Here is a 72,089-nt window from a genome sequence, read left to right as displayed (position 1 = left end):
TACATCACAGCCAAGCTTCCGCCATCCGTTACTGCGGCAAGTCAGAGAAGGCCCTAAAAATTGTCAAAGACTTCAGTCACCCGTCATGTTATCACAGCAGCGTACGACGCCAGTTCAGGTTCAAGAGGCTTCTAAACAGCTTATCAGTTACAAGACTTCTCTGAAGACTAACAAATGGCTACTTCCAGATACTTATTGTTACGCCAAGCTGTTATTTCGTTATTATCTATGCATGTCACTTTTGACACCTTGCCTACATGTACATATTACTTACTGTCGTAGCCACATTGCACGCACTCCCCATATCTTCAAGAATGTTGTTTACGTTGCCTTTACTTTCTTTATCTCTTATTCTTATTCACATTTTTAACCGTATTAAAATATTAGGCCATAGGAAATATCGGGCGTCTGGCTTCGGCGATGTGACCGATGTTCTGATTTGACTCACTCAGTCAATTATCGCTGGAAAAGCAGGTACCATACGTTTGCGACACTCAGTGTCTTAATATATGACAAAAACAATGATAAGCAGATGCTTACAGCAGCGATACCAGGCCGACCGACATCGAATGGCCACACCAGTCATTTTCATAATGAAACGGCTTGGACACGACAGGCCGCATTTCCTTTACACTTAACTAGGTGTCAGTTAAGAATTATCTTATTTCCACGATCTGCCTAGCAACAAAGTGGGTTAACTGCCCATTCAGGGCAGACGACTACCAAATACCGACATTTAGTACCTTCACATATTCAACGCTTTCATCATCGCTTCATTGCATTCTCATCTAGAGTTTTCCGTGGCAGGTTGATAAGAGCTGTTGCAGTTGCTGAAGAAGACAACTTATCTTATAAAACAATCACCTTAACATAATCACACACCACACGGCCGATGATATTACTAGTTTATCTAAAGCTTGTCCCGCTTTCATCATATCGATGCGGCGCTCGCTAACCTGCCGGGGCTAAAGACATCGCCGATAAAACATGCCTCGATTTACCCGGTTGTTACCCTGGCCTGTGCACCAGAATATGCATACGTTTCACATATATGATAGAAAATACCTTATAAAGCTTAAAATCAGTTTGAATGGCTCTGTGAGTAGCAACAGAATCTCAAATGGCAGGTCAAAATTCCGAGCCTTTTGTTGAAGTGGCTCAACTTGAATCTCGTTGACCCTGTCTTTTTTACAAAGATCTTCGTTTAACGCGACACTTTCTTCTCACGCCACTCACGCTGTTGTTCGAAAACAATGCGTCCAGCCCGCCGAAGCATTGATCGCTTTCATGACCATCGTTGCATTTCCGCTTAGGATGCTGATTACGTTTCTCTCTTTTGTGATTTTTCCTTCTGTTTGTTTAAAAGAGATTTTATCGAATATTATCGCTTCACGAGAAATGGCATGTACCGATTTTAAATAGCGGTTGACATGCCGGCACGGCAGCGAATATTTAGAAATTTTTTGCTCGAATGCGCCATGCGCATCGCTATTTACCATTTCTCGATAGTTTCGAACGCACGTGATAACGACGTTATCTTCAACGATGGGACATTTGGATCAAACCAACATTTCCGTTATTGAAGCAGCAGTCCCGGAGCGCATTCCCGATCTAAGACAACAAAGGTAATCAAACTTTTATAATAGTACCCGATATTGCGAGCGTTAACTCGCGTCGTGGCAGTTCAAATAGTAGCCCTTGCGACGCCGGCCATGAACAATGCAATGCAGCCATCTAAAAAGTTGCTTTAACGAATGAGTGCATAGAGAGTTCTGCATACCTAAAATACTGTTGCAGCAGAACATTTATCGCGAGAACAAAATTGTTATAATTTATGTTAGGGGGTGGCGTTACTTAACGTCGCGATGTTAATGTAAAGCCTTTTTAGCAATATGCATCCTTGATTGAACGAGAATACGCATGCATTGTGAACATAATGTTCGGTTGTTATTCGATGAAGATCATCAGCAGTTTATGCTGCATTGCCGTCTTCTGTTTTTTTGCATTATGCCAGCTTGAAAAATGTGCGTTCGACATTTCGCCGGGTAGTTCGTTGATTATACCTGGTCGTTTGCTTCTTTCTTGAAATGACAGCGTGGTTAACGAGAGTCTTATCTAAATGGTTGCAAATAAGTCATATGCTTGAGAAATTGAAGTACAAGAGCTTCAACGCTGTAACGCACATTTGACGATTGTTATTGCGTAGGATTTAATTGCCCTCAATGTTGGATTATCGGTCACAGCTTCATTTTTGCCAACGTGGGTGATGATTTGTTATCAGCCATTGCAAACAATGTGTAATAATCATGTCGACAATGCCTTCAAATTATACATGTGCTGTTGTTATTTTCTTACAGCATATTTGTTAATATTAATACAACATGAATTTCTTATAACTAGAATTGTGTCATTTCTTCTCATGCCCGCGCAGTCAGGGCATATGCAGCAGTTTAGTCAGTTTACTGCTGTTAAACTGCGTAAAGTCCATTTATTCCTTAACAGCTAATCGCATTGCTGAATTGCACATAATTATGACATATAGCTGCCGCGCACGTAACAGCACATTTGCCCAATACTCGCCAGATAAACACGACCGTTCCGCATCTCATCAAACGCTTGTTTTCGAATGACATAGTTTCCTCGATCTACCATATTAATGATCAGTGTTAATATGTCATAATAAGTTCGCGACGGATATTCGATATAGAAGTTCGACTGAGTCGGTAGGGAGCAGCACTACTTCATTCAAACAGCACTTTCAGGCGCTTGCCGTTAGTTTCACTTCAAGCCATTGATTCGTTAACTCACGAGATTAGCTGGCGGCTAGCTGTTACCGGCAAGACGCTATCAGCGTTAACGGTGATAAACACGCTTCGAGACTGAAGTATTGTTCGCCTGCAGGCTGCTTTCAGGAGCGAGGTAACGATGCCGGTGGTGGCTGTTGCTGATGTGTTCTGGTTTGAGCCTGTAGGTGAGGAGAGTGACGTAGTTATACTGTTACACTCAGCTCAGTGCCTATAAGAACTAATAGTCAAAGGTATATAAATACAAATGGCAGAGAAATAGTCTCATAATTCCTACACACCACACCTAAAATCCTCTACCTCAAATATTGAAGACTCATGAATCACCAGCCTCATGAGCCTCTGAGCAAGAACTTAACGCTAGCTTTTACATGGCAATATCATCTCTTATTTTCTTCTCCAACACTTTAGCCAGATATTTACCCAAATTGAACATGTTTCATTATTATTTGAGGCCAAATTGCCTTGCTGATGTATTATATCGTTGTACAGCGTTCCTTCAGTACGTTGTACTGTCATTAGTACAAATAAAATCCTCCGACATCGGTATCGCTGCCTCTTCAGTCAGCGCTCCAAACATCGTCGACTTAGTATAACAGATTGTTGGCTCAAATATCAAACCAGGCCCAAGCGTTTCCTCTTCGTCAGAAATATCATCATTTCCGACCAGTGGTCTACCCGTCATGATCCATCACTGTGTCGGTTGACGTCCATAGAGAAGTCGCTTCTTCATGGACAGATACGATGTTTCTGAGATCGATTTTCTGCGGTACGCAAAAATTATAACACCATGAAACCACATTTTAAAATATATCAAAATCCAGCTTCACAGATAAAATACATTGAAGATGTTATTCAAATTAAAAGTTACGCCATTAGAACACCCTCCCCAACATTATGTCTCATCTTTTTGCCCTGAACAGCCTCAACTCTCATTATCGACACTACAAGGTGTGGAAAAGCTAAACCCACAGGATATCAGTGCACTTAATTAAAACATGAACACATAGGTCATATCATTTCTCTATTCAGTTCCACTTGAATTTCAAGAGTCTGCTGATGCACATACTTTATAGTATGTCCATATGCAGGCATTAGACAAAGTTTGTGACACACTCCACATCGATTTTCTATTTCTTTACTATTTTCTACATTGTAGAATAAAGAAGACATCAAAACTATGAAATAACACATGCGGAATCATGTAGTACTCAAAAGGTTAAACAAACAAAATATATTTTATTTGAGTTTCTTCGCAGTCATCTGATGACAGCTTGCACACTTCCGGGCATTTTCAAATAGCTTTGAGTAAATAGGTGCAGAATGACAGATTTGTACTATCACCAGGATTTAACTCAGAATCTAGTTACAACGCCTGGCTCAGGGTTACCTGGTTATCAGTGCTCTTATAATACACAGTAACAAACATGATCATTCAGTCTCCTATTTAATAATGAGTTTTAGCTGTTTTTCATTGTAGACTATTCATTCCAGGTGAGTTGACAAAGCATTGTAAAGCAGCATAGCAGCCTGTGATTCAGAAAGGGTGGGGGTACTATAAATTTTGTCATTTTAATGGTAATCTCTTTACAATACTCAGATTGCGTGTGGATTCTATGAGTTCAAAATAGTGATTTCTGGAGCATCTCTCTGACTACCTCTGCTGAACAAGTAGAACAAAACATTCTGCCATTTCCTTGCTTTCAAAAATATTTGAATAGCCTGCCCACCAGTTTATGTGACAAAACAAGAACATTGCGCTCATTTAAATCACGTTAACTAGCAGCACAGTGTTTAATCATTGTAACGTACGATCTGGTGGCCAGACACTTCGTCAGCCAATAAGAATCGATAGCTTTCGACAGAAAAAGACACATGGTAGAATGACTCAAAGCACTCCAAACACTCAGTTTCAGGCGGATTCCAAATGCCCCCTCTACTTTATTCTGGCACACTGAAATACTTCTTTATTGGAAATTGCCGTTTAGAGATGAAACTATGAGCTGCTCTGTCATTCAAAATGGTTTCAGGTTGAGATCATTTTTTATTTTCAGTTTCAATAGCTGTGACGTTACTGTTTATATAACAACAGTAAGCAGCGGCGGCGCTAACAGTCAGATGATTCAATATTAAACATGTTGCTCGTTTATAACAACAGTAAATCAGATAATGTTAGTCAGATGCATTCAACAGCTGTCGCTGCCGGCCTGCTTCTATCAACAGTACCAGAGCTATTAACAGTCAGATTTAATTAATAGTTGCCGTTACTCGTTTAGAGTAGCAACGTCAGCAATTCAGAGCTACTAACAGTCAGATGCATTCAATACGCGTTACCTGTTTATATAACAACAGTAAACGCAGCTTACTTTTTCAACAGTCAGATGGCTCAACAAGGTGACCATGACGTTGTACCGAATTCCGCTTCGCCGCTCCTTCACCGAGGAAACAGAATCATTACGACGTCAAACAAGTCCTCTTCATTGTTCGCTTCGACGATATTTTAGATAAACATATATTTCATTGAAACTCAAGTAGTTGTGCTTGTCAACCGTGACCAGGCTCATAATCATTTTAAACAGGCCTACAAATCCCAAGCACTTGAGAATTATTTAAAGTTGGTCTTCAACAGTTAAATCATCTTTAAAATATTTGATGATTAGCTGAATCAGGTGTGTGTTGCTGTCGTAGAGAGAAACCTCGAGATAAACATTAAACCATATATCGTGTATCTTACCAGACGTTTTACTGATAATACGTAGACTACCGATTAGTTTCACTTTGAAACGTTGTTCGTCAGCAACTCAGCTCGCAGCAGTTCTACACCAGTAACACCATTACAGATATTCACATATCTTACTCGTTCTTGTGAATGAATATTGTTCAGAAATATTTCATTATTTGTCAGCAATCTCCAGCAGCAACCATCGGATCCTGAACAAAGAACAACTTTTTACTTTCAGCCATTTCAGCTGCTTCACCCCGAAAATAAAGTGTTTTATTGGCACTCACTCAGACGGCAGTAAACACCTGCTGTAACTACACTTACAACAGCACTCCTTAAAGGCGGCGTTCGAGAGTGCTGAATCAGATCAGTCCTCTTCCTCCATGTAATCTGATTCATTATGATCTAGACGTCCTCTCTCCATGCAATTCGATCATTATGATCTAGATCAGGTCTCTCTCCATGGGCTCGATTCAATATGACCCAGATCAGGTCCTCCTCTCCATGTACCCGACTACATGCATCTAGGATCAGGTCCTCCTCCATGTAATCTGATCACATGATCTAGGATCAGGTCCTCTTCATGCACCCGATTCATTATATCTAGATCAACTTCCTGCAATTCGGATTCACAGACTAGACGTCCTCCGCGGGCCCACCACTGTCACGCCTCGCGTATAGCGGTGGCACGCGGGAGCAGCGACCACCAGTCTCAGCAGACCTCGTTAGCATAGTGGTAACACACTCCTCCACGCGGGAGCAGTATCCACTGAGTTCAGCAGATCTTTCGCAGATAGTGGTGGATTGCTATCTCCACACGCGGATGCATCCACTCTCAGTCCAGTAGAGCCTAGTTAGTGATAGTGGTGGAGGATGACCACCAGTTCAGCAGTGTCTGCCGCGCTGGGTGATGCATCCACTCACAGCAGATCTGCCGCATAAGTGGTGAGACATCCATCAGTTCAGTAGGCCTCGGTTAGCGCAGTGAGACACTCAACCAGCAGACACCTGCCAGTGATAGTGGTGGAGATTCATCAGTCCAGTATCTGCGATATGGAGCCAGCATCCATTAGAGACAAACATCAGTTCAGTAGAGCCTGCTAGTAGACAGGTGGCATGCATTCACCAGTTCAGCAGACCAAGCAAGTATATGGTGGAGCTACTCACTGTTCAGCAGGCCCGCCAGCATATGGTGAGCCAGCACCTCACACGCGGAGCATCCACCAGCCGCATATGCTGGCGAGCAAGGGTGGGAGCCGTTCCTCCACACGCGGGAGATGTATTCACCAGTCCAGCAGGCCTGGCCGCGACAGTGGTGAGTCAGCACTTCAACACGTGAGAGGCGTATCCACCAGTTCAGTAGATCGTTAGTGATATGGTGGAGTCGCTACCCACACGCGGGATGGTCCACCGAAGTTCAGCAGACCAGCGAGCCAGGTGGAGCCAGCACCACGCGGAGAGCCATCAGTCCAGCAGACTGCCATGACAAGTGGTGACACAGATCCACTGTCCGTGCAGGCCCAAGATAGCGGTGAGATGCATCTCACTGTGTCCAGCAGATCTGCCAGCGATAGCGGTGGAGATGCATTCATCAGTTCAGTAGACTAGTTAGTGATATGGTGAGATGGTTCATTCTCAGTTCAAAGAGAGCCTGCTAGTGATAGCGGTGATATGTATCCACTCAGTCCAGTAGACATGCTATGATATGGTGGAGCAGCCTTCCACACGCGGAGATGCACACTCCTAGTTCAGTAGACTGCGTGATAGGCGGGAGATGCATTCATCAGTTCAGTAGACCTGCTATGATAAGGGTGGACAGCACTCCAATACTTTGAGATGTATTCATCAGTTCAGTAGACTCAAGTTAGTGATAGTGGTAAGATGCATTCACCAGTCCAGCAGACTACAAGATAGTGCAGTGAGCCAGCAGCTCACTGTTCAGCAGTCTGCCAGCATGGCGGTGAGCCAGCACTTCCGCCTCTGAGATGCAGTCCACCAGTCAAGCAGACACGCATAGCGGTGCTTCTCAGCACCTCCAACAGCATGCATTCACTGTCCAGTAGGCCTCAGCGATAGTGGCGGGAGATGTATTCACGTTCACATGCATTTGCACAGTGGTGGAAAGACTGTTGTTTGATAGCAGTATTCGCTAGTGACAGTGGTGAGATGGTTCACTCTCAGTTCAGTAGACTGCAGATAGTGGTGATGTAACCACTGTCTGCAGATTCTAGATATGGGGACAGATTCACTGTAACCAGTGCACTCGCCAGATAGTATGAGCCAGCACTCCTCCAATACGGGATGCATTCACTGTGTCCAGCAGACCTGTTAATGATAGTGGTGGAGATGTGTTCAGTCAGTCCAGCAGACCCTAGTGACAAGGGTGGAGCCAGCATCTCCACACACAGTAGACTGCCAGTGACAGTATTGCACCCGCCAGGCGCACAGTGGCGGAGCCAAGCACCTCCGTCATTTCATGCATTCACCAGCCCAGCAGCCCTGCCGCATGGGCAGGAGATGCACCACCTCAGTCCGCAGATTCGGTTATGACAGGCGTGAGCCAGCCTTCCACACGCGGAGATGTATCCACCAGTCCAGGCCCAAGTTAGTGATATGGTGGAGATGTATTCATCAGTTCACCTGCTAGCAGGGTGGAGCAAAGTTCCTCCACACACGTGACGTATCTCCACTGTTCAGCAGGCTCGCTAGCGATAACCACCAGTCCAGCAGACTCACAGATAGCGGCGCTCAGTCTGTAGACTCAGATAGCAGGAGATGCAGCCCACGCAGTATGTTAGTGATAGCAGTGGAGATGTATCCATCAGCAGAAGTGACAAGGGTGATACACCACCAGGACTGGTTAGTGATAGCAGGATGACCACCAGTGTTCAGTAGATCTCAAGATAGTGGTGAGCCAGTCAGTCCAGCAGACTGGCTCATGATAAGTGGTGAGATGTGCCAGCCTCCAGTTCAGTAGATTTTGAGCCGCACAGTGGAGATGTGTCTGAAGTCACCTGTTAGTGATATGGTGGAGATGTATCCACTCAGTTCAGCTGGCTCACATAGCAGGAGATGCATTCACCTTGTAGCAGGCCTGCCATGATATGGTGAGGATGCATTCACCTCAGTCTGTAGGCCCGTAGGAGATGATCCACCTCAGTCTGCAGACTCAAGTTATGATATGGTGGAGATGATCCACTGCTATGGTGAGATGTATCTCATTTCAGTTCAGTAGATTCAAGTTAGTGATAGTGGTGCAAGAGCATGCATTCACTCAGTCTGTAGAGACTCAAGTGACAGTGGTGGAGATGTATCACCTCAGTTCAGTAGACCTGAGCAGATAGCAGGAGATCCATCGAACGTGATCTATGATGCGGTGGAGATGGGTCCATCAGTTCAGTAGACGCATTCACAGCAACGCAGTCTTCTATGACCAGTTGCCCTGTGTCATAGTCTTTAGCAAACAAGCGTTACATTGAGACATTGCTTAACGATATTACCGATCGTTACTTTAGACGGTGGAGGCTTTGAATTATAGCAATAATGTAACTAATGCGTTGGTTTCAAGCAGAAAACTCCTTCAAAATCACTTTCCACAAATGGTTTGTTGTCATTGGTACCAGTGTGAAAGAGTTCGTGCAAGTTACTGCAGCCTGCTCACACGATCGCCGGACATCATATAACCACTTTGTTACTGCACGGTGCCATGTCACCACTGAAGATTTTTCACGTTCAGTTGTTCGACTGCTTTGAGTTCAGCTTATCAGAGACATCTAGGCAGAGGAATTTTTGAGAGCGGCCAGCATACCAGCAGATGGAAAGCGGTCTGCCGTGTTACGATAATGCAGCTAACATACCAAAGCCATGAAAATGTTTACAGCTGACTATCATCCACACCACACACCGTCCCGATTGTAGCATTTTCGTGACAAAGTGGCAGCTGTGAATGCCCACAGAGCACAGCAGGTGCCAAAAACTAAAGTTCACAACGCCAGATGGGATGATGAGCGAGGCTCAAACAGCCACCGCACTACTGCTGCACCAACACTTTATGCCGAGCGGTTTCGAGCAGCACGTTTTCAACATCTCACCTCAAGCACGTCACGCACTCAAATGATGCCTGACTCGCAGTGAATGGGGAGGTGGTGGAGAGGTGCAGTCTCTGAGCAGTCACGTGGAGATCAGTGGGAGTGAGGAAGCAGCAAGCAAAGAGCACGCATCACATTTAATCCAGTATATATGCATATATGCAGATGACAATGCATCAGCAGACTAAACATTGTTTGAACCACAAGTTACGTTCTCTTCAGCTGGCGTGATCACCAACAACATACTCTGCAGGGGGTCTGGCGTATTCGCCAGACGCCATAGCTAATTTACGTGATCAAAGTTGATGGATATCTTCTACACATCGACAGAGTTCCACAGAATGGAATATAATCACGCGCTATCAGAAATCGCCAGATGGACGAAAGCCTGTTAAAGGCTCGCGATGCCAGAGTAGCTGATAACAAATTATTGCCAGGAGGACACCGGGCAACAGAAGAAAGAGGAGTGGAGGACAGCTCGTCGTTACTGGGGGCATCGTATTGTTATGACGATGACAGGCTACCGCTATAAACACAACGTCTGCTGACGTTGCCTGACTATGAGCAACTGGGATTTGTTGACTACGATCCGAATAAGATGCTTCGATATCGATAAGGTCCCATCCTTACTGGAGAGCCCTCTTCCAAAGATTCGCATCTCTCTGAGCGGTGGAAGAACAGGCTGCCTGACGCTTACAAACACAGGGAGACTACATAGTGGTACCTCATCCGCTTCCCGGAGAGGTCTTCAAAACAGACAAATAAAGAAATCGCATCAGCCCTCTGGCGAGTAAAGGGCTTGCATTTCTGAATGCAAAATCATCTGGTTTCAAAGAGCCAGCTGCAAGGCTGCCGGTTATAACATGGCAATAAAGAAGAGAGTTTAATGTTTTGGGGATGCTGTCGCTTCATTTTTCTTTATTTATTTTTCTTGATATGGTTAAATATTCACAGTTACTGTTGCAGTTTGCTTGAATGGTTAGATATATGCACTTTGCTTATACATTAAAGTTATACTTAAATGCAATGTTATTAATTTTTCATAACAAACAAAATGCATTTTTTTAACAGCATTGTGTTATGTAGAGATACTTCATTTAATACTTAATTAGAATTATTTAACATCAATCATAGTCAAGATGAGTCACTACCATTTATATAACAATAGCTATATAACAACAGTATCCAGCGGGTGGGGCTGAACAGTTGCATGCACGTCATTGCATTGAATCGCTGCTCGCTCTTTGTATTATGTCCTTCTTCACACATCTTCTTACATTATTTTAGATAAACATATAATTTCATTAGAAACTGTGTTATTGCAGTTTTTCGACAAATATGAATTTAGCAGGCCTTTACTGTAAAATGTGCCTGATAAACTCAAAGGTTTTTCATTTGAGAATGTTCATTTGTATGCTCCTCAAATATTAAACTGTTTTAAAATATTTAATGATTAGTTGAATCAGGTCGGGTGCTGGTCAGAACAAAGTGACATTGGAGAAACCCCGAGATAAACACAAACCATTAGCTAATGCAAAGTTCTCCACCATCTTTACCAGACGTGCTTACTGATAACATGTAGACTCATTTCACTTGAAAACTGCCACCGCAGCAGTTCCCAATTGCAATATCTTCAATTCTCAGTAATTATTCTTCTTACTTCCGTCGATTGTGAATATTATTGTTCAGAAATACTACTTTATTTTCAATAACTTCCATGGCATGCACTGTCGTCTTCAACAAAGAACACTTTGCTTGCTTCAATCAGGCGAATTTCACCCCTGAAAATAAAGTGTTTTATTGGTATTCTTCAGATGGCAGTGAACACTGCTGTAAATTCACACTTGGCTAACAGCATCTCCTTAAGGCAGTGTTCAAGGAGGAGTGCTGAACAGATTGTAGTCCCCTCCATGTAATTCGATTCATTACATCTAGATCAGGTCTCCCTCATGCACTCCTCCATCCGCCAGATCGCATCAGTCCTCCTCTCCATGTACTCCGATTCAATATGATCTAGATCACCTCTCTCCACATGTACCCGATCACATGCATCTAGATAAGGTCCTCCTTCCCCATGTACTATTCATTATTTATCCAGATCAGGTTCCTCTTCCGGCCCGATTCATTACATCTAAACAGGTCTCTCACTCATACCACATTATGATCTAAAATATTAACCGATCCCAGATCAGCTGTCTCACTTCTTTATGAACACTGTCACAGAATCACCAAACATTCATTTGAATTGCCATTACGAACAGATATTCGTGAGTGTCTTAATCTCAAAGGATCTGCTATCAGTTTAATGGGTTGATCATTCATCCCATCAGATTGTGCAAGATTTTATGATTGCGAAAATAACGCGACTTGAAGCATCTTCTTCGACTAACAAACACACTGTTAAAGACCATTATACAAAGTTATAGCGCTTCTGCTTTCATACACTTTACAGCCGGCTGACAGGTATCCACATGAATCAAGAAGAATATACAAATTAAAGTAAGCCACCTCTCAATAAGGTCAGCAATAGTCAGCATGCAAAGCATTAAACAGCATTGCACATTCAGCGTCAATCTCACACTGCCTGCAACATTTTACAAAGTATTGCAGCAGATTTTGGCTTGACTTCATGAGAAGACCATAGCTGGGTGAATACGTAGTTTCCAACAACAATCTAAAATAGTTTACAATGCTATCATATACAGTGTCTTTATTAATACATATGCTTAATTAAAGTTGCATGCCTATATGTACAGTTTTTTAACACTTGTTGTCACCGTCATCTTTTAATGGGGGGTGGCAGGTGTCTGTTGTTAGAAAGAGCTGGGCTGGCACGAATAAATATTGCATCGGTCTCCGTTTATCGTTGTGTATTCGGTTGTGCCTTCTGCCCCCGAACAAAGGCAGGTTAATTATCGTTCTCGGCAGGCCATAGCGAAATAGGGGACGGGGACATACCATCCTGAAAAAGATGATTCGTCCCTCCACATCATCGAAACATAACCATGTACCCAAATAACACACATTTCAGCAACAGTAATTGCGCCGATTACATTTAACAGCTTGTCTAAGTTCTCAAAAGATTGCTATCTTCCTTCCCGTCTTCTCGATCCACCGCCAGTTCTCAGTTCGCTATGCAACTGAGAGTACCGCAGTTCACGTTCGAGCAAGCATCAACACACGCATCCTCATCGCGAGGTTAACCAGTCAATCGCCGCGACATCAGCGCAGCCAAGAAATATTTAACTATTGTTAGCTAGTAATTTGATTCATATCGTCGTTACGGGAATTAATATCGTTTGGTTTATTCACATTATAGTTGTTTAAATCTGCTGATAGCTATTATAACTGAACAGAACTTCACCTTCTTTCTCTAACATTGCTTAAATATCTCGTTGTAAAGTTACCGTCTAAAGGGAACTTTATTAATATATTTGATTTCACCTTTATTAATCGCAGCAAGTTTAGCAAATACCACGAATGGTGTCGCTGCTTCGTAAACAGCCACAAAGCCAGCCAATATGAAACAACCATTAAACATAAAGGTTGCGATATGCCGTGTCGGTGAACTTCATACAGCTGTCAACTTCTGTTTCGCTTTCATTACTTGCTAAAGGCCTTTAGATCGAAGCTCATATAGAAGATAAGATGACAGAAGTCTATCTTCTCATTGTAACAATCTCCATAGCCGTGTGTGTAGTTATCTCAGGCAGAAATGAAAAATGGCAGAAAGACGACACGCATATGCCAGCACACCGGCTAGTAAGACCTCGCAGCTCAATATCTCAAAGATCAGCCGAGCAAAATGTTCACAAGAAAGCCGCTCTCACGGAAATGCTCACAATGATGTCATTAAGCAGAGCAGGCACACAGGAGCTCAGCAGAGCCAGAGCCAGACAGACTGGCAGAGCACAGAGTCTCAGGTAGCTTGCTGAGTCTGTCACAACATTAACAGTGTTCTCACTTTTTGCCTCTGTACAGAACATGGATCCACTCGTCCTAAATCGCGACTGAATTCAAGATGTTGTGGTTAGCACAGTTGGTTGGGTGATTAGCCGTAAGTATCAGCAGGCAAACACTATTTCGTTCTCAGCATTTCCACATATTGGAACGTAGGCTATGTGTTATGTTACTGCTTGCGGCCCATCCCCTCAGGAATTGCCTGAGAAAATGTACGTAATTGTGTCCTCCAAAGTGATATCGATTTTCGCTTCTCGTACCAAATAAGAATTTTGTTCTTAATCGACCTGCCCAGTTGTGCCAAATAAAATAAAATAAAATGCATTTCTCATACAGTTCTGCTCAATATCTAGCTGCGTGCTAATGTTATAACGTCTATCAAATATATTCACATTTTATTTATTCACATTTTATTTCAGTTATTACGCACTAAATAATACAGTTGTATCTACAGTGAAATGCTTACTATTAAGTTTCAATCAACAAGTTTGAATAGGTGTTAAATAAAACATACAAGAAAAAATAGCACATAAAGTAACAAAATTAAACAGCAGCAGTAAAACAACAAGCCGAGGTTACATACATTATTGCCACACAAATATATATTAAACGCCATTCTCAGTCTACCAGGACGTACTACCAAAAGTTTGAATTTTGCCAGCTGTATAAAGGCTCACTACGTAAATTATGTGTACAGATGCAGATCTATCTTTGATCACTTCACCGCAGAAGAACGTTTCTGCAATGGTATAGAAACAAATATGTGCATTTGCTTCGAGTTTTGTACTTCCACTTCAGAGATATCAGACTTATCAACCTCTACAAAATGTCCATCCTCATGATAATCATTTTCTGCCGTCGCAGGAATATAGCTTCCTACCGGTAGTAAATCGCTTCCGAAATGAAGATCCCACGCAATGCAATTTGGTGAATAAAGATTGTGATTCTGTTGTTGCCAGAGTCTCAGATTCCTTGCTTCCGACGAACAAGCGTCATGCAGATTTAAATAGACTGTTACCTCCTCACTTCGATGTCATTTGTCATATCACCCTTGTTGATAATAGCTGCGATGAACTCCAGAAGATTACCTTCTTAAATCAACATTCACCGATATTATCCTAAAATCTCTTCACCATAGCACTCTTCGCTTAACAGATAGCTCATGATATTATAGGCCAGCAACAGCGGTGCAGTGGCAGTGAATTGCGTCGCCAGAACAAGGAAAACACTTATGCATCGCATCAAACAGGGTTAACCAGAGTCAATAGGGGTTAACCCAGCATCAGTATCAATAGGTTAACCTGAAACAGTCAATAGTGTTAACCCAGCATCAGCATTAATATTAACTCCAGCATCAGCATTAATAGCGGTGCCAACCCAGCACATATTAATATGTTAACCCAGCACGTATCACAGTTAACCCAGTATCAGCATCACAGCTTGCATCAGTACAATAGTGTTAACTCCAGCATCAGCATTACCAGGGTTAACCAGTATCAGTGCCAACAGGCCGTCCCAGTATCAGTACCGGGCCAGGCTAACTTCCAGCACACAGCTGGGTCCCAGCACAGCACAATATGCTGGACCCAGCACGTACACAGTGTTAACCTGCTATCGTACAACAGGCCACCCAGCATCAGCATTGGCCAGTGCCAACCTGCATCAGTATCAACAGGCCGCCACCCAGCATCGCAGTCAATAGTGCCAATCCCAGTCAATATCAACAGGGTTAACCCAGTATTTATTTATTTATTTGTTTTACTAGACAAGTCAGTATCAGTAGTCAATAGGGTTAACCCAGCACGCAGAGCACAGGGTTAACCCAGCATCAGCATCAACAAGGTTAACCCAGCATCAGTAGCAGGGTTAACTCAGTACGTAGCCAATAGTGTTAACTCAGCATCAGCATCAACAGGCCAACCTGCATCAGCATTAATAGGTTAACTCCAGCACAGGGTTAACCTGTTATCAGTATAAATAGGTTAACCTGAAACAGATCAATAGGGTTAACTATATCAAAAAGAACAGGTTAACCCAGCACAGCAGTCACAGGTTAACCTAGGGTCAAAGTGTTAATTGTTCCGCTTTCTATTGCTCATCACATGCATGGCTCACAGACACATGTCATTTTGTGTGCAAATACGGGCACGTTCACATCATATGAAATGCAGAGATCACTACATTGAGTAGTGAATCATGATGCCAATTACATTATCACATGAAATGCAGAGGATCACACATTATAGAGAACTACATACAATCACATATCATATGAAATGTGTAGAGACCACTGGCACTACAGAGGAATTATGATACAATACATTAATACATGAAATGTTAAATGCAGAACTATAATATATGAATATTGATATATTGAATTCTGATCTGACCACGCCTGTGTCAGCGTCTATTTTCGTATGACAATGACATCAACTGTCTCAGTAGCAGTAGACTGTTGTGAGCAGCTTACTGTCATTCACTATACTAACACAAGCTGTTCAGTAGTAGTAGATTGCCAGAGCAGCATTGTCATTCACTATACTAACATTACATTTGGCTTATCTACACACTACACATCTCTCGGCAGGATTCACCTTTTCATTAAGCATTTTTCTTGTTCTGTTCATATTTGACGGCGAGTTCAGAATGCAGTTAACTGAAAGCCGGCTAGCTTTAGAAAACCAGTATATCAAGCCTGCATCATAGCATTGCGGTTACGCTCAGGCTCGTCACGTCGAAATGCAGGCTTAACCTGTCGTATTCATTTTGTACCATTGCCAACAGTTTTAAGATGTTAAATAAAAACATAAACTGTTTACTAACGCCGTATAATGACTAACGTTTTCGTTGCCAACGTTGTTATTTGCGGGTACTAAGAATACACAAATCGTTTTGAGGAGTGTAGGTTGTTAAAGCCGAACAATATTTATTAGTTCTTCACAACATACCTTCTTCCTTGCGAAAAGAGTTAACTGCAGATTATAAAGAGAACATGTTTGTTACTGTTGCGTTTTAGCTCGTTTGAGAAAGACAGTCTATAGACTCCATGATACAGTACAATTTCCAGAACAGCGGGTTTCCAACGGGAATCCTTCGTCGCCTCATAGAGAACGCTTAAGTTCAGGTAGAATCTCCTTTCGGCTTCCACAACCTCTGTGTGAAAGGGGTTCTTCACGAACTCCAAGAAGTGTTCATTTCCAGTACCAAAAAAAGGGTTCCCACAAAGGGTTCCTCTGGGACAGCCAAAGAACTCCTTTAGATTGTAGATATGTAGAGTTTATACTCAAATAATACAGATACAGAATTAGCTCTGCTCCCCAATAATAATTACCTCTAGTCGAAAACATTTTAAGTGAGCAGCAGGACCATTTAACACTGTCCACCAAAATATCAACTATGCGAATACACACACAATATCATCAACTATACAGAAATTAGTGAAGCAAATCAATACACAGAAAGAGGAGCTCACAGGCCTCTAGAAATACCTTTACGATATTTGAAAGATTTTACAATCAGAGCAAAATATATGCCAACGTAAATAAACCACACATAAGCCGAATATATGAACATGCTTGGGAAGCCTTCTGATTGTTCCAGTTAGCGCCATTTTTGCATGATTGAACTGAAATACATAACCCAGAAATGGACTGTTATCTGAGCAGCTTATCGTCATTCAGTATATCAAACCATACATTTACCTTCTGGCTAACACGCCAAAGATCTGCAGCTCAATTACACCAGAACATAAACAAGTCATTGAGATATTTTCCGTTGTGCGAGAGAGCAGCTTCCTCGATATCAAAGTGGTTTCGTATTCATGTTCAGGGTTGTGCCGATTTCAGACGCACAATATTCGTCAAAGTTCAGCGATCATTGCCTCATAGTAGTTAACATAAACATAACAGTAGTTTTCCAACCTTTCGTCAGTAAGGTTACGGCATAATATGGGTCGATAAAATATTATGGATCTGGTACCATACTATGTAGAATCCACATGATGCGTTCGTTACTATAACATGCAGAACATTATGATGGGATCCGTGTCTACTAGCATCATGAATATCAGAGCGGATCCAGGTTCATAGCCATAATATGCAGAATATTATGAGCTGGATTCAGGTTCATACTATAACATGTGAATCACGAGGGTCTGCGTTCATACTATAACATGCAGAATATTATGATGGATCTATTTTCAGCCTACTACTTTGCCTTCATTTTCTTAGACTTCAGGCATTTCTGCTGGACTCATGTTGAAACAGTTATGAACAGGTGATCTTGCCGCTCTGTATATTACTTCTTGGGCTCAGTAAAGCCTGTCTTGTTGTTCTTCTTCGCTGCAGATAGTATTCGCTTGGGATTGAGATGCGTGTTGCATATCGGTCACTGCTTAAATGCCATACACTTTCATTAATAAAGAAGGTGTATCTAGCGCCGAAATTATAACATAGTATTAGGGACACATCCAATATTCAATATAACATCCCCAAATATATTGATATAAATAATATAATAAATAAAGATTTGTTGTGCCATTTTCATTTTCAAATGTATTAAAAGTGTAAAACTAGACACATGAGTACTGCAGGTTATACACGATTGTGATGCTTTATCGTCATCGTCACATGTCATTTGTGCTGAATTGTAATTGTTATTTTGCTGTGCGTTGCATCGTAATGGAGTGGAAACGTTTTTTGTAAATGGACGATATGAGTTAATCAACACCATCACTATTTGAACGTTATTACTACCTAGCGATTTCACTAACGTTAGCTATCATGTTGTTGCTTCCGGAAAGTTATCATTATTTCATTCAGCGATCAATTACCATCAGTCATCGGCGCCACGTGACGTTTTCAACGCGTTACCAAAGCCTCTTTATTACGTTCTATTGTCATGGTGAAGTCCGAGTAGCGTCGATCATTTTGCTGGTGCTGCATCTGCGTAATTATGCAGACTGTAGCAAGCTTCTAATTTATTTACATATCTCATAGCATATTGCATAGCCGCATTGGAGATGTACTGCATAGGACATCGTACGCCGTACTGCATAACCGTTACTTCTATAGCATACTGTATAGCCGTTCGTATAACTGCACCGTAATAGCATACTGCATAGCGTACCGCATAGCCAGTATCGTATAACCGTACTCATAGCATAACGTATAACCGCACCGTATAGCATATTTCATAGCCCGATCACGGATACCGCCCATACAAGACTCTATTAGCATTACTTCACATAGCGAAATCATATAGTCAGCTGCACCACAGCGATTGCATCACGATAGCATACGCGCGCGACCCTCATCGTTTAGTAGAACAAGAGATGAGTCAACGTTTCATATACTATCGTCAGATGATAGAAGTCTACAAAGAGATGAGTCAACGTTTCTATATATCATTTCCGTCAGATGATAGTCTACAGTAGAATAAGAGATGAGTCAATGTTTCTATACATCATTTGTCAGATGATAGAAGTTCATAGTAGAATAAGAGATGAGTCATTCTTCTATATTACTAGTCAGATGATAGAAGTCTATTAGTAGAATAAGAGAGTCAACAAGAGACATCAATAGTCAGATGATGAAGTTCACAGTAGAATAAGAGATGAGTCAACGTTTTATATTCACCAGTCAGGATGATGGTGGAAGCTCACTGTAGACTTCTATCATCTGACTGGTGATTATTATAGAAACGTTGACTCATCTCTTGTTCTACTGTAGACTTCTATCATCTGACTGGTGATTATTATAGAAACGTTGACTCATCTCTTGTTCTACTGTAGACTTCTATCATCTGACTGGTGATTATTATAGAAACGTTGACTCATCTCTTGTTCTACTGTGGACTTCTATCATCTGACTGGTGATTATTATAGAAAAATTGACTCATCTCTTGTTCTACTGTAGACTTCTATCATCTGACAGGTGATTATTATAGAAACGTTGACTCATCTCTTGTTCTACTGTAGACTTCTATCATCTGACAGGTGATTATTATAGAAACGTTGACTCATCTCTTGTTCTACTGTAGACTTCTATCATCTGACAGGTGATTATTATAGAAACGTTGACTCATCTCTTGTTCTACTAAACTGATGAAGGTCACTGCCACCCTTCCTCTTCCTCATGATGACATCACTGTGAATGAAAGCTGACTGTAATAAAACTGATTTCACTTTAATCAAACAAACACTAATAATGCTATTTATCATAAGGAAGTACAGCTATACAGTATCCTATACAGTACAGCTATACAGTATACTATACAGTACAGTTATACAGTATACTATAGAGTACAGTTATACAGTACAGCTATACAGTACACTATACAGTATACTATACAGTACAGTTATACAGAACAGCTATACAGTATACTATAGAGTACAGTTATACAGTACAGCTATACAGTATCCTATACAGTACATCTATACAGTACAGCTATACAGTATACTATAGGAATATGTAATAAATTAAAGCTACTACTGTCTACATAAATTACAGATGCAGCACAACATAAATGATTGACACTTTACTCAGACTTCACCTGGGCTTTCTGACCAATAGAACGTAATAAAGACATTAACGTTAGTTGAATACGTCCGTGAGCACCATTGTTGGTCGCTGGGTGAATGTGTGGCTAATTAACTTTCCAGGTAACTTAGCTATGATAGCTAACGTTAGTGGTCGCTAGGTGAATGTGTGGCTAATTAACGTTCCAGGTAACTTAGCTATGATAGCTAACTTTTAGTGATGGTTGATTGATTAGCACTCGCAAATCGGTCCATTTTCACAAAAAACGTTTGTTTCCACTCCATGCAATTACTGACACTTTTTAGCAAAATATTATTTATTTCCACAATTACAGTTCCAGCGCAAAATGACGTATTGACGTTGACGTTAAAACATCACAATCGACAGTGATATAGCCTACGTAACACTCATATTACATTCTAGTTTTACACTTTTTAATACATTTGAAAGTAATGAAATAGCACAGCAAATCTTTTATTTATTTATATTATTTATATCAATATATTTGGGGGATATTTTGAGCATATTTGAATATTGGATGTGTCCCCCCAATATATGTTATAATTCCGGCACTGGGATACACTCTTTGTGTAGAAAGTGGATTTTATGGCATTTAAAGCCACAGTGATACATTGTACAGCACACGTGTCTCAGAAGTCCAAGAAGCTGGACATTATATCTGCAGCAGAGAAGAAGAACAACAAGACAGGCTTTATAATTTAGAGTAATATACAAGTGGCCAACCAAGATCACCTGTTCATAGCTGTTTCAACATGAATCCAGCAAGGAGATTCACCTGGTGGAGATCTATGTATTACCTGGAAGTCTAGAGAATGAAGGGCAATGGGTAAAGGCTGAAAATGGATCCATCATAATGATTCTACATGTTATAGTATGAACCTGGATCCATCATAATGATTCTACATGTTATAGTATGAACCTGGATCCATCATAATGATTCTACATGTTATAGTATGAACCTGGATCCATCATAATGATTCTACATGTTATAGTATGAACCTGGATCCATCATAATGATTCTACATGTTATAGTATGAACCTGGATCCATCATAATGATTCTACATGTTATAGTATGAACCTGGATCCATCATAATGATTCTACATGTTATAGTATGCCATGGCCTTTACTGGCCAAAGGTTAAACTACTGTTATGTTTATGATATACTATGGTGTTGTGTCACTAGACTTTGACCAGATATTATTGCATCTAAAGATCAACTGTACCTAGAACATAGATACAGAGCCACTTGTTATCAGGAAGCTGCTCTCTCAGCACAACGGAAAATATCTCAATGACTTGACATGTTCTGGTTGTGAATTCAGGCTACAAGGTAAGAATCTTCCCAGTGATTATTGTAAAGTGTGTAGAGAAATTAAATGTATGGTTTTATTTTATTATACTGAATGACAGTAAAACACTCAGATCTAACAGTCCATTTCACCTGGGACAGTTATGTGACAGTTCAATCATACAAAATGGCGCTAACTGGGCGTAGGCGAGTCAAATTCCAAAACATATTGTTCATATATTCGTATATTGTGGTTATTTTACAATTTGTATATTTTTATGTATAAGTTGTAAATCGTCTTTCAAAATATCGTAAAATTTGTTTTCTAAATTACAATGAGCTCCTCTTTCCTGTGTAATTTGGTTTGAAACCACTGAACATACTTTTCTTAATATAGTTGATGATATTGTTGTGTGTATTCATATAGTTGATATTTTTGGTGGACAGTGTTAAAATAGTCCTACTCTCCTTAAAATGTTTTCGATATAAATTAGATGTGTGGGGTGAATTCGTTCTGTGCCCATCTGTGTGCCCCAGGGTGATCGCTCCTACACTATCTACAATCTAAAAGGGTTCTTTGGCTGTCCCCATAGGAGAACCCTTTGTAGAACCCTTTTTTTGGTACTAGGTAGAACACTTCTGGGTTCCGTGAAGAACCCTTTCCACAGAGGGTTCTACATGGAAGCCAGAAGGTTCTACCTGGAACCCAAAAGCGTTCTCCTATGGGGACGGCCGGAGGACCCGTTTGGAACCCTTTATTCTAAGAGTGTACTGTATCATAGGTCTATAGACTTGTCTTCTCAAAACAGGCTTAAAACACAACAAGTAACAAACATGTTCTCTTTATAATCTACAGTTAACTCTTTTCACTCAGGAAGGTATGTTGTGTGAAAGAGAGACTAATAAATATTGTTCGAGAGACTAACAACAACTTACACTTCCTCAAAACAGTTTGTGTGTATTCATTAGTGCCCACCGTAGCAAAACGTTTGGCAACAGAAACCGTTTAGGTCACATTGTACAGCGTTCAGAGTAAACAGTTTATGTTTTATTTAACATCTTAAAACTGTTGGCTGTGGAGTAAAATAATGAATACGACCCAGGTTGTCGCCTACGACTCGGCATGTTGATACCTGCCTCTTGCTGAAACCTGAACGTAGCCTGAGGGGTATACTATGATACAGGCTTGATATACTGGTTTTCTAAAGCTAGCCAGCTTCAGTTAGCTTCACATTCCAGCTCAGGCCTCACCCATCAGAATATACAGAACAGAACAGAAAAAAATCGCAATGAAGTTTCAAGGTGAGAATCCTGCCAGGGATTATTGTAAAGTGTGTAGATAAATTAAATGTAATGTTAGTATAGTGAATGACAGTAAAACACTCCTGACAGTCTACTACTACTGAGACAGCTTGGTGTAATGTTAGTATAGTGAATGACAGTAAAACACTCCTAACAGTCTACTACTACTGAGACAGGTTGGTGTCAGTTTAATCATACAAAATGGAGCTGACTGGACGTGGTCAAGTCAAATTCAATATATCAATATTCATATATTATAGTTCTACATTTAACATTTCATATGATAATGTAATTGTATCATAGTTCCTCTATAGTGTAGTGATTCTCTACATTTCATATGATAATGTAATTGTATCATAGTTCCTCTATAGTGTAGTGATCCTCTACATTTCATATGATAATGTAATTGTATCATAGTTCCACTATAGTGTAGTGATCCTCTACATTTCATATGATAATGTGCGACCTGGGTTAACTTCCCTGCCCCGCTGTTTGCTACATTGGTGTCAGAAGTGGTATGGTGTCTGTGAGGCCATCAGAATGCATGGCCCGGATGTGTGAGGGGTCTGAGTAGTCGAAGCACGGGACTAATTAACACTGATACTGGGTTAACCCTATTGATACTGATACTGGGTTAACCCTATTGATACTGATACTGGGTTAACCCTATTGATACTGATACTGGGTTAACCCTATTTATACTGATACTGGGTTAACCCTATTGATACTGGGTTAACCCTATTAATACTGATACTGGGTTAACACTATTGATACTGATACTGGGTTAACACTATTAATACTGATACTGGGTTAACCCTGTTAATACTGATACTGGGTTAACCTTATTGATACTGATACTGGGTTAACCCTATTAATACTGATACTGGGTTAACCCTATTGATACTGATACTGACTTGTCTAGTAAAATAAATAAATAAATAAATACTGGGTTAACCCTATTGATATTGATACTAGGTTAACACTATTGATACTGATACTGGGTTAACCCTATTGATACTGATACTAGGTTAACACTATTGATACTGATACTGGGTTAACCCTGTTAATACTGATACTGGGTTAACCTTATTAATACTGATACTGGGTTAACACTATTAATACTGATACTGGGTTAACACTATTAATACTGATACTGGGTTAACCCTATTGATACTGATACTGGGTTAACCCTATTGATACTGATACTGGGTTAACCCTATTAATACTGATACTGGGTTAACACTATTAATACTGATACTGGGTTAACCCTATTGATACTGATACTAGGTTAACACTATTGATACTGATACTGGGTTAACCTTATTAATACTGATACTGGGTTAACACTATTAATACTGATACTGGGTTAACACTATTAATACTGATACTGGGTTAACACTATTGATACTGATACTGGGTTAACCCTATTGATACTGATACTGGGTTAACCCTATTGATACTGGGTTAACCCTATTTGTGCGATGCATAGGGTGTTTTCCTTGTTCACCAGCGACCTGGGTTCACTGCCCTGCACCACTGTTTGCTACAATATTAATATCATAGACTATCTGTTAAACGAAGAGACACCACAATATGAGTGAAAGGATTTTAGGATAATATCAGTGAATGTTGATTTAGAGGTGTCTTCTGGGTTCATCCTTGTAGCTGCCTTTATCAACAGGGTGAAATGTAACAAATGACATCAGAGTTGGGAGGTAACCAGGTCCCTGTTTAAATCACCATGACGACCATTTCATTATTTCTCCAGAGCAGCAAGGGAATCTAGAGACTCAACCTTTGTAGAATCACAATCACCTTTATTCACCAAGTACATTTGCACGTAGGATCTTCATTTGAGCCAGTTTACTACAGTAGGAAAATATTCCTGCAGCAACAAGAAATGTGAATTATCATGGGGATTATAATTAATGGACATTTTTGTAGGGGTTGATACTTAAGTCTGATATCTCTAAGTGGAAATTACAAACTTCAGAAGCCTTTTTAATCCTCAAATACACTATAAGTTTTACATTTCCTGCATTGCAGGAACGTTCTTCTGCAGTAGGGAGTGATCAAAATAAGATCCTACATCTGTACACATAATTTTACATGGTGAATAACATACAGCTGGCAGGTTTTACGCTTTTTCGATAGTACACCGATCTCTGGTAAGACAAGGGGTGGCGGTTTATGTATATTTGTATGTATGTGTATATAGCCTCAACTATTGTTATTTTACTGCTGCTGTTTAATTTTTTGTTACTTTTTATGTCTATTTTTTTCTTATGTGTTTTTTATTTAACACCTATTTTTCTTAAAACTTGTTGGTTAAGAGCTTGTAAGTAAGCATTTCACTGTAAGGTCTACAACTGTGGTATTTGGTGCATGTGGCAAATAAAATGTAAATAAATAAAATGTGAATATATTTGATAGACAACATTTAGAGGCAGAATACAGACAGAAGAGTTATAACATTATACACAGCTAGATAGAGTGAGCATAGAACTATATGAGAATACATTTTTATTTTATTTTATTTAACCTTTATTTAACTAGGCAAGTCAGTTAAGAACAAATTCTTATTTACAATGATGGCCCAGGGGCGAAAATCTGATATCAACTTTGGAGGGGACAATTACATTACATTTTCTCAAGAGCAATTCCTGAGGGGGACACCAAAAGTAGTGCTGTAACACATAGCCTACGTTTAATATGGTAAATGTATATTGAGGAACCAAAGAAATAAGGTGTTTGCCGTACTCCTAACTACCGGTACCCAAAACTACACAACTAATCACAACAGCAATACCATTGCCTTTAACACATCTTAGTTCAGTCACCAGTTTAAGTTGAGAGTGGGGGTATCCATGGCATTTTCCAATTATGTTCCTATTTTACAAGTAAAAAAAATTGAGAACCTTTCATAATGTTGCCAAACAAAGACTCAACAAACTTACCTGAGACTCCCTGTCTCTGCCAGTCTGTCCCTGCATATCTGTCCCCAACTCTGCTGTCTGTGTGCCATCTGTTGCCTGCTCTGCCTAATGACATCATTGTGAAACATTTCCATTAGAATTTCATTTCTTTCTTATGAACATTTTATCAACTAGTCTTTGAGATATTAGGCTACGAGGGTTCTTACTTTGCGTTTTGGTGTACTGAAAAATACTCTGATGTCCGTCTTTTTCTGCCATTTTTCTGCCATTTTTCTACCTGGTTGGCTACACACACACAGTATGTAGGTTATTTACAGTAGGAGATGGGCTTCTATCATCTTATCTTCTATCATTCTATATGGGCTTCGATCTAAAAGGTAGCTAGCAAATGTGAAACGGATTGCAGTGACAAGAGTTGACAGCTGTATGAGTTCACCATTTACACAACATATGCTGCAACCTTTTGTAATTTTAATCGTTTGTTTCATATTGGCTGGCTTCTAACAATAGCTGAATTTGCAAAGCTAGCGAGCACCAATTCAGTGGTGTTTGCTATAATCTTTGCTACCCAGGTTAAATAAAGGTGAAATAAAATATATTAATAAAAGTTCCCTTGCGACAATTTAGCTTTTGCAACGAGACCATTAAATATATTTAAAACAATGGTAGAAGAGAGTGAAGTTCTGTTCAGTTTATCGCTAACCTTATCACAGGGACTTTGAAGCACTAACTTACATGCATGCTGATCTTGGAATAAATTGACGATAGCAAAGATTCCATCTTTGACGACGCCACATACATGGAATAGGTACTAGCTAGCTTAATAGTTAATATTTGCGCGCTAGCTCTGCATATTCAGCTAGTGTGTGTGCGCGATTGACTGGATTAACCTCACGTCAGTTACGTGTATTGAGTGCCTTTCAGACAGTAGATACGACCTCTACGTTACCTCGCAAGCTAAGGAACTGGCAGTGGATCAAACCATTGTGAGGCAAAGGGTGGGGGGGGTCGCAATCTTTTGAAACTTAAGAACAAGCTATTAAGTGTCTATAATCAGCACAATTGCTTTCATTGCATATTATTAATATTATTTAAATTACATAGTTATGTTTCAGTGATATATTGGGGGGACAAATCATATTTTTCCCAGGATGGGGGGGTTGTGTCCCCCCCGTCCCCCCTGGCATTTCCGCCCCTGTGATGGCCTACCGGGGAACAGTGGGTAACCTGCCTTGTTCAGGGGCAGAACAACCGAATTTTACCTTGTCAGCTTGGAGATTCGATGCAGCAACATTTCAGTTACTAGCCCAATACTCTAACAACTAGGCTACCTGCCACCCCCATTAAAAGTGTGTGGTTGTTAACAAGTGTTAAAAAAACTGTACATATAGGCATACAACTACAATTAAAACATATATATTAATAAAGACACTGTATATTCATAACGCTAGCAAAACTTATTTTAGATTGTTGTTGCAAAGGCTTCTGTTAATTTCACCCAAAAATGTGGGTCTTTTCTCATGAAGTCAAAATAAAATCTGCTACAATACTTTTGTAAATATTTGCAGGTATTGAGTGTGAGATTTTGTTGCCTGAGATGTCTGTCTGTTTAGTGCTGCATGCTTGATATTGCTGACCCCTTATTGGGAGGTGGCTTACTAGTTTGTATATTGTACTGATTCATATGGATACCTGTCCATACATTGGCTGTAAAAGTGTATAAAAACAGAAAAGCATATAACTGTAGCTATGTGGTCTTTACTTGAGTGTGTTTCAGCAGGGTGAGGTCAGAGAGATGCTTCCAAGTCACTGTTTTTCTGAAATCATAAAATCCTTTACACAATCTGATGGGATGGATGTTCAACCCCATTAAAATGACCATAAGGTCAATATAGAACCTTTAAGTTAAGACCTCACAGATCTGTTCATGGCAAAGCAGTTCAATGAATGATACTAATTGATTCTGTGACAGTATTCATAAAGAGTAGGACAGCTGATCTAGGATCAGTTAAGTATTTTAGATCATAATGTATTAGATTACATGGAGTGGGGGACCTGATCCTAGATCATAATGAATCAGATTACATGGAGAGGGGGGAACCTGATCCTAGATCATAATGAATAAGATTACATGGAGAGGAGGGACCTTATCCTAGATCATAATGAATCAGATTACATGGAGAGGGGGGGACCTGATCCTAGATCATAATGAATCAGATTACATGGAGAGGGAGGACCTGATCCTAGATCATAATGAATCAGATTACATGGAGAGGGGGGGACCTGATCCTAGATCATAATGAATCAGATTACATGGAGAGGGGGACCTGATCCTGATTCAGCACTCCTCCTTTGAGACACTGCCTTTATGATTAAGGAATGCTGTTGTAAAGTGTAGTTACAGCAGGTGTTTACTGCCATCTAGTGGAAGATACCAATAAAACACTTTATTTTCAGGGTGGGGAGACGCCTGATTGAAACCGAAAGTAAAGTTGTTCTTTTGTTCAGGATCCATTTTGAGACGACAGAGCAGAAAACACTACATGGAGATTATTGAAAAATAAAGTAAGTATTTCTGAACAATAATCTATTCTAATCGACAGAGTAAGAGAATGAATACTAGGAATGAGATATTACTAGTTAGAACTGCTACTTGAGCTGAGTTGCTGACAGACAGCAGTTTTCAAAGTGGAAACTAATCAGTAGGTCTACATGTTATCAGTAAAACGTCTGGTAAAGATGGTGGAGGAGCTTTTACATTATATGGTTTTATGTTTATCTCAGGGTTTCTCAATCCTTTTGTTCTGACCAGCACTTACAGACCTGATTCAACTAATCATTAAATATTTTAAAACAGTTTAATATTTGAGGCATACAAATGAACATTCTCAAATGAAAACCTTTTGGGTTTGTAGGCCTGTTTACAATTATTAAAGGCCTACTAGAATTCATATTTGATGAAAAAACACAGCTAAACCTGGTTTCTAGTAAATTATATGTTTATCTAAAATAATGTAAAAGAGATGTCTTGAAGAAGGACTATAATATAAAAACTGAAGCATGATTCAGTACAATGTCATGAGTTACTGCTGTCACATGCAACTGACTGTTAGCCCCACCCGCTGGATACTGTTGTTATATAACTATTGTTATATAAATGGGTGGTGACGTGTTTGACTATGATTGGTGTTAAAACAATTCTAATTAAATTATTAAATGAAATCATACTCTACCTTAACCACAATGTATTTAAAAATGCATTTTGTTTGTTATGAAAAAGAATGCTCTTAAACATTTGCATTTAAAGTATAACTTTTAATGTATATAAACAAAGTGCATATAAATCTAACCATTCAAAATAAATACAACCTGAACAACATAATAATAGAATATTTAACCATATCAAAGAAAAATAAATAAAAACGTGAAAAACGGCAGCATCCCAAAACATTAAACTGGTCCCTCTCTTCTCTCTCTTCTTTATTGCCATGTTATAACCAGCAGCACACAGCAATGCTGACCAGATTTTGCTTTTATGAGAGATTTGCATTCAGAAATGCAAGCTGCCTCACTTTCGAGGGGCTGATGCGGTTTCTTCTCTCAGTAATTATTTGTCCTGTTTTCGAGAAGACCCTCTCAGAGGGAACGGATGAGGCCACTATGCAGAGTCTCCCTGTCATGACTTTTGTAAGCCGTGGGCAGACAGAGGCCTTGTTCTTCCACCAGCTCAGAGGATCTGCAGATCTTTGGAAGAGGGGCTCCTCCAAATAGGATCGGACCTCCATTATGGCATCTGCTGAGGGATTCCTTCGTGCTGCATCCCCAGTTGCTCTCTCGTCAAACAGCATCCAAACAGCAGACGTTTGTGACACTACTGCTGGTGCTTCTGCTCCATCTGATCCCTCTTCTTCCTGATGCCCTGGTGCCTGAGCCAGCTGACTGCTGGGGCTGTCCCTCCCTCCCTCCCTCTTCTTCCTGTTGCCCTGGTGCCTGAGCCAGCTGACTGCTGGGGCTGTCCCTCCCTGCTAATGAGGTTATTCTTTGAAGAGCCTCATCAATCTCTCTGGCATCACTGAAGGCTAACTTCTTAAACCTGGCGTCAAGTGCAGCGGTTTCTGATAGCACGTGATTATATTCCATTCTGTGGAACTTTCTGTCCATTGATGAACATAGGGTGTCCATCAACTCGGTCACATTAAATTTGCTTCTCTCTGGCGTCTGGCTGTGATTCACTGCAGACCCTTACACAGGAGTATCATTGTTGAGGTGGTCACATAGCTGAAAAGAGAGAACAGTAACTTATTAGTTCAGCTTCATGTTTAGTCTACTGATACTACATTCTCATCTACTGCTCATATACATATATAATACTGGATTAAATAATGATGCAGTAATAACTGCTTACTGTACCTCACTCCACTGATCTCCACAGTGACCTGCTCCAGGACTGCACACCTCCTCCACCACCTCCCATTCCTCTTGGGTCAGAGCATCAACAGGTGCATTGACAATGCCCAGGGTAGAGATGATGGCATCCTTTGACTCAAGAAACCGCTTCAACATATAAAATGTTGAATTCCACCTTGTAGTGCAGTCTTGTTTAGGCCTCAGCTCATGCATCCCCATCTGGCGTTGTGTAGACTTTAGTTTTTCAGCACCTACTGTGCTCCTGTGGAAGTATTCCACAGCTGCTTTCACTTTGTCCACAGTAGGCTTCATCACCTTCAGAGCATCTCTTACAATCAGGTTGATTGTATGGGCAAGACATGGATGATGGGTCAATTTATTAAACATTTTCATGGCTTTGGTTATGTTAGCTGCATTGTCGCTAACACAACAGACCACTTTTCCATCTACTTGTCCTTCTCTGGCCACTCTCAAAAGTTCCTCTGCCAAGTTCTCTGGGTGTGTCTGTCGCTGAACTCAAAGCAGTCCAGAAGACAGCTAGACATCGAAAAAATCTTCAATGAAGTGACATGTACCCGACATGTAAGAAGTGGTTACCCTTGATGTCCAGCAGTCAGTGGTAAGGCAAACTGCAGTAGCTTTTTAGACTCTTTTCCACACTGAAGCCTGTGTGCTCTCGTACATTTGTGGAAAAGTGATTTTGAAAGGGTTTTCCTGCTTGGAATTGTGTACATTGGATTTACATTATTGCTATAATTTCTAAAACCTCCACAATCTAAAATGGCTGGAAATCGGTGGCAATCATTTTAGCTAATGCAATATCAATGTGGCCTTGTTTTGCTAAAGACATAGACTTTGGAATAAACTGGTCCATAGAAGACTGCGTTGCTGTGGGTCATGGAGTAGGTCTACTGGACTGAGTGGATACATCTCCACCACTATCACTAGCAGGTCTACTGGACTGAGTGGATACATCTCCACCACTATCACTAGCAGGTCTACTGGACTGAGTTGATACATCTCCACCACTATCACTAGCAGGTCTACTGGACTGAGTGGATACATCTCCACCACTATCACTAGCAGGTCTACTGGACTGAGTGGATACATCTCCACCACTATCACTAGCAGGTCTACTGGACTGAGTGGATACATCTCCACCACTATCACTAGCAGGTCTACTGGACTGAGTGGATACATCTCCACCACTATCACTAGCAGGCCTACTGGACTGAGTGGATACATCTCCACCACTATCACTAGCAGGCCTACTGGACTGAGTGGATACATCTCCACCACTATCACTAGCAGGCCAACTGGACTGAGTGGATACATCTCCACCACTATCACTAGCAGGTCTACTGGACTGACTGGACACATCTCCACCACTATCACGAGCAGGTCTACTGGACTGACTGGACACATCTCCACCACTATCACGAGCAGGTCTACTGGACTGACTGGACACATCTCCACCACTATCACTAGCAGGTCTACTGGACTGAGTGGATACATCCCCACCACTATCACTAGCAGGTCTACTGGACTGAGTGGATACATCCCCACCACTATCACTAGCAGGTCTACTGGACTGAGTGGATACATCTCCACCACTATCACTAGCAGGTCTACTGGACTGAGTGGATACATCTCCACCACTATCACTAGCAGGTCTACTGGACTGAGTGGATACATCTCCACCACTATCACTAGCAGGTCTACTGGACTGAGTGGATACATCTCCACCACTATCACTAGCAGGCCTACTGGACTGAGTGGATACATCTCCATGTGTGGAGGAACTGGCTCCACCACTATCACTAGCAGGTCTACTGGACTGAGTGGATACATCTCCACCACTATCACTAGCAGGCCTACTGGACTGAGTGGATACATCTCCACGTGTGGAGGTACTGGCTCCACCACTATCACTAGCAGGTCTACTGGACTGAGTGGATACATCTCCACCACTATCACTAGCAGGCCTACTGGACTGAGTGGATACATGTCCATGTGTGGAGGTACTGGCTCCACCACTATCACTAGCAGGTCTACTGGACTGACTGGACACATCTCCACCACTATCACTAGCAGGTCTACTGGACTGAGTGGATACATCTCCATGTGTGGAGGTACTGGCTCCACCACTATCACTAGCAGGTCTACTGGACTGACTGGACACATCTCCACCACTATCATTAACAGGTCTACTGGACTGAGTGGATACATCTCCATGTGTGGAGGTACTGGCTCCACCACTATCACTAGCAGGTCTACTGGACTGAGTGGATACATCCCCACCACTATCACTAGCAGGTCTACTGGACTGAGTGGTTACATCCCCACCACTATCACTAGCAGGTCTACTGGACTGAGTGGATACATCTCCACCACTATCACTAGCAGGTCTACTGGACTGAGTGGATACATCTCCACCACTATCACTAGCAGGTCTACTGGACTGAGTGGATACATCTCCACCACTATCACTAGCAGGCCTACTGGACTGAGTGGATACATCTCCACGTGTGGAGGTGCTGGCTCCACCACTATCACTAGCATGTCTACTTGACTGAGTGGATACATCTCCACGTGTGGAGGTGCTGGCTCCACCACTATCACTAGCAGGCCTACTGGACTGAGTGGGTACTGGCTCCACCACTATCACTAGCAGGTCTACTGGACTGAGTGGATACATCTCCACCACTATCACTAGCAGGTCTACTGGACTGAGTGGATACATCTCCACGTGTGGAGGTGCTGGCTCCACCACTATCACTAGCAGGTCTACTGGACTGAGTGGATACATCTCCACCACTATCACTAGCAGGTCTACTGGACTGAGTGGATACATCTCCACGTGTGGAGGTGCTGGCTCCACCACTATCACTAGCATGTCTACTGGACTGAGTGGATACATATCCACCACTATCACTAGCAGGTCTACTGGACTGAGTGGATACATCTCCACCACTATCACTAGCAGGTCTACTGGACTGAGTGGATACATCTCCACCACTATCACTAGCAGGTCTACTGGACTGAGTGGATACATCTCCACCACTATCACTAGCAGGCCTACTGGACTGAGTGGATACATCTCCACCACTATCACTAGCAGGTCTACTGGACTGAGTGGATACATCTCCACGTGTGGAGGTGCTGGCTCCACCACTATCACTAGCAGGTCTACTGGACTGAGTGGATACATCTCCACGTGTGGAGGTGCTGACTCCACCACTATCACTAGCAGGTCTACTGGACTGAGTGGATACATCTCCACGTGTGGAGGTGCTGACTCCACCACTATCACTAGCAGGCCTACTGGACTGAGTGGATACATCTCCACGTGTGGAGGTGCTGGCTCCACCACTATCACTAGCATGTCTACTTGACTGAGTGGATACATCTCCACGTGTGGAGGTGCTGGCTCCACCACTATCACTAGCAGGCCTACTGGACTGAGTGGGTACTGGCTCCACCACTATCACTAGCAGGTCTACTGGACTGAGTGGATACATCTCCACCACTATCACTAGCAGGTCTACTGGACTGAGTGGATACATCTCCACGTGTGGAGGTGCTGGCTCCACCACTATCACTAGCAGGTCTACTGGACTGAGTGGATACATCTCCACCACTATCACTAGCAGGTCTACTGGACTGAGTGGATACATCTCCACCACTATCACTAGCAGGCCTACTGGACTGAGTGGATACATCTCCACCACTATCACTAGCAGGTCTACTGGACTGAGTGGATACATCTCCACCACTATCACTAGCAGGCCTACTGGACTGAGTGGATACATCTCCACCACTATCACTAGCAGGTCTACTGGACTGAGTGGATACATCTCCACGTGTGGAGGTGCTGGCTCCACCACTATCACTAGCAGGTCTACTGGACTGAGTGGATACATCTCCACGTGTGGAGGTGCTGACTCCACCACTATCACTAGCAGGTCTACTGGACTGAGTGGATACATCTCCACGTGTGGAGGTGCTGACTCCACCACTATCACTAGCAGGCCCGCTGACCTGATCCTAGATCATAATGAATCAGATTACATGGAGAGGAGGACCTGATCCTAGATCATAATGAATCAGATTACATGGAGAGGAGGGACCTGATCCTAGATCATAATGAATCAGATTACATGGAGAGGAGGACCTGATCCTAGATCATAATGAATCAGATTACATGGAGAGGAGGGACCTGATCCTAGATCATAATGAATCAGATTACATGGAGAGGAGGGACCTGATCCTAGATCATAATGAATCAGATTACATGGAGAGGGAGGACCTGATCCTAGATCATAATGAATCAGATTACATGGAGAGGGGGGGACCTGATCCTAGATCATAATGAATCAGATTACATGGAGAGGGGGGACCTGATCCTGATTCAGCACTCCTCCTTTGAGACACTGCCTTTATGATTAAGGAATGCTGTTGTAAAGTGTAGTTACAGCAGGTGTTTACTGCCATCTAGTGGAAGATACCAATAAAACACTTTATTTTCAGGGTGGGGAGACGGCTGAGTGAAACAGAAAGTAAAGTTGTTCTTTTGTTCAGGATCCATTTTGAGACGACAGAGCAGAAGACGCTATATGGAGATTACTGACAAATAAGTAAGTATTTCTGAACAATAATTCATTCTAAAGGACAGAGTAAGATAATGAATATCTGTAATGAGATGTTACTAGTTAGTAGAACTGCTACTTGAGCTGAGTTGCTGACAGACAGCAGTTTTCAAAGTGGAAACTAATCAGTAGGTCTACATGTTATCAGTAAAACGTCTGGTAAAGATGGCGGAGGAGCTTTTACATTATATGGTTTAATGTTTATCTCAGGGTTTCTCATCCTGTTGTTCTGACCAGCACTTACACACCTGATTCAACTAATCATCAAATATTTTAAGACAGTTTAATATTTGAGGCCAACAAATGAAGATTCTCAAATTAAAACCTTTGGGGTTTGTAGGCCTGTTTAAAATGATTATAGGCCTACATGAATTCACAGTTGAGGGTAAAAACACAACTAAACCGGGTTTCCAGTAAATTATATGTTTATCTAAAATATCGTAAGCGAGATGTCTTGAAGAAGGACTTAATAAAAGAGGACTGACGTCATGTGGTTCTGTTTCCCTCAGTGAGGAGCAGCCAAAAACTGAAGCAAGATTCAGTACAACGTCATGAGTTACTGCTGTTGAATGCATCTGACTGTTAGTAAGCTCTGGTTACTGTTGTTATATAAACGGGTAACGTGACAGCTGTTGAATGCATCTGACTGTTAGTAAGCTCTGGTTACTGTTGTTATATAAACGGGTAACGTGACAGCTGTTGAATGCATCTGACTGTTAGTAAGCTCTGGTTACTGTTGTTATATAAACGGGTAACGTGACAGCTGTTGAATGCATCTGACTGTTAGTAAGCTCTGGTTACTGTTGTTATATAAACGGGTAACGTGACAGCTGTTGAATGCATCTGACTGTTAGCGCCACCCGCTGCTTACTGTTGTTATATAAACGAGTAACGTCACAGCTGTTGAAACTGAAAATAAAAAATGATCTGTACAGAACCATTTTGAGATGACAGAGCAGCTCATAGTTTCATCTCTAAACTGCAACCCAGTTTCCAAGTAAAGTGAGTATTTCAGGTTAATAATGTAGAATAAAGTAGAGGGAACATTTGGAATCCACTAAACTAGTGTTGGAGTGCTGCTGAGTCATTCCTACCATGTGGTGTCTTTTCTGTCCCCAGGAAATATCAGTTCTTATTAACTGACAGAGTGTCACGACACGGATCAGTATACAGTTACAATACAGTTAAACACTCTGTGCTGCTAGTTACAACAGCGGTTTAAATGGTACAATGATTCTCTACAATGTACTTGTTTTGTCACATAAACTGAAATTAGGCAAACTATTCAAATGTTACAACCAGGAAATGGCAGAATGATTTTTGATCAGTGCGCCTTAAACTGTAGCTATGTGGTCTTTACTTGAGTGTGTTTCAGCAGGGTGAGGTCAGAGAGATGCTTCCAAGTCACTATTTTTCTGAACTCATAGAATCCTTTACACAATCTGATGGTATTGTGTAAAGAGTTACCATTAAAATGACCATAAGGTTTATATAGTACCCCCCCCACCCTTTCTAGATCTGACTGCTAATAGCTACTTTACTGAGGAAGAATGTACTTCCTAACCAGCTTCACCTGGAATGGGCCTAGTCCCTACAATGAAAAACAGCCCCAAAACCATTATTAAATAGGGAGACTTGAATGATCATATTTGATACTGTATGGTAATATAAAACACTTATTGTGCCAGGTAGCCTAGTGGTTAGAGCGTTGTAACTGTAAGGTTGCAAGTTCAAATCCCTGAGCTGACAAGGTACAAATCTGTCATTCTGCCCCTGGTGACTACCTCAAAAAGCTGGTTGAGAGAATGCCAAGAGTGTGCAAAGCTGTCATCAAGGTGGCTACTTTGAAGAAACTCAAATATAAAATATATTTTGATTTGTTTAACACCTTTTGGTTACTACATGATTCCACATGTGTTATTTCATAGTTTTGATGTCTTCACTGTTATTCTACAATGTAGAAAATAGTAAAAATAAAGAAAATCCCTGGAATGAGTAGGTGTGTCTAAACTTTTGTCTAGTACTGTACATATGGACATACTATAAAGTATGTGCATCAATAGACTCTTAAGGATTCAAGTGGAACTGAGATGAGGAAGTGAATCTGTAGGCCTATGTGATTATGTTACAATTAAGTTACACTTGTTAAATCCCTGTGGGACGCTTTCCACACCTTGTAGTGTCCATTTCTTAATGAGTTGAGGCTGTTCAGGACAAAAAAGATGGGGGACACTCAATATTAGGAGGGTGTTCCTAATGTTACTTTATGTAATGGCACAGATTTGAATGCTTTATGTAATGTATTTTATCTATTGAAATATAGTTTTGATATATTTTAAAATGTGGTTTCATGGTGATTTATAATTTTTTCCAGAATCTCCAACCACCTCAGAGATCAGTCTCTCCAGTACCCAGTCATCTGTCCATGAAGAGCGACTTCTCTATGGATCGTCCAATACATTTTAGTGATGGATCAGGGACCTTTGACCCCAGGTAAGTTACTGGTCAGAATTGATGATATTTCTATTGAAGAGGAGAACCTTCAAGATCTGAAACCTGATGTATTTAGTGTATCTGAGTATATACTAGAGGTCGACCGATTATGATTTTTCGACGCCGATACCGATTATTGAAGGGCCGAAAAAAGCCGATACCGATTAATCGGAGGATTTTTTTATTTGTACTAATGACAATTACAACAATACTGAATGAACACTTATTTTAACTTATTATAATACATCAACAAAATCAATTTAGCCTCAAATAAATAATGAAACATGTTCAATTTGGGTTAAATAATACAAAAACAAAGTGTTGGAGAAGAAAGTAAAAGTGTAATATTTGCCATGTAAAAAAGCTAACGTTTAAGTTCCTTGCTCAGAACATGAGAACATATGAAAGCTGGTGATTCCTTTTAACATGAGTCTTCAATATTCCCAGGTAAGAAGTTTTAGGTTGTAGTTATTATAGGAATTATAGGACTATTTCTCTCTATACCATTTGTATTTTATATACCTTTGACTATTGGATATTCTTATAGGCACTTTAGTATTGCCAGTGTAACAGTATAGCTTCCGTCCCTCTCCTCACCCCTACCTGGGCTCAAACCAGGAACACATCAACAACAGCCACCCTCGAAGCATCGTTACCCATCGCTCCACAAAAGCCGCAGCCCTTGCAGAGCAAAGGGGAACAACTACTTCAAGGTCTCAGAGCGAGTGACATCACCGATTGAAACGCTATTAGCGTGCACCGGGTAACTAGCTAGCCATTTCACATCAGTTACACCAGCCTAATCTCGTGAGTTGATAGGCTTGAAGTCATAAACAGCTCAATGCTTGAAGCACAGTGAAGAGCTGCTGGCAAACGCACAAAAGTGCTGTTTGAATAAATGCTTACGAGCGTGCTGCTCCCTACCATCGCTCAGTCAGACTGCTCTATCAAATATCAAATCATAGACTTATTATGACATAATAACACACACAAATACAAGCCTTTGGTCATTAATATGGTAGAATCCGGAAACTATCATTTCGAAAACAAAACGTTTATTATTTTCAGTGAAATACGGAACCGTTACGTATTTTATCTAACGGGTGGCATCACTAAGTGTAAATATTACTGTTACATTGTACAACCTTCAATGTTATGTCATAATTATGTACAATTCTAGCAAATTAATTACGGTCTTTGTTAGGAATAAATGGACTTCACACAGTTTGCAACGAGCCAGGCGGCCCAAACTGCTGCATATACCCTGACTGCTTGCACGGAACGCAAGAGAAGTGACACAATTTCCCTAGTTATAAGAAATTCATGTTAGCAGGCAATATTAACTAAATATGCAGGTTTAAAAATATATACTTGTGTATAGATTTTAAAGAAAGGCATTGATGTTTATGGTTAAGTACACATTGTTGCAATGACAGTGCTAAATCATCACCCGTTTGGCAAAGTAGGCTGTGATTCGATGAGAAATTAACCTCTATGGGCTAGGCGGGACGAATTCGTCCCACCTACGCAACAGCCAGTCTAATCCAGTGGCGCGATTTTCAAAACGTTTGAAATGCTATTACTTCAATTTCTCAAACATATGACTATTTTACAGCCATTTAAAGATAAGACTCTCGTTAATCTAACCACACTGTCCGATTTCAAAAAGGCTTTACAACGAAAGCAAAACATTAGATTATGTCAGCAGACTACCCAGCCAGAAATAATCAGACACCCATTTTTCAAGCTAGCATATAATGTCACAAAAACCCAGAAGACAGCTAAATGCAGCACAAACCTTTGATGATCTTCATCAGATGACAACCCTAGGACATTATGTTATACAATGCATGCATGTTCTGTTCAATCAAGTTCATATTTATATAAAAAAAAACAGCTTTTTACATTAGCATGCGACGTTCAGAACTAGCATACCCCCCACAACCTTCCGGGGAATTTACTAACAATTTTACTAAATTACTCACGATAAATGTTCACAAAAAGCACAACAATTATTTTAAGAATTATAGATACAGAACTCCTCTATGCACTCGATATGTCCGATTTAAAAATAGCTTTTCGGATGAAGCACATTTTGCAATATTCTAAGTACATAGCCCGGCATCACAGGGCTACCTATTTAGACACCCGGCAAGTTTAGCACTCACCAATATCAGATTTACTATTATAAAAGTTTGATTACCTTTTGTTGTCTTCGTCAGAATGCACTCCCAGGACTGCTACTTCAATAACAAATGTTGGTTTGGTCCAAAATAATCCATCGTTATATCCGAATAGCGTCGTTTTGTCCGTGCGTTCCAGAAACTATCCGAAATGGTAAATAACGGTCGCACGCATGGCGCATTTCGTGACAAAAAATTTCTAAATATTCCTTTACCGTACTTCGAAGCATGTCAACCGCTGTTTAAAATCAATTTTTATGCCATTTTTCTCGTAGAAAAGCGATAATATTCCGACCAGGAATCTCCTTTTCGGCAAACAGAGGAAAAAATCACAAAGACGGGGGCGGCCGGGTCACGCGCCTAAGCCCAGAGTACCTTGATCGGTCACTTGAAAAAGGCGATCAAGTGCTTCAGCCTGGGGCTGGGATGACGACATTCTGTTTTTTCCCGGGCTCTGAGCGCCCATGGACGACGTAGGAAGTGTCACGTTAGAGCAGAGATCCTTTGTAAAAGATAGAGATGGCAAAGAAGTTCCAGAAATGGTCAGACAGGCCACTTCCTGTAAAGGAATCTCTCAGGTTTTGACCTGCCATTTGAGTTCTGTTATACTCACAGACACCATTCAAACAGTTTTAGAAACATAAGGGTGTTTTCTATCCATATATAATAAGTATATGCATATTCTAGTTACTGGGTAGGATTAGTAACCAGATTAAATCGGGTATGTTTTTTATCCAGCCGTGAAAATACTGCCCCCTAGCCCCAACAGGTTAACAGGCACCGCATCGATTATATTCAAAGCAGGACAAGCTAGATAAACTAGTAATATCATCAACCATGTGTAGTTAACTAGTGATTATGTTAAGATTGATTGTTTTTATAAGATAAGTTTAATGCTAGCTAGCAACTTACCTTGGCTTCTTGTTGCCCTCGCGTAACAGGTAGTCAGCCTGCCACACAGGCTCCTCGTGGAGTGCAATGTAAGGCAGGTGGTTAGAGCGTTGGACTAGTAACCAGAAGGTTGCAAAAACGAATCCCCGAGCTGACAAGGTAAAAATCTGTCATTCTGCCCCTGAACAAGGCAGTTAACCCACTGTTGCTAGGCCGTCATTGGAAATAAGAATGTGTTCTTAACTGACTTGCCTAGTTAAACAAAGGTGTAAAAAGAAATCGGCCACAATCGGTGTCCAAAAATACCGATTTCCGATTGTTATGAAAACTTGAAATCGGCCCCAATTAATCGGCCATTCCGATTAATCGGTCAACCTCAAGTATATACTGTAAAGCATCTGCTTATCATTTGTTGTTTTTGTCATATATTTTAAGACACTGAGTGTACAAAACATTATGAACACCTGCTTTTTCCATGACGTAGATTGACAAGGTGAATCAAATCAAATTTTATCAGTCACATGCGCCGAATGCAACAGGTGTAGACCTTACAGTGAAATGCTTTCCTACAAGCCCTAACCCACAATGCAGTTTAAAAAAGTATGAATAAGAATAAGAGATAAAAGTAAAGAGCAGCAGTAAAAATAACAATTGCGAGGCTATATACAGGGGGTACCGGTACAGAGTCAATGTGCGGGGGCACCGGTTAGTCGAGGTAATATGTACATGTAGGTAGAGTTATTAAAGTGACTATGCATAGATAATAACAGAGAGTAGCAGCAGCGTATGGGGGGGTCGGCAATGCAAATTGTCTGGGTAGCCATTTGATTAGATGTTCAGGAGTCTTATGGCTTGGGGGTAGAAGCTGTTTAGAAGCCTCTTGGACCTAGACTTGGCGCTCCGGTACCGCTTGCTGTGCGGTAGCAGAGAGAACAGTCTATGACTTGGGTGGCTGGAGTCTTTGACAATTTTTAGGGCCTTCCTCTGACACCACCTGGTAAAGAGGTCCTGGATGGCAGGAAGCTTGGCCCCAGTGATGTACTGGGCCGTACGCACTACCCTCTGTAGTGCCTTGTGGTCGGAGGCTGAGCAGTTACCATACCATGCAGTGATGCCACCAGTCAGGATGCTCTCGATGGTGCAGCTGTAGAACCTTTTGAGGATCTGAGGACCCATGCCAAATCTTTTCAGTCTCCTGAGGGGGAATAGGTTTTGTCGTGCCCTCTTCACGACTGTCTTGGTGTGCTTGGACCATGTTAGTTTGTTGGTGATGCAGACGCCAAGGAACTTGAAGCTCTCAACCTGCTCCACTACAGCCCCATTGATGAGAATGGGGACATGCTCGGTCCTCCTTTTCCTGTAGTCCACAATCATCTCCTTTGTCTTGGTTACGTTGAGGGAGAGGTTGTTGTCCTGGCACCACCCGGCCAGGTCTCTGACCTCCTCCCTATAGGCTGTCTCGTCGTTGTCGGTGATCAGGCCTACCACTGTTGTGTCGTCAGCAAACTTAATGATGGTGTTGGAGTCGTGCCTGGCCGTGCAGTCATGAGTGAACAGGGAGTACAGGAGGGGACTGAGCACGCACCCCTGAGGGGCCCCTGTGTTGAGGGTCAGCATGGAGGATGTGTTGTTACCTACCCTTACCTCCTGGGGGCGGACCGTCAGGAAGTCCAGGATCCAGTTACAGAGGGAGGTGTTTAGTCCCAGGGTCCTTAGCTTAGTGATGAGCTTTGAGGGTACTATGGTGTTGAACGCTGAGCTGTAGTGAATGAACAGCATTCTCACATAGGTGTTCCTTTTGTCCAGGTGTGAAAGGGCTGTGTGGAGTGGCAATAGAGAGACTGCATCATCTGTGGATCTGTTTGGGTGGTATGCAAATTAGAGTGGGTCTAGGGTTTCTGGGATGATGGTGTTGATGTGAGCCATGACCAGCCTTTCAAAGCACTTCATGGCTACAGATGTGAGTGTTACGGGTCGGTAGTCATTTAGGCAGGTTACCTTAGTGTCCTTGGGTACAGGGACTATGGTGGTCTGCTTAAAACATGTTGGTATTACAGACTCAGACAGGGAGAGGTTGAAGATGTCAGTGAAGACACTTGCCGGTTGGTCAGCGCATGCTCGCAGCACACGTCCTGGTAATCCGTCTGGCCCTGCGGCCTTGTGAATGTTGACCTGTTTAAAGGTCTTACATTGACTGCTGAGAGCATGATCACATAGTCGTCCGGAAGAGCTGGTGTAGTTTGATTCCATCTCAGTCCTGTATTGATGCTTTGCCTGTTTGATGGTTCGTCGGAGGGCATAGCGGGATTTCTTATAGGCTTCCAGAATAGACTCCCGCTCCTTGAAACATAAAAGCTATGATCCCTTGTTGATGTCACTTGTTGAATCCACACCAATCAGTGCCAGGAGCACAGATTTGTGTTAAGAACTGCAACGCTGCTGGGTTTTTTACGCTTAACAGTTTCCCATGTGTCTCAAGAATGGTCCACCACCCAAAGGACATCCAGCCCACTTGACACAACTGTGGGAGTCATAGGAGTCAACATGGGCCAGCATCTCTGTGGAACGCTTTCTACACCTTGACGAGTCAATGCCTTGACAAGTTGAGGCTAATTTTAGGGTAAAAAGGTGGGGGGGGCACTCAGTATTAGGAGGGCGTTCTTAATGTTTTGTACACTCAGTGTATGTCTTTTGCTTTATGTAATGGCATATATTTTAATGCTTTATGTAATGTATGTAATCTATTGATATATAATTTTGATACATTTTGAAATGTAGTTACATGGTGATTCATTATGTTTTTCAGAATCTCCAAGCAAACTCAGTCTCTCCAGAGATCAGTCTCTCCAGTACCCAGTCATCTGTCCATGAAGAGCGACTTCTCTATGGATCGTCCAATACATTTTAGTGATGGATCAGGGACCTTTGACCCCAGGTAAGTTACTGGTCAGAATTGATGATATTTCTATTGAAGAGGAGAACCTTCAAGATCTGAAACCTGATGTATTTTGTGTATCTGAGTATATACTGTAAAGCATCTGCTTATCATTTGTTGTTTTTGTCATATATTTTAAGACACTGAGTGTACAAAACATTATGAACAACTGCTTTTTCCATGACGTAGATTGACAAGGTGAATCAAATCAAATTTTATCAGTCACATGTGCCGAATACAACAGGTGTAGACCTTACAGTGAAATGCTTTCCTACAAGCCCCTAACCAACAATACAGTTTAAAAAAGTATGAATAAGAATAAGAGATAAAAGTAAAGAGCAGCAGTAAAAATAACAATTGCTAGACTATATACAGGGGGGGTACCGGTACAGAGTCAATGTGCGGGGGCACCGGTTAGTCGAGGTAATATGTACATGTAGGTAGAGTTATTAAAGTGACTATGCATAGATAATAACAGAGAGTAGCAGCAGCGTATGGGGGGGTCGGCAATGCAAATTGTCTGGGTAGCCATTTGATTAGATGTTCAGGAGTCTTATGGCTTGGGGGTAGAAGCTGTTTAGAAGCCTCTTGGACCTAGACTTGGCGCTCCGGTACCGCTTGCTGTGCGGTAGCAGAGAGAACAGTCTATGACTTGGGTGGCTGGAGTCTTTGACAATTTTTAGGGCCTTCCTCTGACACCACCTGGTAAGTGGACCTGGATGGCAGGAAGCTTGGCCCCAGTGATGTACTGGGCCGTACGCACTACCCTCTGTAGTGCCTTGTGGTCGGAGGCTGAGCAGTTACCATACCATGCAGTGATGCCACCAGTCAGGATGCTCTCGATGGTGCAGCTGTAGAACCTTTTGAGGATCTGAAGACCCATGCCAAATCTTTTCAGTATTCTGGGGGGGGGAATAGGTTTTGTCGTGCCCTCTTCACGACTGTCTTGGTGTGCTTGGACCATGTTAGTTTGTTGGTGATGCAGACGCCAAGGAACTTGAAGCTCTCAACCTGCTCCACTACAGCCCCATTGATGAGAATGGGGACATGCTCGGTCCTCCTTTTCCTGTAGTCCACAATCATCTCCTTTGTCTTGGTTACGTTGAGGGAGAGGTTGTTGTCCTGGCACCACCCGGCCAGGTCTCTGACCTCCTCCCTATAGGCTGTCTCGTCGTTGTCGGTGATCAGGCCTACCACTGTTGTGTCGTCAGCAAACTTAATGATGGTGTTGGAGTCGTGCCTGGCCGTGCAGTCATGAGTGAACAGGGAGTACAGGAGGGGACTGAGCACGCACCCCTGAGGGGCCCCTGTGTTGAGGGTCAGCATGGAGGATGTGTTGTTACCTACCCTTACCTCCTGGGGGCGGCCCGTCAGGAAGTCCAGGATCCAGTTACAGAGGGAGGTGTTTAGTCCCAGGGTCCTTAGCTTAGTGATGAGCTTTGAGGGTACTATGGTGTTGAACGCTGAGCTGTAGTGAATGAACAGCATTCTCACATAGGTGTTCCTTTTGTCCAGGTGTGAAAGGGCTGTGTGGAGTGGCAATAGAGAGACTGCATCATCTGTGGATCTGTTTGGGTGGTATGCAAATTAGAGTGGGTCTAGGGTTTCTGGGATGATGGTGTTGATGTGAGCCATGACCAGCCTTTCAAAGCACTTCATGGCTACAGATGTGAGTGTTACGGGTCGGTAGTCATTTAGGCAGGTTACCTTAGTGTCCTTGGGTACAGGGACTATGGTGGTCTGCTTAAAACATGTTGGTATTACAGACTCAGACAGGGAGAGGTTGAAGATGTCAGTGAAGACACTTGCCGGTTGGTCAGCGCATGCTCGCAGCACACGTCCTGGTAATCCGTCTGGCCCTGCGGCCTTGTGAATGTTGACCTGTTTAAAGGTCTTACATTGACTGCTGAGAGCGTGATCACATAGTCGTCCGGAAGAGCTGGTGTAGTTTGATTCCATCTCAGTCCTGTATTGATGCTTTGCCTGTTTGATGGTTCGTCGGAGGGCATAGCGGGATTTCTTATAGGCTTCCAGAATAGACTCCCGCTCCTTGAAACATAAAAAGCTATGATCCCTTGTTGATGTCACTTGTTGAATCCACACCAATCAGTGCCAGGAGCACAGATTTGTGTTAAGAACTGCAACGCTGCTGGGTTTTTTACGCTTAACAGTTTCCCATGTGTCTCAAGAATGGTCCACCACCCAAAGGACATCCAGCCCACTTGACACAACTGTGGGAGTCATAGGAGTCAACATGGGCCAGCATCTCTGTGGAACGCTTTCTACACCTTGACGAGTCAATGCCTTGACAAGTTGAGGCTAATTTTAGGGTAAAAAGGTGGGGGGGGGGGGCACTCAGTATTAGGAGGGCGTTCTTAATGTTTTGTACACTCAGTGTATGTCTTTTGCTTTATGTAATGGCATATATTTTAATGCTTTATGTAATGTATGTAATCTATTGATATATAATTTTGATACATTTTGAAATGTAGTTACATGGTGATTCATTATGTTTTTCAGAATCTCCAAGCAAACTCAGTCTCTCCAGAGATCAGTCTCTCCAGTACCCAGTCATCTGTCCATGAAGAGCGACTTCTCTATGGATCGTCCAATACATTTTAGTGATGGATCAGGGACCTTTGACCCCAGGTAAGTTACTGGTCAGAATTGATGATATTTCTATTGAAGAGGAGAACCTTCAAGATCTGAAACCTGATGTATTTTGTGTATCTGAGTATATACTGTAAAGCATCTGCTTATCATTTGTTGTTTTTGTCATATATTTTAAGACACTGAGTGTACAAAACATTATGAACACCTGCTTTTTCCATTTCGTAGATTGACAAGGTGAATCAAATCAAATTTTATCAGTCACATGCGCCGAATGCAACAGGTGTAGACCTTACAGTGAAATGCTTTCCTACAAGCCCTAACCCACAATGCAGTTTAAAAAAAGTATGAATAAGAATAAGAGATAAAAGTAAAGAGCAGCAGTAAAAATAACAATTGCGAGGTTATATACAGGGGGGTACCGGTACAGAGTCAATGTGCGGGGGCACCGGTTAGTCGAGGTAATATGTACATGTAGGTAGAGTTATTAAAGTGACTATGCATAGATAATAACAGAGAGTAGCAGCAGCGTATGGGGGGGGTCGGCAATGCAAATTGTCTGGGTAGCCATTTGATTAGATGTTCAGGAGTCTTATGGCTTGGGGGTAGAAGCTGTTTAGAAGCCTCTTGGACCTAGACTTGGCGCTCCGGTACCGCTTGCTGTGCGGTAGCAGAGAGAACAGTCTATGACTTGGGTGGCTGGAGTCTTTGACAATTTTTAGGGCCTTCCTCTGACACCACCTGGTAAAGAGGTCCTGGATGGCAGGAAGCTTGGCCCCAGTGATGTACTGGGCCGTACGCACTACCCTCTGTAGTGCCTTGTGGTCGGAGGCTGAGCAGTTACCATACCATGCAGTGATGCCACCAGTCAGGATGCTCTCGATGGTGCAGCTGTAGAACCTTTTGAGGATCTGAGGACCCATGCCAAATCTTTTCAGTCTCCTGAGGGGGAATAGGTTTTGTCGTGCCCTCTTCACGACTGTCTTGGTGTGCTTGGACCATGTTAGTTTGTTGGTGATGCAGACGCCAAGGAACTTGAAGCTCTCAACCTGCTCCACTACAGCCCCATTGATGAGAATGGGGACATGCTCGGTCCTCCTTTTCCTGTAGTCCACAATCATCTCCCTTTGTCTTGGTTACGTTGAGGGAGAGGTTGTTGTCCTGGCACCACCCGGCCAGGTCTCTGACCTCCTCCCCTATAGGCTGTCTCGTCGTTGTCGGTGATCAGGCCTACCACTGTTGTGTCGTCAGCAAACTTAATGATGGTGTTGGAGTCGTGCCTGGCCGTGCAGTCATGAGTGAACAGGGAGTACAGGAGGGGACTGAGCACGCACCCCCTGAGGGGCCCCTGTGTTGAGGGTCAGCATGGAGGATGTGTTGTTACCTACCCTTACCTCCTGGGGGCGGCCCGTCAGGAAGTCCAGGATCCAGTTACAGAGGGAGGTGTTTAGTCCCAGGGTCCTTAGCTTAGTGATGAGCTTTGAGGGTACTATGGTGTTGAACGCTGAGCTGTAGTGAATGAACAGCATTCTCACATAGGTGTTCCTTTTGTCCAGGTGTGAAAGGGCTGTGTGGAGTGGCAATAGAGAGACTGCATCATCTGTGGATCTGTTTGGGTGGTATGCAAATTAGAGTGGGTCTAGGGTTTCTGGGATGATGGTGTTGATGTGAGCCATGACCAGCCTTTCAAAGCACTTCATGGCTACAGATGTGAGTGTTACGGGTCGGTAGTCATTTAGGCAGGTTACCTTAGTGTCCTTGGGTACAGGGACTATGGTGGTCTGCTTAAAACATGTTGGTATTACAGACTCAGACAGGGAGAGGTTGAAGATGTCAGTGAAGACACTTGCCGGTTGGTCAGCGCATGCTCGCAGCACACGTCCTGGTAATCCGTCTGGCCCCTGCGGCCTTGTGAATGTTGACCTGTTTAAAGGTCTTACATTGACTGCTGAGAGCGTGATCACATAGTCGTCCGGAAGAGCTGGTGTAGTTTGATTCCATCTCAGTCCTGTATTGATGCTTTGCCTGTTTGATGGTTCGTCGGAGGGCATAGCGGGATTTCTTATAGGCTTCCAGAATAGACTCCCGCTCCTTGAAACATAAAAAGCTATGATCCCTTGTTGATGTCACTTGTTGAATCCACACCAATCAGTGCCAGGAGCACAGATTTGTGTTAAGAACTGCAACGCTGCTGGGTTTTTTACGCTTAACAGTTTCCCATGTGTCTCAAGAATGGTCCACCACCCAAAGGACATCCAGCCCACTTGACACAACTGTGGGAGTCATAGGAGTCAACATGGGCCAGCATCTCTGTGGAACGCTTTCTACACCTTGAAGAGTCAATGCCTTGACAAGTTGAGGCTAATTTTAGGGTAAAAAGGTGGGGGGGGGCACTCAGTATTAGGAGGGCGTTCTTAATGTTTTGTACACTCAGTGTATGTCTTTTTCTTTATGTAATGACATATATTTTAATGCTTTATGTAATGTATGTAATCTATTGATATATAATTTTGATATATTTTGAAATGTACTTACATGGTGATTAATTTTGTTTTTCAGAATCTCCAAGCAAACTCAGTCTCTCCAGAGATCAGTCTCTCCAGTACCCAGTCATCTGTCCATGAAGAGTGACTCCTCTATGGATCGTCCAATACATTTTAGTGATGGACCAGGGACCTTTGACCCCAGGTAAGTTACTGGTCAGAATTGATGATATTTCTATTGAAGAGGAGAACCTTCAAGATCTGAAACCAGATGTATTTAGTGTATCTGAGTATATACTAGAGGTCGACCGATTATGATTTTTCGACGCCGATACCGATTATTGAAGGGCCGAAAAAAGCCGATACCGATTAATCGGAGGATTTTTTTATTTGTACTAATGACAATTACAACAATACTGAATGAACACTTATTTTAACTTATTATAATACATCAACAAAATCAATTTAGCCTCAAATAAATAATGAAACATGTTCAATTTGGGTTAAATAATGCAAAAACAAAGTGTTGGAGAAGAAAGTAAAAGTGTAATATTTGCCATGTAAAAAAGCTAACGTTTAAGTTCCTTGCTCAGAACATGAGAACATATGAAAGCTGGTGGTTCCTTTTAACATGAGTCTTCAATATTCCCAGGTAAGAAGTTTTAGGTTGTAGTTATTATAGGAATTATAGGACTATTTCTCTCTATACGATTTGTATTTCATATACCTTTGACTATTGGATATTCTTATAGGCACTTTAGTATTGCCAGTGTAACAGTATAGCTTCCGTCCCTCTCCTCACCCCTACCTGGGCTCAAACCAGGAACACATCAACAACAGCCACCCTCGAAGCATCGTTACCCATCGCTCCACAAAAGCCGCAGCCCTTGCAGAGCAAAGGGGAACAACTACTTCAAGGTCTCAGAGCGAGTGACATCACCGATTGAAACGCTATTAGCGTGCACCCGGCTAACTAGCTAGCCATTTCACATCAGTTACACCAGCCTAATCTCGTGAGTTGATAGGCTTGAAGTCATAAACAGCTCAATGCTTGAAGCACAGTGAAGAGCTGCTGGCAAACGCACAAAAGTGCTGTTTGAATAAATGCTTACGAGCGTGCTGCTCCCTACCATCGCTCAGTCAGACTGCTCTATCAAATATCAAATCATAGACTTATTATGACATAATAACACACACAAATACAAGCCTTTGGTCATTAATATGGTAGAATCCGGAAACTATCATTTCGAAAACAAAACGTTTATTATTTTCAGTGAAATACGGAACCGTTACGTATTTTATCTAACGGGTGGCATCCATAAGTCTAAATATTGCTGTTACACTGTACAACCTTCAATGTTATGTCATAATTATGTACAATTCTGGCAAATTAATTACGGTCTTCACACAGTTCGCAACGAGCCAGGCGGCCCAAACTGCTGCATATACCCTGACTGCTTGCACGGAACGCAAGAGAAGTGACACAATTTCCCTAGTTATAAGAAATTCATGTTAGCAGGCAATATTAACTAAATATGCAGGTTTAAAAATATATACTTGTGTATTGATTTTAAAGAAAGGCATTGATGTTTATGGTTAAGTACACATTGTTGCAATGACAGTGCTAAATCATCACCCGTTTGGCAAAGTAGGCTGTGATTCGATGAGAAATTAACCTCTATGGGCTAGGCGGGACGAATTCGTCCCACCTACGCAACAGCCAGTCTAATCCAGTGGCGCGATTTTCAAAACGTTTGAAATGCTATTACTTCAATTTCTGAAACATATGACTATTTTACAGCTATTTAAAGACAAGACTCTCGTTAATCTAACCACACTGTCCGATTTCAAAAAGGCTTTACAACGAAAGCAAAACATTAGATTATGTCAGCAGACTACCCAGCCAGAAATAATCAGACACCCATTTTTCAAGCTAGCATATAATGTCACAAAAACCCAGAAGACAGCTAAATGCAGCACAAACCTTTGATGATCTTCATCAGATGACAACCCTAGGACATTATGTTATACAATGCATGCATGTTCTGTTCAATCAAGTTCATATTTATATCAAAAAACAGCTTTTTACATTAGCATGTGACGTTCAGAACTAGCATACCCCCCCGCAAACTTCCGGGGGAATTTACTAACAATTTTACTAAATTACTCACGATAAACGTTCACAAAAAGCACAACAATTATTTTAAGAATTATAGATACAGAACTCCTCTATGCACTCGATATGTCCGATTTTAAAATAGCTTTTCGGATGAAGCACATTTTGCAATATTCTAAGTACATAGCCCGGAATCACAGGGCTACGTATTTAGACACCCGGCAAGTTTAGCACTCACCAATATCAGATTTACTATTATAAAAGTTTGATTACCTTTTGTTGTCTTCGTCAGAATGCACTCCCAGGACTGCTACTTCAATAACAAATGTTGGTTTGGTCCAAAATAATCCATCGTTATATCCGAATAGCGTCGTTTTGTCCGTGCGTTCCAGAAACTATCCGAAATGGTAAATAACGGTCGCACGCATGGCGCATTTCGTGACAAAAAATTTCTAAATATTCCTTTACCGTACTTCGAAGCATGTCAACCGCTGTTTAAAATCAATTTTTATGCCATTTTTCTCGTAGAAAAGCGAAAATATTCCGACCGGGAATCTCCTTTTCGGCAAACAGAGGAAAAAATCACAAAGACGGGGGCGGCCGGGTCACGCGCCTAAGCCCAGAGTACCTTGATCGGTCACTTGAAAAAGGCGATCAAGTGCTTCAGCCTGGGGCTGGGATGACGACATTCTGTTTTTTCCCGGGCTCTGAGCGCCCATGGACGACGTAGGAAGTGTCACGTTAGAGCAGAGATCCTTTGTAAAAGATAGAGATGGCAAAGAAGTTCCAGAAATGGTCAGACAGGCCACTTCCTGTAAAGGAATCTCTCAGGTTTTGACCTGCCATTTGTTTTGTCGTGGTTTTGTCGTGCCCTCTTCACGACTGTCTTGGTGTGCTTGGACCATGTTAGTTTGTTGGTGATGCAGACGCCAAGGAACCTGAAGCTCTCAACCTGCTCCACTACAGCCCCATTGATGAGAATGGGGACATGCTCGGTCCTCCTTTTCCTGTAGTCCACAATCATCTCCTTTGTCTTGGTTACGTTGAGGGAGAGTTTGTTGTCCTGGCACCACCCGGCCAGGTCTCTGACCTCCTCCCTATAGGCTGTCTCGTCGTTGTCGGTGATCAGGCCTACCACTGTTGTGTCGTCAGCAAACTTAATGATGGTGTTGGAGTCGTGCCTGGCCGTGCAGTCATGAGTGAACAGGGAGTACAGGAGGGGACTGAGCACGCACCCCTGAGGGGCCCCTGTGTTGAGGGTCAGCATGGAGGATGTGTTGTTACCTACCCTTACCTCCTGGGGGCGGCCCGTCAGGAAGTCCAGGATCCAGTTACAGAGGGAGGTGTTTAGTCCCAGGGTCCTTAGCTTAGTGATGAGCTTTGAGGGTACTATGGTGTTGAACGCTGAGCTGTAGTGAATGAACAGCATTCTCACATAGGTGTTCCTTTTGTCCAGGTGTGAAAGGGCTGTGTGGAGTGGCAATAGAGAGACTGCATCATCTGTGGATCTGTTTGGGTGGTATGCAAATTAGAGTGGGTCTAGGGTTTCTGGGATGATGGTGTTGATGTGAGCCATGACCAGCCTTTCAAAGCACTTCATGGCTACAGATGTGAGTGTTACGGGTCGGTAGTCATTTAGGCAGGTTACCTTAGTGTCCTTGGGTACAGGGACTATGGTGGTCTGCTTAAAACATGTTGGTATTACAGACTCAGACAGGGAGAGGTTGAAGATGTCAGTGAAGACACTTGCCGGTTGGTCAGCGCATGCTCGCAGCACACGTCCTGGTAATCCGTCTGGCCCTGCGGCCTTGTGAATGTTGACCTGTTTAAAGGTCTTACATTGACTGCTGAGAGCGTGATCACATAGTCGTCCGGAAGAGCTGGTGTAGTTTGATTCCATCTCAGTCCTGTATTGATGCTTTGCCTGTTTGATGGTTCGTCGGAGGGCATAGCGGGATTTCTTATAGGCTTCCAGAATAGACTCCCGCTCCTTGAAACATAAAAAGCTATGATCCCTTGTTGATGTCACTTGTTGAATCCACACCAATCAGTGCCAGGAGCACAGAGTTGTGTTAAGAACTGCAACGCTGCTGGGTTTTTTACGCTTAACAGTTTCCCATGTGTCTCAAGAATGGTCCACCACCCAAAGGACATCCAGCCCACTTGACACAACTGTGGGAGTCATAGGAGTCAACATGGGCCAGCATCTCTGTGGAACGTTTTCTACACCTTGACGAGTCAATGCCTTGACAAGTTGAGGCTAATTGTAGGGCAAAAAGATGGGGGGGGCACTTAGTATTAGGAGGGTGTTCTTAATGTTTTGTACACTCAGTGTATGTATTTTGCTTTATGTAATGCCATATATTTTAATGCTTTATGTAATGTATGTAATCTATTGATATATAATTTTGATTCATTTTGAAATGCAGTTACATGGTGATTCATTTTGTTTTTCAGAATCTCCAACCAAACTCAGTCTCTCCAGAGATCAGTCTCTCCAGTACCCAGTCATCTGTCCATGAAGAGTGACTCCTCTATGGATCGTCCAATACATTTTAGTGATGGACCAGGGACCTTTGACCCCAGGTAAGTTACTGGTCAGAATTGATGATATTTCTATTGAAGAGGAGAACCTTCAAGATCTGAAACCAGATGTATTTAGTGTATCTGAGTATTTACTGTAAAGCATCTGCTTATCATTTGTTGTTTATGTCATATATTTTTTATACAGTGAGTGTACAAAACATTATGAACACCTGCTTTTTCCATGACATAGATTGACAAGGTGAATCCAGGTGAAAGCAATGATCCCTTATTGATGCCACTTGTTAAATCCACTTCAATCTGTGTCGATGAAGGGGAGGTTAAAGAAGGATTTTTAAGCCTTGAGACAATTGAGACATGGATTGTGTATGTGTGCCATTCAGAGGGTGAATGAGCAAGTCAATATATTTAAGTGCCTTTGAATGGGGTATTGTGGTAGGTCTCAGGCACAAAATTCTAGTAATGGTGTTGTGGACATGTTATTCATTCCAGAGGCTACTACCACACTCAGACAGCACAGAATACTGATCCCAGCTGTCTGTCTATGAACAGAGTATACTGTTCCCAGCTGTCTGTCTATGAACACAGTATACTGTTCCCAGCTGTCTGTCTATGAACACAGTATACTGATCCCAGCAGTCTGTCTATGAACACAGTATACTGTTCCCAGCTGTCTGTCTATGAACACAGTATACTGTTCCCAGCTGTCTGTCTATGAACACAGTATACTGTTCCCAGCTGTCTGTCTATGAACACAGTATACTGTTCCCAGCTGTCTGTCTGTCTATGAACACAGTATACTGATCCCAGCTGTCTGTCTATGAACACAGTATACTGATCCCAGCTGTCTGTCTATGAACACAGTATACTGTTCCCAGCTGTCTGTCTATGAACACAGTATACTGTTCCCAGCTGTCTGTCTATGAACACAGTATACTGTTCCCAGCTGTCTGTCTATGAACACAGTATACTGTTCCCAGCTGTCTGTCTATGAACAGTGACTTCTCCATGCATCATCCTGTTAATTCCAGTGGTGGAAGATCAATCACCTTTGACCGAAGGTCACCACATTTTGAGAATCTTCAAGATGTCATATAGATATGTTGTTGTAATTTGTAATTTGTTGTAACTGAGTTTATTAGAGTAATTACTGCACCCTCTTATATCTCTGTAGTGGATGGTCTACTCTGTTAGAGGATCAGTATCTCTCCTTTATCTCTGTAGTGGATGGTCTACTCTGTTAGAGGATCAGTATCTCTCTCTCCTTTATCTCTGTAGTGGATGGTCTACTCTGTTAGAGGATCAGTATCTCTCTCTCTCCTTTATCTCTGTAGTGGATGGTCTACTCTGTTAAAGGATCAGTATCTCTCTCTCCTTTATCTCTGTAGTGGATGGTCTACTCTGTTAAAGGATCAGTATCTCTCTCTCTCCTTTATCTCTGTAGTGGATGGTCTACTCTGTTAAAGGATCAGTATCTCTCTCTCCTTTATCTCTGTAGTGGATGGTCTACTCTGTTAAAGGATCAGTATCTCTCTCTCCTTTATCTCTGTAGTGGATGGTCTACTCTGCCAGAGGATCAGTCCAGGTGTGCAGTGTGCCAGCAGGTTCTGAGGGATCCAGTCTCTATCACCTGTGGACACAGGTTCTGCAGACAGTGCATCACCAGATACTGGGAGAAACCTGCTCCTTCAGGAGACTATGACTGTCCTCAGTGTAGAAAGAGATCCAGAACACTTCCTGTACTACAGCACCTGAGGGAACCTAATGATGCAAGAGGCTCTGAAAACAGTAAGACCACTTGCAGACCTGTGCTAAGTCAATACCTCAATATGATTTAAATGTAGTTAACTACAATAATATGAGATAATATAAGTTACTGTAGTTGTGGAGGCCCACATTTCATCCTGTCAATGAATATGTCTGATACACATCCTTTTACTCCTCCCTTGTAGTGGATGACAGCCTGCAGAGAGCTATAGTAAACCATAAAGCCAGTCTAAAAAGGAGGTATGAATGTGTGATAGAAGGCATGGAAACAGCAGGGAACCAAACTCCCCTCAACAGGATTTACACAGAGCTCTACATCACAGAAGGAGAGAGTGAAGGGGTTAACAATGAACATGAGGTGTGGCAGCTAGAGACAGCATCCAGGACACCAACCTCACATGACACAGCAATCCACTGCAATGACATCTTTAAACCCTTACCTGGCCAAGAGAGAAGCATCAGAACTGTGCTGACGAAGGGCATCGCTGGCATCGGAAAAACAGTCTCTGTGCAGAAGTTCATCCTAGACTGGGCTGAAGGGAAGGCAAACCAAGATATGGAGATCATATTTGTGCTTCCTTTCCGGGAGCTGAACTTGATCAAAGATCGTCAGTACAGTCTTCTCAGACTTTTAAATGACTTCCACACAGAACTAGACATAGGCAATGCAAAGAAACTCACTGCCTGTAAAGCTATGTTCATCTTTGATGGTTTGGATGAAAGCAGACTTCCATTGGATTTCCAGCACAATGAAAAGGTGTCTGATGTCACCCAGACATCATCTGTTGATGTTCTGCTGACAAACCTCATCAAGGGGAATCTGCTTCCCTCTGCTCTCCTATGGATAACCTCCCGACCAGCAGCAACCAATCAGATCCCCCCTGAGTGTGTTAACCAGGTGACAGAGGTACGAGGGTTCAATGACCCACAGAAGGAGGAGTACTTCAGGAAGAGATTCGTTGATGAGGACCTGGCCAACAGAATCATCTCACACATAAAGACATCAAGGAGCCTCCACATCATGTGCCACATGCCGGTGTTCTGTTGGATTTCTGCAATAGTCCTTGAACACATGTTGAGTACAGACAAGAGGAGAGAGATGCCCACGACTCTGACTGAGATGTCCATACACTTCCTGCTCATTCAGACCAGCCTGAAGAACCAGAAATATCATGGAAGAGATGAGATGGATCAAGAGGAGCTCATGGAGTCAGATAAGGAAATTCTTCTGAAGCTGGGGAAGCTGGCGTTTGAAAATCTGGAGAAGGGTAATCTCATGTTCTATGAAGAAGACCTGAAAGAGTGTGGCCTTGATGTCAAAGAAGCCTCAGTGTACTCAGGAGTGTGCACACAAATCTTTAAAGAAGAGTCTGTGATATTTCAGAGAGTGGTGTACTGCTTTGTTCATCTCAGCATTCAGGAGTTTCTCTCAGCTGTCTACATGTACCATTGTTACACAGCCAGGAACATGGATGCACTGAAGCCTTTCCTCAAGCGAAAGTCTAGAGGTGTGTCTGAAGAGCTAACCTTGCATGAGCTGCTGAAGAGTACCGTGGATAAAGCCTTGGAGAGTAAGAATGGACACCTGGACCTTTTTGTCCGCTTCCTTCATGGCATGTCACTAGTGTCCAATCAGAAACTCCTACGAGGTCTGGTGACACAGACAGAAAGCAGTCCAGAGAGCGTCCAGAAAACAATCCGATCCCTTAAGGTGATGCAGAGGAAGAACATGTCCCCTGAGAGGTGCATCAATCTCTTCCACTGTCTGATAGAGATGAAAGACCATTCAGTACAGGAGGAAATCCAAGAGTACTTGAGGTCAGAAAAGAGATCCAAAAACCTCACACATGCTCAGTGTTCAGCACTGGCCTACATGCTGCAGATATCAGAGGAGGTTCTGGATGTGTTTAACCTGAAGGAATACAAGACATCAGAGGAGGGTCGTAGGAGACTGCTCCCAGCTGTGAGAGGCTGCAAGAAAGCTCTGTAAGTATCACTGTAAATATCGCACACCAAAATAAATTGTAGTTATAGCAGTATTTTCATTGGCTGACTGGCTCTGTAAGTAATCATGAGACTATCCCTCAGACCAAACTTTACTGAATGTAGGAACAACAGTATTTTCATTGGCTGACTAAACTTTCTATCAGCTGAAAACTCTTAAACTACAAAACAAACTGATCAGTAAAGTTGTAGCATTGAGCCATGAATGCACAGCCTGTACATTATTCGTGCACCATAACGGTGTAAGCTAGGAAAGCTGAGAATAACTTTTTAATACAACCTGTCTGTCATTGTATTTCTTCTGTGTTTGCAGACTAGCTGGCTGTAAACTCACAGACACATCCTGTGAAGTGTTGGCCTCAGTTCTCAGTTCAAACCCCTCACACCTGAGAGATCTGGACCTGAGTAACAATGACCTGAAGGATTCAGGAGTGAAGCTGCTCTCTGCTGGACTGGAGGATCCACACTGCAGACTGGAGACTCTGAGGTCAGTATTATATATAGTGTGGACTGTATACTCAATACAATCTAAATCTGATACCTCACTGTCTGTCTTTTGACTGATACTGCTTTTAAACAGGTCTGGTCAGTCAACCCAAATATTTGTACAATACATGTTTCTCTCTACAAGCAATACTTCCATAATTTGTCATTTCTTATAATGATACATTCATTCATTTATAAATATATATGGCAGGTTTCAGGACACTGATTTATCTGAACATGTTGAACAAATATATATTTTCACCACCAAAGAATATCAGTGTGATTTTAATATGATTTGACTCTTTGCAGGCTGTCAGGCTGTCTAGTCACAGAGGAAGGCTGTGCTTCTCTGGTCTCAGCTCTGAAGTCAAACCCCTCACACCTGAGAGAGCTGGACCTGAGTAACAATGACCTGAAGGATTCAGGAGTGAAGCTGCTCTCTGCTGGACTGGGGAATCCCCACTGCAGACTGGAGACTCTGAGGTCAGTATTCCTGTAGTTGGTCAACAAGTGATAACTGTTCACCAGATCCACATGTGTTTACCAGACACACATAGTCCACACCATATGTGTTTGGACAGTGAAGCTTACAGTTTTAAATGTGGTGCTATGCTCCAGCATATTGGATTTGAGATATAATGTTTCATATTAGGTGACAGTACAGAATGTCACCTTTTATTTGAGGGTATTTTCATACATAGCTGTGTTACTGTTAAGAAAGGAAAGCACTTTATGTATTTAGTTCTCCCATTTGAAAAAGTTGTACATATTCGGACAAATTCACTTATATTGTATTAAAGTAGTCATGAGTTTAGTATTTGGTCCCATATTCCATGCCTGCAGTGATTACATCAAGCTTGTGATTCTACAAACTTGTTGAATTCATTTGCAGTTTGTTTTGGTTGTGTTTTGGATTATGTTTTTCCTAATAGAAACTGAATGGTGAATAATGTCCTGTCATTTTGGAGTCACTTCACTTGTATTGTCAGTAAGAATAGAAGATGTTTCTGAACACTTCTACATTCATGTGGATGCTACCATGATTATGAATAATCATGAATGAATCGTGAATGATGATGAATGAGAAAGTTACAGAGGCACAAAGATCAGACCCCCTCTGTTATTGGTGTTATTCTGTATACTTCTGGCCCTTCTTTGGACACTGTGTTAACTAACCTCCAGACGAGCTTCAATGCCATACAACTCTCCTTCTGTGGCCTCCAACTGCTCTTAAATACAAGTAAAACTAAATGCATGCTCTTCAACCGATCGCTGCCTGCACCTGCCCGCCTGTCCAGCATCACTACTCTGGACGGTTCTGACTTAGAATATGTGGACAACTACAAATACCTAGGTGTCTGGTTAGACTGTAAACTCTCCTTCCAGACTCACTATAAGCATCTACACTGCAAAATTAAATCTAGAATTGGCTTCCTATTTCACAACAAAGCCTCCTTCACTCATGCTGCCAAACATACCCTTATAAAACTGACCATCCTACCGATCCTCGACTTCGGCGATGTCATTTACAAAATAGCCTCCAATACCCTACTCAATACATTGGATGCAGTCTATCACAGTGCCATCCGTTTTGTCACCAAAGCCCCATATACAGTGGGGGAAAAAAGTATTTGATCCCCTGCTGATTTTGTACGTTTGCCCACTGACAAAGAAAGGATCAGTCTATAATTTTAATGGTTTATTTGAACAGTGAGAGACAGAATAACAACAAAAACATCCAGAAAAACTCATGTCAGAAATGTTATAAATTGATTTGCATTTTAATGAGGGAAATAAGTATTTGATCCCTCTGCAAAACATGACTTAGTACTTGGTGGCAAAACCCTGATCATTTCTTTGTAAGTGGGCAAACGTACAAAATCAGCAGAGGATCAAATACTTTTTTCCCCCCACTGTACTACCCACCACTGCGACCTGTACGCTCTCATTGTCTGGCCCTCGCTTCATACTCGTCGCCAAACCCACTGGCTCCAGGTCATCTACAAGACCCTGCTAGGTAAAGTCCCCCCTTATCTCCGCTCACTGGTCACCATAGCAGCACCCACCTGTAGCACACGCTCCAGCAGGTATATCTCTCTGGTCACCCCCAAAGCCAATTCCTCCTTCGGCCGCCTCTTCTTCCAGTTCTCTGCTGCCAATGACTGGAACGAACTACAAAAATCTCAAAAACTGGAAACACTTATCTCCCTCACTAGCTTTAAGCACCAGCTGTCAGAGCAGCTCACAGATTACTGCACCTGTACATATCCCATCTATAATTTAGCCCAACTACTTCTTCCCCTACTGTATTTATTTATTTAGCTCCTTTTCTCCCCATTATTTCTACTTTGCACTTTCTTCCACTGCATATCTACCATTCCAGTGTTTTACTTGCTATATTGTATTTACTTTGCCACCATGGCCTTTTTTTGCCTTTACCTCCCTTATTTCACTTATGCTCACATTGTATATAGACTTATTTTTCTACTGTATTATTGACTGTATGTTTGTGTAATACCCTTGTTTGAACCAAGTATTGAGTTTATTTGTTACAATTAATTGGTATTATATTTAAAAGATGATTGAATTGCTCCTAAACTGTAATGTTAATGCATTATGCTTTTTGAAGAAATATTTATTTAATGTATAAGTGAATAGATTATTTTACTTTGAAGTTTACGTTTTGACCAATAAGGTCGCTTGTTAAGTTGTGGCCAATGGGAGTTGACCTGGTTAACGGGAGGGGAAAAGACGTTGATGAAAGGATGGACGTTTTACCTCAGGACGGTTGGTGAAGAAAAATTATAAAAGAAGACGACAGAACTACAACAAAACCCATAGCTACTAAGACATGAAGGGAAATACATGTTTTATTTAATAAAAGAGTTGTTATAATTTAGTTAAAACTTAGTAAAGACTGAATCTACCGACTCGTCGTGGAGGTATTAGCCAGCTAGAGGTTAGCCTAGCATCGTGTGACACCGGGAGATAATTGCTTGGGAAGCTTAACGAGTTCGTGTTGCCATGGGGATATCGGTTACTAAGGAGTACTGTCTGCATGGGTAGCTGTGCTGCCTTGGACTTGGTGAGGAAACCTGCATGGAACTGCCATACTTCGCTGAGGGAATATCTACCATGTAGTGAGTAACCACAATGTGAGGTGCTTATAAATAAATACATTGGTAATGGTGAGAGGTTAGCATGTTTTGTTGTAGCCTCTGTTATTGGTAATGGTGAGAGGTTAGCATGTTTTGTTGTAGCCTCTGTTATTGGTAATGGTGAGAGGTTAGCATGTTTTGTTGTAGCCTCTGATATTGGTAATGGTGAGAGGTTAGCATGTTTTGTTGTAGTCTCTGTTATTGGTAATGGTGAGAGGTTAGCATGTTTTGTTGTAGCCTCTGTTATTGGTAATGGTGAGAGGTTAGCATGTTTTGTTGTATCCTCTGTTATTGGTAATGGTGAGGAGTTAGCATGTTTTGTTGTAGCCTCTGTTATTGGTAATGGTGAGAGGTTAGCATGTTTTGTTGTAGCCTCTGTTATTGGTAATGGTGAGAGGTTAGCATGTTTTGTTGTAGTCTCTGTTATTGGTAATGGTGAGAGGTTAGCATGTTTTATTGTAGCTTCTGTAACTTTCTCACTATTATTCATGATTCATTCATGATTTTTCTTAATCATGGCATCATCAGGATGCTTTTAGTAGTGTTTAGAAACATGTTATCTACTCACTTGTAAATAAAATGACTCCAGTCACCATCTGTAATGAACACGATGGGAGACAGAGAGCTGGTTTCAAGCGCAGGGCTCAGCAGGTGTTTATTGTAAAGGACAACAGGAGGAGGCAGGTAGCTGGGTCCAGTGGCAGGCAGAAGGTCATACACAGGGGGTCCAAAAAGGCAACAGTACAGGCAGGGAAACGGCTAAAGGCATCATTAGTTTTTGCCTGCCTCACTATCATTCACAGGAGGATTATTTACTGTCACCTCATATGAAACATTTGATCTGAAATCCAAAATGTTGGAGTATAGAGCCACATTTAAAATGTTATCTTCACTGTCAAAATAGATATGGTGTGGACTGTATACTCAATACAATCTAAATCTGATACCTCACTGTCTGTCTTTTGACTGATACTGCTTTTAAACTGGTCTGGTCAGTCTACTCAAATATTTGTACTATACATGTTTCTATCTGCAGGCAAAGCGTTGATAATTAGTCATTTATAATATGATACATTAATTTCTGAATAGATATGGCAGGTTTCATGACACTGATATATCTAAATATGTTGAAGAAATATACTGCCACTATTTTCACCACCAAAGAATAGCAGTGTGATTTTAATATGATTTGACTCTTTGCAGGCTGTCAGGCTGTCTAGTCACAGAGGAAGGCTGTGCTTCTCTGGTCTCAGCTCTGAGGTCAAACCCCTCACACCTGAGAGAGCTGGACCTGAGCTACAATCACCCAGGAGACTCAGGAGTCAGACTGCTCTCTGCTGGACTGGAGGATCCACACTGCAGACTGGAGAAACTCAAGTATGTAGAGGGTTTATGTCAATGTTCATATCAGACATGTTGGACTTTTCAGGCTGGTTAAGACAAACATTCTGACCAGCACTTGGACAAAGTTATATGCTGACTGTGTGTCATGTGTGTGTGTCATGTGTGTGTGTCCTGTGTGTGTGTGTGTCGTGTGTGTGTGTGTGTGTGTGTGTGTGTGTGTGTGTGTCGTGTGTCGTGTGTCGTGTGTCGTGTGTGTGTGTGTGAGTTCAGGTGTATCACTCATTGACTGTCTGTTTTTCTGCTTACCGCTACAGTGTGGAACATGGTGGAGAGAACAGAATGAAACCTGGACTTAGAAAATGTGAGTGTTGACTGCTGTGAAGAATATGACTAAGAATAAGTCTTAATTCAAGTTAAGTCAAAGACCACCATCATTACTGACTTGGTCATATTAAATATCATCTGTAGTTCTACAGAAGCACAAATCAGGGACACCAACATTTACAAAGAGTTGCTGTGTGTGTGTGTGTGTGTGTGTGTGTGTGTGTGTGTGTGTGTGTGTGTGTGTGTGTGTGTGTGTGTGTGTGTGTGTGTGTGTGTGTGTGTGTGTGTGTGTGTAATTAATGTGAATAAGTGTGTTTTTATATTACCATACAGTATAACATGTGATCATTCAACAAGTCTCAAGTTACCTTAACTTCTCCTTTTGATACCTAGAAACATCTACATTAAATGAATTAGTGAAAAGTGAGTTAACATTCTAATGTGAATGATGATGATTTCTAATATTGTGTCTGGTTTCATCCATCAGATGTCTGTGATCTCACACTGGACCCAAACACAGTAAACAGACTCCTCTCTCTGTCTGAGGAGAACAGAAAGGTGACATGTAGGAGAGAGAAGCAGCCGTATCCTGATCACCCAGAGAGATTTAAGGGCTGTAGACAGGTGTTGTGTAGAGAGGGTCTGACTGGGCGCTGTTACTGGGAGGTAGAGTGGAGTGGGGGGGCTGATATAGGAGTGACATATAAAGGAATCAGCAGGAGAGGAAGGGGTGATGACTGTAGGCTTGGATACAATGACAAGTCCTGGAGTCTGTTCTGCTCTGACAACAGATACATTGCCTGGCATAATAATAACTCCACTACCATAGACGTCCCCTCCTCCAGCTGGTATAATAATAACTCCACTACCATAGACGTCCCCTCCTCCAGCTGGTATAATAATAACTCCACTACCATAGACGTCCCCTCCTCCAGCTGGTATAATAATAACTCCACTACCATAGACGTCCCCTCCTCCAGCTGGTATAATAATAACTCCACTACCATAGACGTCCCCTCCTCCAGCTGGTATAATAATAACTCCACTACCATAGACGTCCCCTCCTCCAGCTGGTATAATAATAACTCCACTACCATAGACGTCCCCTCCTCCAGCTGGTATAATAATAACTCCACTACCATAGACGTCCCCTCCTCCAGCTGGTATAATAATAACTCCACTACCATAGACGTCCCCTCCTCCAGCTGGTATAATAATAACTCCACTACCATAGACGTCCCCTCCTCCAGCTGGTATAATAATAACTCCACTATCATAGACGTCCCCTCCTCCAGCTGGTATAATAATAACTCCACTACCATAGACGTCCCCTCCTCCAGCTGGTATAATAATAACTCCACTACCATAGACGTCCCCTCCTCCAGCTGGTATAATAATAACTCCACTACCATAGACGTCCCCTCCTCCAGCTGGTATAATAATAACTCCACTACCATAGACGTCCCCTCCTCCAGCTGGTATAATAATAACTCCACTACCATAGACGTCCCCTCCTCCAGCTGGCATAATAATAACTCCACTACCATAGACGTCCCCTCCTCCAGCTGGTATAATAATAACTCCACTACCATAGACGTCCCCTCCTCCAGCTGGTATAATAATAACTCCACTACCATAGACGTCCCCTCCTCCAGCTGGTATAATAATAACTCCACTACCATAGACGTCCCCTCCTCCAGCTGGTATAATAATAACTCCACTACCATAGACGTCCCCTCCTCCAGCTGGTATAATAATAACTCCACTACCATAGACGTCCCCTCCTCCAGCTGGTATAATAATAACTCCACTACCATAGACGTCCCCTCCTCCAGCTGGTATAATAATAACTCCACTACCATAGACGTCCCCTCCTCCAGCTGGTATAATAATAACTCCACTACCATAGACGTCCCCTCCTCCAGCTGGTATAATAATAACTCCACTACCATAGACGTCCCCTCCTCCAGCTGGTATAATAATAACTCCACTACCATAGACGTCCCCTCCTCCAGCTGGTATAATAATAACTCCACTACCATAGACGTCCCCTCCTCCAGCTCCCACAGAGTAGGAGTGTATCTGGACTGGTCAGCCGGCACTCTGTCCTTCTATAGAGCCTCCTCTGACACACTGACCCACCTGATCACATTCACCTCCACATTCACTGAGCCCCTCTATCCAGGATTTAGGGTTTATGTTGACTCCTCAGTGTCCCTGAAATAATAACTGGACACACACACACACACACACACACGACACACACACACACACACACACACACACACACACACACACACACACACACACTGGACACACACACACACACTGGACACAGACACTGGACACACACACAAACACTGGACACACACACAAACACTGGACACACACACACACACACACACACTGGACACACACACGGACACACACACACACACTGGACACACACACACACACTGGACACACACACACACACACTGGACACACACTGGACACACACACACACACACTGGACGGACACACACACTGGACGGACACACACACACACACTGGACACACTGGACACACACCCAAACACACACACTGGACACACACACACACACACACACTGGACACACACACACACTGGACACACACACACACACACACACTGGACACACACACACACACTGAACACACACTGAACACACACACACACACTGAACACACACACACACACACTGAACACACACACACACACTGAACACACACACACACACTGAACACACACACACACACACTGAACACACACACACACACACTGAACACACACACACACACACACTGAACACACACACACACACACACACACATGAACACACACACACTGAACACACACACTGGACACACACACACACACACACACTGGACATACACACACACACACTGGACACACATACACACTGAACACACACACACACACTGAACACACACACACACACACACTGAACACACACACACACACACACTGAACACACACACTGGACACACACACACACACACTGGACACACACACTGGACATACACACACATACACACTGGACACACACACACACTGGACACACATACACACACACTGGACACACATACACACTGAACACACACACACACTGGACACACACACAGGCTTGACACACACAGGCTTGACACACACATGCTTGACAAACACACTGGATACACACACACACACACAGACACTCTGGACACACACACAAACACTGACACACACACTGACACACATAAACACTGACACACACACACACACTGACACACATAAACACTGACACACACACACACACACACTCACTGGACACACACACACACACACACACTGGACACACACACACACACACTGGACACACACACACACTGACACACACACACACACTCACTGGACACACACACACACACACACTCACTGGACACACACACACACACACACACACACACACACTGAACACTCACACATGACAGGCTTGTAATATTTTCTTATCTTTTACCACTTTGCATTTTTTATGATATATTTTACTGTTTGTGTTTGTACCACAGGAGGTTGGTGGGACCTTATTTAGGGAGGACAGGCTTGTAATGGCTGGAGTGGAATAAGTGGAATGGTATCAAACACGTGGTTTCCATGTGTTCCATTTCATTCACTCTGTTCCAGACATTATTATGAGCCGTCCTCCCCTCAGCAGCCTCCTCTGGTATGTACTGTCCTGTATGTGAGAGAGATCCAATAAAGAATTACAATATATGTATTACTTTTAATACCTGCAAATTGCAAATAAACTACTGGAACTCCTTATGAATGTCTGCAGTCGACAAGAGGTGAAAATATTACCGGAATATTCTGCAAAATGTTGATGAAGACGTCACTCAATCCACCCAAAACAACATGCAGTCTTTCCACAAGACTCCCATGAAGTTATAGTGTGACGTTATGAGTCGACGTTAAAGTAACATTCTCACAACATACTGCACTTGTTTTATCCTGTTTTAGATGTATCCTCTGTTTAAACATTTAAACTCTTACAATAACACTGTTAAAATACCAATGTGATCATTTCTTGTCTTTTATGTTGGAAAAACAAATTGTACAATTATATGTGGACATACGCTCCATAGTTGTACAAGTATACATGGATATATTGTACTTTTCATAATAAAACATACTTGAAACAAGAAAAAGCATGTTAATTGTGAAAACAATTCCGTTATTGATTTTTACATTGCTTCTCCCTGTCTCATGTTGACGTTTGGCATGAATCTTGACCTGGAGGCAGAACTGTGCGATTTCCTCTAGATATGTCAGCTGCAAAGTCAGAATTGGCTGTGGAAAATAATGTTGTTTTATGGTCTTAATTTAAGGGAAGGATTAGCAGTGTGGTTGAGGTTAGGATTAAAATCTGAGAGTATTACTTTGTGCCTGTGCCAGCAACGAAATACTTTGCTGAACTGCCTCCAGGGCAAGATTCATGACAATAAATGCCAACCTGCCTCCAGGGCAAGATTCATGACAATAAATGCCAACCTGCCTCCCAGTCGTCCCCTCCTTATCTTTACAAGACTGCAGAACCTGCAAGCTGGTGATGTGGGGGTTCTCTCATAACCCTCAGTCCCCAGGTGGGTAGATGGCAGGTTGAATAAAGAGAAGCTAGTGATGTGGGGGTTCTCTCATAACCCTCAGTCCCCAGGTGGGTAGATGGCAGGTTGAATAAAGAGAAGCTAGTGATGTGGGGGTTCTCTCATAACCCTCAGTCCCCAGGTGGGTAGATGGCAGGTTGAATAAAGAGAAGCTAGTGATGTGGGGGTTCTCTCATAACCCTCAGTCCCCAGGTGGGTAGATGGCAGGTTGAATAAAGAGAAGCTAGTGATGTGGGGGTTCTCTCATAACCCTCAGTCCCCAGGTGGGTAGATGGCAGGTTGAATAAAGAGAAGCTATGATGTGGGGGTTCTCTCATAACCCCCCTCTCCATGTAATCTGATTCATTATGATCTAGGATCAGGTCCCTCCTCTCCATGTAATCTGATTCATTATGATCTAGGATCAGGTCCCCCTCTCCATGTAATCTGATTCATTATGATCTAGGATCAGGTCCCCCCTCTCCATGTAATGTGATTCATTATGATCTAGGATCAGGTCCCCCCTCTCCATGTAATCTGATTTATTATGGTCTAGGATCAGGTCCTCCTCTCCATGTAATCTGATTCATTATCATCTAGGATCAGGTCCCCTCCTCTCCATGTAATCTGATTCATTATGATCTAGGATCAGGTCCCTCCTCTCCATGTAATCTGATTCATTATGATCTAGGATCAGGTCCCTCCTCTCCATGTAATCTGATTCATTATGATATAGGATCAGGTCCCCCCTCTCCATGTAATCTGATTCATTATGATCTAGGATCAGGTCCTCCTCTCCATGTAATCTGATTCATTATGATCTAGGATCAGGTCCTCCTCTCCATGTAATCTGATTCATTATGATCTAGGATCAGGTCCCCCCCTCTCCATGTAATCTGATTTATTATGGTCTAGGATCAGGTCCTCCTCTCCATGTAATCTGATTCATTATCATCTAGGATCAGGTCCCCTCCTCTCCATGTAATCTGATTCATGATGATCTAGGATCAGGTCCCTCCTCTCCATGTAATCTGATTCATTATGATCTAGGATCAGGTCCCTCCTCTCCATGTAATCTGATTCATTATGATCTAGGATCAGGTCCCTCCTCTCCATGTAATCTGATTCATTATGATCTAGGATCAGGTCCCCCCTCTCCATGTAATCTGATTCATTATGATCTAGGATCAGGTCCCTCCTCTCCATGTAATCTGATTCATTATGATCTAGGATCAGGTCCCTCCTCTCCATGTAATCTGATTCATTATGGTTGTTTTGTCTCATCTCTTTATATTCATATAGCCTGGGGGAAATGTAGCTGTATTGAAATGACCTTGTTTTATAACCTTCTTTGTTGCTCAGTGGTACTTCAGTTGTCCAATTCTTTCACACAGTAATGCTCCAGCATCACTCAGAGCTTATGCATCTAATGCATTCCTCAAATACTGCAGAGTTGTTAAGCAAGTCCCTGAGATCGTCATGTTCAACAACATTTATTTGCTTATTTGTCAGATGAAACCTGAGGGGATCACTGTAGTGGGTCATAAATGCATCAAAATGGTTCTGAGGTCCTCAACAATGTTATTCTGTACCGTAGCTGGGATGCAGTGTTCTTTCCTGATTTACTAAATAAAAAGACAGGTATTGTTTTAGAGACCTTCAATTAGCTGCTCAGTGTTGATCTCTGTGGCTTGAACATATTCAGCCTCTGGCAGACTCTCTACATCACTCATGTCATCTTCAATGGGATCAGTCCCAGTCTCAAATTCATCATGAGGGCAATTCTCATCTAAGTTGTATCTTAAAAGCTCTGTGTTTTTGGTAGATGTGTGCCTGATAGACACTGAAACATCTATTTGTTTTCCCCACACCCATTAACTCCACAGGTCATTACAACATGTGGTTCATGCTGCTGATAGAGGACAATATGTGTGAGTAGTCTGGACACAGAGGAAGGATGCTCATTGCAAAGTGGACAGTTGAATAGAGTTGGCATTCTGCAGACAGATTGTGAACCTTGGAATGATGGGATGGAATCATGGAATCATTGGTACTCAGCCACTTGCAGACATCATCAAGGGACCAGTCTTCCACAGCCACACTCTAATTCAAGTTGACACTAAAAGCAGAAGTGAAATGTATCAGTGTTGAGGCTAAAACAAAACCTCTCCTACTCTTTCCAGACAACCACCTTTCCTCCTAATGTGTATTCATGGTTGTTCTATAACGAAGCAGAGCTTGTCAGGAAAGGTGAAGATGTCCGTCTCTTATTTATCTGACTCCATATTTCTTAGTTTGGGACATGATGGGATTCTGCAGTTCCACATTTAAGTGTTCAGATAATATGATGGTCCAAATGGGGCATTAAGTTCTTCTTCCATGTCGACCCAAGTTGTCCTATTAGAGTTGTCAATAAAGAGCCTATCAGGGCAGTTATAAAGTCTTCTTGATATAATTACATGTTAGGGAGCTTTAATCCTCCTTCTAAGTCTTTGTCTGTAAACGAGCTTGGTTCATCCTGGTCCTTTTAATAGTCCAGATTAATAATTTTGCCTCTGGTGTTAAAGGTGTAGGCAGGTGTGGACAGTGGAAACATGCTGATGACGTCATTCAGTTAAGGAGCTTTAACCATCTTTATAACATGTGGTCATCATTCAGTTTAGGAGCTTTAACCATCTTTATAACGTGTCCGTCATTCAGTTTAGGAGCTGTAACCATCTTTATAACATGTGTTCGTCATTCAGTTTAGGAGCTGTAACCATCTTTATAACATGTGTCCGTCATTCAGTTTAGGAGCTGTAACCATCTTTATAACATGTGTCCGTCATTCAGTTTAGGAGCTGTAACCATCTTTGTAACATGTGTCCGTCATTCAGTTTAGGAGCTTTAACCATCTTTATAACATGTGTCCGTCATTCAGTTTAGGAGCTGTAACCATCTTTGTAACATGTGTCCGTCATTCAGTTTAGGAGCTTTAACCATCTTTATAACATGTGTCCTTCATTCAGTTTAGGAGCTGTAACCATCTTTATAACATGTGTCCTTCATTCAGTTTAGGAGCTTTAACCATCTTTATGTCATGTGTCCTACCCCACAATGAGATCTGTAGTTTTTCCCAGTTTTTCAACTGAAGTTGAATTTTGTTCCTCCTTGAGGACTGTCATAGACTGTGACTGATGGTTAACATACCTAGATATCTACCTCTGATGGGAGCAGATCTCACTCCTGGCTGTGACTGATGGTCAACATAGGTTACCTAGATATCTACCTCTGATGGGAGCAGATCTCACTCCTGGCTGTGACTGATGGTCAACATACCTAGATATCTACCTCTGATGGGAGCAGATCTCACTCCTGGCTGTGACTGATGGTCAACATAGTCTACCTAGATATCTACCTCTGATGTGAGCAGATCTCACTCCTGGCTGTGACTGATGGTCAACATAGGCTACCTAGATATTTACCTCTGATGGGAACAGATCTCACTCCTGGCTGTGACTGATAGTCAACATAGGCTACCTAGATATCTACCTCTGATGGGAGCAGATCTCACTCCTGGCTCTAAGGTGATATACCTTTAGTTCTATCTGCACCTGACTACTGGAGTAATGGATATTTATTATTATTTTTAAAGTTTCTCACTTTTTGCTATTTATATCTGCAGTAAAGGCAGTGAGCGCTTTGTTTCTTGGGCTGGCAGTTATCTTTGAGTGAGAATAGTATCAGCATAACAATCATTTAAATCTATATGCTGTCCAGCTTTGGTTTCTTCTCAGTTTTACTGGAGGTTGTAATTGTTGTTTATCTCGTAGTACTTCCTGTTCTATATTCCACTTTGTCATTGTCTATAGTTTCACTCAATGCCGGGGGGGTTAAGAAATCATATATAGAGCGCAATGCCTTATTTTTATATTGCCAAACAGCTTAAAACAGATTTACGTCAACTTCTGCAGATCTCAGTGGTGAAATGATTTCTGTCATTCATGGTTCTGAACTCTCTGCTGGAGTTACCACTCTAATGAATCATTTCAATGGTGTCTTGTCATCAACTGTAACAACATCATTATAACCAATATTTATTGGTTCAATTCCAAACTTGAAAATGATCAGTGACTTGAATCTTTGGAAAAGCGTATTCTCCATTGGCTAACCAAGTTCCCTAATGCTTTACTTATAGTAGGTGGGGATATTATCACTTTGAGGCAGTTTATGTAAAGGTTTGATATTATTCATGTTTGGAGAGTAAAGTTTCCTAATTACTAGTCTTCCACTTGGAGTAATAAGACCCGGTCCAGACAATCACCACAGATCTTTGGTTGGTGTCTCAATGTTTTGATAAACAGGCTATTTCTGTTAACACCCTGGTCACTCCCCTTACTGATCATAGAGCTGTTTATATTGACATAACACTGTTTATCTCTGATAATGGCCCTGGCAGAGCATCCTATTGGAAGCTTAATAGCTCTATTAAAACATGAGTTGGTCCAGATGGAGATAAACAATGTAATTACACACTTCTGGAACAAAGCTCTAAATAACAATTCATACAGTAATAACTGGGAGCTTTTTAACGTTGGAAAATATGCAAGAAAACATGGGAGTATTGTTGCCAAGACGAGGAGAGCTGAAGAAGGTGTAATTGCAAAGATCACCTGTCTTGTTCAAAAGCCTGTTGAAAGTGTTTCAGAGGAGGATAAATCTGTTCTGTTTGATCTACAACACCAGTTGGATGATATTTATAGACTGAAAGCAGAGGGAATCTTTGTCAGATGTAGGAAGAAATGGCTAGAGGAGGGTGGACAAAATTCAGGTTTTAAAAATACCACTCTAAAAATAATACAATTCAGTAATGAAATATGACTGGTCTCATCACAGATCCCACATTAATCTCCATCTTTACTTCAACTTCTACAGTATTGTGAGGTGTCCTCAACTCTTTGTTTTGATTGTCTGGGGGATGTGAAATCAGTTGGTGAGGCTGACAGGGAACAGTGTGACGACCCTATTATAGTTGAACACATCATTTATTCTATTGAACAACTTAAAAATAATACGTCTCCTGGGACTGATGGTGTATCTGCTGAGTTTAACAGAACACTTTGGTGCAGGACGTTTGGAGCGGGTAGTCGCACTTCGCTTCGCTCCACAGGTAATATCACATTTCATTACATTACAACGGTTTGATTTGTTTGATCTGAGCAATTTTTTCTTAGCTAGCTACATAGCCGTCTTTGTATCAAAGATAATTGTGTAGTTTAGAGTAATTATCGAGGTTAGCTAGCCAGCCAGCTGTTTTCGTCCTCGTAACTTAGTCAACACTGCTAGCTAGCCAACTAGCCAACTTCTACCGACTAGCAGCACTGTAGAAAC

General features: G+C 42.1%; 1 protein-coding gene across 1 annotated transcript; it reads left to right on the top strand.

Moving 5' to 3' along the window:
- Positions 1–28,171: 28,171 nt before the first annotated feature.
- On the top strand, positions 28,172–56,731 carry LOC123733104 (NLR family CARD domain-containing protein 3-like). The gene is made up of 10 exons (XM_045712464.1): positions 28,172–28,228; positions 34,652–34,707; positions 37,094–37,212; positions 43,093–43,221; positions 45,742–45,870; positions 48,391–48,519; positions 52,888–53,016; positions 53,973–54,035; positions 54,527–54,762; positions 54,927–56,731. Exons 3-10 carry the CDS (start codon positions 37,145–37,147, stop codon positions 56,729–56,731), a joined length of 2,688 nt encoding a protein of 895 aa, XP_045568420.1. The 5' UTR covers positions 28,172–28,228; positions 34,652–34,707; positions 37,094–37,144.
- The last annotated feature ends 15,358 nt before the right edge of the window (positions 56,732–72,089 follow it).

Source organism: Salmo salar, unplaced genomic scaffold (assembly GCF_905237065.1).
Source record: "Salmo salar unplaced genomic scaffold, Ssal_v3.1, whole genome shotgun sequence".
NCBI classification, from domain to species: domain Eukaryota; kingdom Metazoa; phylum Chordata; class Actinopteri; order Salmoniformes; family Salmonidae; genus Salmo; species Salmo salar.
The sequence above is the reverse complement of the archived record's forward strand: the minus strand, read 5'-3'. Positions and strand labels throughout refer to the sequence as shown.

Bases quoted from the DNA above. Each gene is read 5' to 3' on its own strand.
- LOC123733104 (XM_045712464.1), top strand. From the start codon at position 37,145: ATGAAGAGCGACTTCTCTATGGATCGTCCAATACATTTTAGTGATGGA. The intron at 37,213-43,092 runs GTAAGTTACTGG...TATGTTTTTCAG, and splicing joins TCAGGGACCTTTGACCCCAG to AATCTCCAAGCAAACTCAGT. The intron at 54,763-54,926 runs GTAAGACCACTT...CCTCCCTTGTAG, and splicing joins TGCAAGAGGCTCTGAAAACA to TGGATGACAGCCTGCAGAGA.